The sequence below is a fragment of the Vigna unguiculata genome, chromosome 1 (genome assembly GCF_004118075.2).
Source record: "Vigna unguiculata cultivar IT97K-499-35 chromosome 1, ASM411807v1, whole genome shotgun sequence".
In the NCBI taxonomy this organism is placed as follows: domain Eukaryota; kingdom Viridiplantae; phylum Streptophyta; class Magnoliopsida; order Fabales; family Fabaceae; genus Vigna; species Vigna unguiculata.
Window position 1 is genome coordinate 7,984,255 of NC_040279.1, and position 60,948 is coordinate 8,045,202.

At 32.5% G+C, this 60,948-nt stretch overlaps 3 protein-coding genes and 1 pseudogene across 3 annotated transcripts; 3 read left to right on the forward strand and 1 right to left on the reverse strand.

Moving 5' to 3' along the window:
- The first annotated feature begins 4,175 nt into the window (after positions 1-4,175).
- Positions 4,176-5,224, forward strand: LOC114187758 (annotated as a pseudogene).
- Positions 5,225-29,584: 24,360 nt separating this feature from the next.
- Positions 29,585-30,688, forward strand: LOC114179107 (glutathione S-transferase U25-like). Its single transcript, XM_028065329.1, has 2 exons — positions 29,585-29,964; positions 30,169-30,688. The coding sequence occupies exons 1-2, from the start codon at positions 29,650-29,652 to the stop codon at positions 30,514-30,516; spliced, it is 663 nt and encodes a 220-aa protein (XP_027921130.1). The 5' UTR covers positions 29,585-29,649; the 3' UTR covers positions 30,517-30,688.
- A 15,590-nt stretch (positions 30,689-46,278) lies between these two features.
- On the forward strand, positions 46,279-46,704 carry LOC114187766 (uncharacterized mitochondrial protein AtMg00240-like). The gene has a single exon (XM_028076127.1). It carries the CDS (start codon positions 46,279-46,281, stop codon positions 46,702-46,704), a length of 426 nt encoding a protein of 141 aa, XP_027931928.1.
- Positions 46,705-51,500: 4,796 nt separating this feature from the next.
- Positions 51,501-55,070, reverse strand: LOC114185195 (pentatricopeptide repeat-containing protein At1g73710). Its single transcript, XM_028072782.1, has one exon. It carries the CDS (start codon positions 54,974-54,976, stop codon positions 51,956-51,958), a length of 3,021 nt encoding a protein of 1,006 aa, XP_027928583.1. The 5' UTR covers positions 54,977-55,070; the 3' UTR covers positions 51,501-51,955.
- Positions 55,071-60,948: the final 5,878 nt, after the last annotated feature.

Here is a 60,948-nt window from a genome sequence, read left to right on the forward strand (position 1 = left end):
GTTCATTGTATCCCTTTTCAAGCCCTCGCCTAGGCGAAGGGGGCTCGCCTGAGCGAGACCCTTCTGCCTAAGCGAGGAGCTGGGCGAGGAGTGCATTTGTGCTGTGGTTTTCTTTGTTTGGGGGATTGAGACATTGTAACACTTGTGACACTTAGCTTGGGGGTGAGCATCTCGGGGGTAAGCAGGGAAATCCACCACAAGTGCAAGTTGTGTCGAGTTTTAGTGTATTGTGTGGAAGGTTATAACATGCTTGGGTGATGTATGTATAATCGACTGTGAAAGTGTATCAGATTGCTTGATAAAACTATTTTTTTTTGGCTCTAGCTTACCCTTCTTGTTGTTGTATGTTTGTCTGGTGTGATTTTTTCTCCTTTGCGATGATCATCAACTTTTTGATGTGAGCAGATGCGAGGAACACCCGTGGCCAACAGGGAAGAGATGATTCCGCTGCATAGTCTATCTGGGCTGGACTTCACATTTTATTTGGGTTTTTCTTTACGGCTATGGCTCATATATTGCTTTACTCTTTAATACGTTATCAACTATAGTTAAGTCTTTTGTTTTCGTTTGTATCTAGCATCGTGATGTGCCTTGGTCTCTTCTAGTATTTTCTAGATATCATAAGGAGTAGTGTTTATACTCTGGGACTTGTCTCAAAATTTCTAATTGTGTGGCATTTCATTTAAATTAAAATTATTATTTAAATGGATTGTTACACATTCTCTTTAGTTTATTTTTCCTTTAACTTATTGTCTTTAATTAATTTTTTTAGTTCCTTATTTTTAACTCGTTTTTCTTTCAACTTCCCTCTTAACTCTTTCTCTTTTATTTGTTTTTCTTCATTATTTGTTTGTACTTACTTTATTGTTTCTGTTTTTCACCATCTCTCCTCTTAATTAGAACATACACTTTGGTCATCAAATTTTTTTGCTACATTCCAGTTTTATTGATTTGTTGACATCAATTTGTCTTTAAATTGATGTATTATTATAACGGTGCCGTTGCTTATAACCGCAATGATTATAAATACACTTACAATTGAAATTACATGAAAACTGCTAAAAGTGTCTCACCTTATCAATTGAACACTTGGAGAAATAAGACAAAATGCATCAATACACAAAATTCATGATTTTATAGGATATATATTGAGCATGTGGATCCCTACGTTCTCGTTGTTCGACAAATATATTTATACAACTGATAAACATGTGGACACATTTGTTTTTTATTTTTGTTTTCGTTGTAATATTAGTAGAATTTTATATTTTATGGGATTTTTTTTAATTTTTTTAAGAAAATACGTTTTGTTTTGTTATTTTTTCAATAAATTTTAATTGTTGGATAATTTTTTTGAATAATTATTTTCTATAAAATTATAAAATTGACAAGTATTGTCTATAAAATTTGCAACATTTTGGATAAAATATTTTGTAAACAAATGGATAACAAATTTTTACAAACTATTATTTCTAACAAAATTTACAAGTATTTTTTAAGAAAAATTAGAAAAAGAAGTTTAGCTGAAAATTTACAAGTATTTTTTAAGAAAAATTAGAAAAAGAAGTTTAGCTGAAAATATAAGTTTTTTAGTACTGTATACAGTTTAGATTTTATACTTTACGATAGAACCGATAAAACTAAAAGTTTAAGAAATGTCATCACATATTAAAAATCAAGGACCAAAATCATACTTACAATCTAAACTATTATTATTCATATTTTTTATATGATATTTTGTGACATCTGGAAAAGAAAATCTATGTAAAACTTTTGAAAACCTCTTCAACTCATTTTTAAACCAATCAATTAGAACATCGGGTCAACCTGAAGTTACTTTTATATGATCTAAGCAATTACAACATCAGGTGATTATGATCTAAGGCATTACATAGACGGGTCAACCTCAATTTACGTTTGGTTACAAATTGAAAATAACATTTAGCTTTTCATTCTTTTTCTACTTAAATTATTCGTGTAACTTTGACTTCTTATAACTATTTCTAGTTTCTGACTCCATCATGGGTTTGTGTTTTTCGTATGTGAAATCTACAATAATAATACTATATGATTATTTGCAAAAAAGAAGACAATATATATATATATATATATATATATATATATATATATATATATGTTCTACTTAGTATTTTTTTTCTTTAGATACTAACCTAACTAAATAATATTATAAAAAGTATCATGAATATCACAAGTAATTAGAACATAAAACTTATTTTAAAAATAATAAATATTAAAAAAAATATAAAAACAAGACAAAATAAAAAAGGCTTAAATATACACACTACAACAAAAATCACTTTAGACAACAACATAAAATTATGATATAAATTATAAAAACCGTGGTTTAAAGATTAGACCACAATTTTTTAGGCGTGGTATAGGTGAGTGTAGCTATAGATAATAGACAACGATTTTTAGTATGACAATATTTTTAAAACCGTTGCTTAAAATTCTCACAATAGACAACAGTTTTATATGTTGATTTTATACCTTACCTATGTTTTTAGACCACATTTTTACTAGTTTTGCCCACATAGTTTAAAGCAACAATTATATAATCATGGACTTTCATGATATTTATACATCATTTATAAAAATGTTGTTTATTATATGTTTAGGCTACATTTATTTAGCCGTTATCTATTTTAGTGTGGTCTAAACTATAAATTGTTGTAGTGACATTTGATCCCTATTTTTGTTGATTTTATTCAATTTGATCCCTATTTTCGTTTTATATTCAATTAGGTCCTCATTTTCGTCAAATTATGGTCAATTTGGTCATTTTCACTAACGGTGTTTAAATAGTTAACATTTTTAAACAGTATATGACACGTCAGCTCCTGATTTTTTTGATTTTTTTTAAAATTTTTTTAATTTCAAAAAAAGTGTCCATGTGTCAAGTCACAATTGTGCCACATGTCAATGCTAGTGTCACGTGTCAGTTTGTAGGTGTATTATTTATTTTTGTTCAATTTAGTCCCGATATTCGTTATTTTTGTTCAATTCGGTCCCTATATTCATTATTTTTGTTTAATTTAGTCCCAAATTTTGTTAAAATAGAACCATTTAATTTTTAAAATTGACATTATTATTAGTTATTTTTAAATTTAATTATAAATTATAATATTTAATTATTAATTGAATATAATTCTTAGATTCAATTGTTAAATAGAATATAATTATTAAAATTTTAAAAATATATATTAACATTTGTAAAATTCACATTTAAATTTAAAATATTTAATATTTTTATTGCATTTTAGATATTAAAATCTAAAATATTTTATATGTAAATGTTAATTTTACAAATATTAGTTTATTTTTCTAAAATATTTTGAATTTTTAAAATATTTTTATATATCAATTTTAAAAATATTTTAGAATATAAATATTAGAAAAAAAAATTAATAATTATATTCTTATAATATTTTAAATAATTATATTCTATTTAGCAATTAAATATAATAATTTATTCAATTTATAATTAAATTTAATAATTTATAATTGAATTTAAAAAATAATAAATTCAAAGGTCAATTTTAGAAAAGATATTAATATAATTTGTATGAAAGATATTAAATTTAGTGTCAATTTGAAAGGGAAAAAATTGATTTATTTTAACAAAAATTGGGACTAAATTATAAAAAAAAAATAATACCACCACAAACTGACACGTGGCACTAGCATTGATACGTGGCACAATTGTGACTTGACACATGACCATTTTTTTTAAATTAAAAAAATTTAAAAAAATTTAAAAAAAATTTAAAAAAATGTTAAAAGAAATTTTAAAAAAAATCAAAAAAACCAGGAGCTGGCACATGGCATGTGCTGTTCAAAAACGTTAACTATTTAAACACCGTTAATGAAAAGGACCAAATTGACCACAATTTGACGAAAATGAGGACCTAATTGAACATAAAACGTAAATAGGGACCAAATTGAATAAAATTAACAAAAATAAGGACCAAATGTATATTTAAGCCTAAAAAAATGCACATCTTGATAATAGAAAAAATAAGATTGATAAATAAATACTAGAAAAAGCATAATCTTTTGTTATATTTGAAAAAGCAAGTCTTTTTTTGCAATGCAAATCACTTTCCTATTTGAATCTTCTCGATCATTATATCTGTTCTTGAACTTGAATCACTATGGCAGATGAGGTGGTTCTGCTAAATTCGTGGGCAAGTCCATTTGGGATGAGAGAGAGGATTACAATTGCTGAAAAGGGTATAAAGTATGAGCCCAGAGATGAGGATCTGAAGACCAAGAGTTCTTTACTCCTTCAAATGAACCCGGTTCACAAGAAAGTTCTGGTTCTCATTCACAAGTGAAAGTCCATTTGTGAATCTCTCATTGTTGTTGTGTACATTGATGAGGATTGGTTTCACACAAATCCCTTGTTACCTTCTGACCCTTACCAAAGAGCAGAGGCTAGATTTTGGGCTGACTATGTTGACAAGAAGGTAACTTTTTATGCTTCAGTGTTTGATTGTTACTTGCAACCATGGAACTTTTGTTATGACTATGGTATAGAATAACATGTGTGTAAGTTGATCTAATATCCAAATGTATTGTTATGGTAGGCATTAGTGTATTGTTTATAAGTGACCCTTTTCACATTATTAGAGTTTATGATCTAATTAAGTGTTAATTCTCAAATGTGAAATAGATATATGGTGTTGGAAAGAAGATTATTTTTCCATCAAATGGAGAAGAAAACGAAGTTGCCAAGAAGGAGTTTATAGAAGCCCTTAGATTGTTGGAGGAACAATTGGGAGAGAAGACTTATTTTGGAGGAAACGATCTTGGTTTTGTGGATATAGCACTGATCCCATTCTACACTTCGTTCAAAGACTTTGAGACTTTTGGCAGCCTCAACGTAGAGAGTGAGTGCCCAAAGTTTATTGCTTGGGTCAATAGGTGCCTCCAGAAAGAGAGTGTTGCCGAGTCTCTCCCTGATCAACATAAGGTCCATGAGTTCATTGCGGGGATAAGAAAGAAATTAGGCATTGAGTTGAGTAGGTTCAGGTTTGAGCTTAATGGTCATAGTAAAGTTCCATTGGTCATTCTTAACGTTTTCTCTGAATATAAAGTATGTAATAAAGGGCACTTGAAAGTTCACTTGTTTGTTGGTTTTGTAAATAAGTATTTTCTGTATTCTCATATACTTGAGTCAATGGGTGACGGTGTTTGTTAAATTAAGTGAAACAAAGTTTTTAAATATGCCTGTTATTGCTTTCTTGGCACAACATAGGAACATTAGGATAGTAACTACGAACGAACTATTGCGAGTTCAACACTTCATTAAGACTTTCGTAACATTGGTTAGTCAACATTCTGAATGTGCAAAACATCTAGAGAAATTTTTATATATTTTAACCTTATGTTTGGATGGAGCTTTTCAACAATGCTCAGAAATTAAAATGCTTTGTATTTGAATTGTTTGCAATTAAATCTTCTTCATTTTCTAAATAAATTGTTTTGATAAATAAATTAAAATACCTTACATTTCAATTTCTTGTTTGGAAAAAATAATTGAATTTCTTGTGAGATAAAATTTAACTTTTACAATATTTATTTTAGGCTTAATTATGTTTTGAGTTCATGATAAATTTGGAAAGGGGCTCGACGACCCAAATGGGTCGGGTTGACCCGACTATCTAGCCGAATTGGTGTGACCCAACATCCTAGACGGGGTGGGTCGACCGAAACCTGTACAAGCTGGGTTGGCCCGATGATCTAGACAAGCTTAACAGCCCATACCTGCCAGTCGTGCCCGTCAAGTTCATCAACCTGACTCGGCACGACCTGGCCTAACTCGGTTCATCTAGGTCATTGGCCTGGCTTGGCCCCACTAGGTTGTCAACTCCACTCCACCCATATAGATCGTTGGGCCCGTTTGTGTCAATGGGCCTGCCCAACCAGTTTATGTTGTTCGATTGGCCCAAATCGACTAGATCGTTGGATTGGTCGGGCACATCTAGGTCATAGGGCCAATTGGGTCCGTCTTAGTCGTTGGGCCCGTTTAGGTCGATGTGTAAGACTTGGGAAAAATTAGAATAAAAGGAAAACACATGGAAAATTTTATGGCTTTGTGACATTGTGAAATTATTTAAATTAAGGATTGTATTTAATTTTGATATATGATGAAATAATTAAATGATTGATTTAAGTTAAGTGTTGTTTATTTATTTTAATTATTTACGTAAATATGAAATAATTATTATTTGCGTGATTTAAGTTATTGTGGTATTTATAATAATTATTTAAATGATGTAAGTTATTGTTTTATTTATTTTAATGATTTTATTTAACTATGAAATATGAAACAAAATTGGTTATAAACGTGTGTTGCGCTTTAAAATTTGATTAAAACAACTAGTTTAGTGGTTAATGTTGTGGATGATGTTGGTAGAGGGAGACAGTTCGATTCTTATCTAGCCCTTCTATATTTAATATTTTTTTTCTTTTCTTTTTTTCTCTCTCTCTCCTCAAATAAAAGAAAAAGATCATTGGTTTTATTTTAGGAATCAGTTTTTATTTTTATTACCGTAGAAACCAAATAAAAAATATATATAAAGGAATACATTCTAGTTGGTTTTGATTCTAGGGTTTGTGGTAGGGGAAATAAAATACTCCACTTCAAGGTTTAGGTTGGGGGAGGAAAAAGCTTTAGAAGGGAAGAGGGAAGACGATAGCCAGAGGGAAAACATGGAGAGTGAGGTGAGGCAGCGAGAGTAGTCTCTTGCGAAATGACTACATGAGCTAGGGGAAGCTGAGTTTGCTTTCTGTGTTGTTTGAAGTTTTATGTTTTTTCTTCTCTTGATTTTGTTGATTGGTGCATGATGTTTTAATGAATATACTTGATATATCCTCTTCTTTTCCATGGCCTGCATATGTGATTGTTTTCTCTTCATTCACGTTGTTGGACCAAGTTTTTTTGCATGAGATTAACTCTTCTACCTCTCCTTTTTTATTTACGTGAATGTGGTGCAAAGTTATTAGCTTTCTTCTTTCTTCTTTTTGATATCATGCATATTGATGTGGGTCCAGTACATGATTTTATATTTCAATGAGACCAAGGATTGATTGAACACTTTCTTGTACGTGAGCTATTTATTTTCGTGCAGCCACCTTTCCTTTTCTTGATCTCGTTTTGAGGCGCTCTCCATTTTTCTACACTGCACAGTTTTTGTAAAATGACGATTTCTACCTTGTTAACCGTTGGATCGAACTTAAATTTTAACAGTTGATCCTCAACACATATGTCTTGACTTTGACTGGTGGATCTTGAATTTGAGCTCTGTAGTGAGAGCAGTTTTTATCGCAAGGTCTTTGTAGTTTGGTTGTTAACAACATTGAACTTTGTTGCTTGTTTGGTGCATAACTTTCTCTACACTTATTCAATTAAGTTGGTTTTTGTTGAATTTGATTCTTGATTCAATGATCTTTAATTTGAATATAAATACATAATTTTTGGAGTTTTACACAAGCTGCAGTTTTATTTCTAAAATCCCAAATCGTTTGTATAATGTGCTGGTAAGTTGGATTTGATAAAAATTATTAGAATTAGTTATTTTCCAAGAGAGAGAGATGTAAGTGAGGATTTTGAGGCATGAAGGTGTGCAAGGTTTTGATTCATGGTGGGAGAGTGACGTGAATAAATGGGTTATGTGATTGGTTGTTTTTCTTGGTTTGTTTGGGTTGCATGGTTATGTAGTTTAAGTGGTGGTTTGAGGATAATTACTTGTGTGTGATGTTATACTGTGTTTGAATGAATGTCACTTGTTGGGTTCATTTTATGAATGTATTATTTGAAAAGTTGATTGGTTTATGCTATGGAATTTTATTTACCATGTATGATGTGATGGTGAGTACTTTGTTGGCAGTATGAAATTCTCATGTGTTGCATGTTGAGAGTGTTTTGCCTTGCTTGAAAGCTCTTGGTGGAATTTAATGAAGATTTTAGATGAATGTGATGCTATGTTTGGTTTAGTATGATTGTTTGGATTTGGGGTTTGTGAGTTCAAACCAAGGATGAATTGTGATCATAAAGTTTTCGTGTTAGTTGAATGCGATGTTGAGTATTATTGGACAAGTTTTATTTATGAATTTCTTTTATGAATATCATTGTTTATGGTTAGCTTACCCCTATTTGTTTGCTTGTGTGTTTGTTGTATGTGCGATGATCGTATAACGTGTGTGTTATCTGGGAGCAGATAATCTTGGCATGGAGTAGATTGACAAGAAGCTGGGGTGGACATGGAAGTTTTTATAATATATTTAGTTGTTTTAAATTAGATACTATAAATTATGTAATTTTCTTTTATTCCAAATGTTATTGGATGTTTTTGACAAAGTGACGTTTTGAATTATGTAATTTAAATTAAAAGTTTTTATTAATACATTTTTAATGATAATACTTTTTTCGCCAAACGTGTTCATTTTCTAACTATCCGTGACATCCCAAAATTTGGGGTGTTACACAATGGGCCGACTTGACTTGGCAACGTCGTCGGGTCGGTTGGGCCTGACTAGGTCATCGGGTCGGTCAGGCTTGTCGGGTCAACGGGTTGGTCAAGTCATTGGACTTGCTCAACACATCTGGGTTGTTAGGCCTACCCAACACCTCTAGTTCGTCTGGCCCGCCAAACTCGTTGCAGTCATCGAACCCGCTGACTCATCTTAGTTTTCAGGTCAGTTCGACTTGTCTCTCTCTTCGAGCCCACTCGACTCGTCTAGGTCGTCAGTCCCATTTGGGTCATTGGGCTAGCCGAACCGTTCATGCCATCGGGCCAACCTGGCATGTCTAGGTCGTTGGGCCAGCTCGACACACGTTGGTCGTTGGGCCCACCCAAACGATGTGGGTTATCGGGCTTGACCGACCTGTTTAAGTTGTCAAGCCCGGCCGACCCGTGTGTGTCATCAGGTCACCTGGTCCGTTTGGGTCATCGGGCCCGTCTGACCCGTCTGGGTTGTTAGGCCTGCTCAACTCGTTTGTGTCGTTAGGTTAGTCTGATCTGTCTGGATCGTATGGCCAGCCCAACCTGTCATGGTTGTCGGGCTTGCTGGGTTCGTTTGGGATTGAGTACAAAGTGTGAAGTTGAGTAAGAAGAATTTCAAATTTCACCTTTTTTTAGGGTATTTGAATTTATTCTAATTTAGCTAATTGAAATACTTCAAAAAAATGCATGCATTTTAAATGCTTTTTCATTTCTCTATCCAAACAAAGTATTTCATTACAAAGAATTTCAAATTCTCCAAATAAATAAATCACCCTCTTGAATTGTCTCATCCAAACACACCATAAAGGTAAATGTTCATGTAATACGTTGTTGAGTGCTTTATATCTTTTTTTACATCATTCATCAGGATCTTCGAAACGATGTAATAATGTCCCTAGCTTTTGCGTTTCATATTTCCATTTACCTTTGACATGTGGTTATATAATTATTGTAGGCTAATCATAAAAAGAAAGAGACTTGTTAACATCTACTATAATTATAAGAAAATAAACCGGTAAGGATATTACCAAAACAACTTTGTTAGTTATAAGGAATTTTGAAAGTGATAACAAGGAATATGAACTGCATAGATCCAGATTTTTATTGCGAAGTGTTATTGCTCTTATAAAGCATATAACTAAACATAATTGAACATAAATGCACGAGATATCGACATATCTAACCAGTAACAGATTAGTGCTTCTAGTTCCTATAGAAAATAGGAACTAAATCCTATTAGTCAACATGACCTTTTATTTTCCTGAAAAATAGCATAAAATAATTTAATTTGTTAAATTTCAATAGTCATTAATCAACAGTCATCCTTGACTTTAGAACTGCAAACTCCAAGCCTTTGCCTTAAGAACTCAAATCAAGATCTTGGAAGTGCCTTGGTTAGGATATCAGCCAATTGATTTTCTCTTTTGCAGTAAACTAGCTTCACTTGTCCTTCTCTTTGAACTTCTTTTAAAAGGAAAAGTTTTATCTTAAAATGCTTTGTTTTGCCATGAAAAAACTGGATTATTGGCAATTGAAATTGCAACCTGATTGTCCACAAAGATCTCTGTGCTATCTTTTTGTTCCATGTGTAAATCAGTCATGATTTTCCTTATCTAAGGAGTTTGATTTACCATAGCAACAACAACAACATACTCAGCTTCCGTTGTTGATTGGGCTATAATTTTTTGCTTTTTTGAACACCATGAAAAAACTCCATAACGAATAGAGAAACAGTAACCATAAGTACTTCTCATATCATCAACACATCATGCCCAATCACTATTTGAATAACCATGAAAACTTAAGCTTTCAACTTTGTTGAAGCTTATACCATAATCAATTGTGTCTTTAACATATCGGAGAATTATTTTTGCTGCCTGAAAATGAATTTCAATAACACAGTGCATGTACCTTGATAACAAACTCACTGAATGCATGATATCTGGTCCGGTGGCTGTTAAATACATCAAGCATCATATTAAGGATCTAAACAAATTTTCATCAACCTTTTCAACTTCATCTTCTCTACAAAACTTTTCTTTTTGATTCATTGGAATTGTAGTTGATTTGCACTCTTCCATGTTGAACTTCATAAGAACTTCCTTTGCATATGTTTCTTAGTACACAAATATTTCATTTTGCTTTTGCTACACTTGCATACCAAGAAAAAAATGCCATCTTTCTAAGGTCTGTCATTTCAAAGACACTTTCCATTTCTTCTTTAAACTTGTCAATAATCTCCTTACAACTTCCTATAACAAATAAGTCATCAACATACAGAGATATTACAAGCATATCTTCATCCACCTTTTTAACATATAAGGTATACTCACTTAGACTTTTCACAAAGCCTAAGCTCATTAAATGTGCATCCATTCTACTATACTAAGACCTTGTGATGAAGGATTGACCCCAACCAAGGATGGAGGCACATGCTTAAGAAGACTAAGCATGTTTAGAAAGGAATTCACTAATAATTCATCCATGTTCATTGTTTTTATTATGTTTGAAGTTCCCTAAGTTGACTTAGTTGAATCAACCTTAGTAGACTTGTTAACCTTTGACTAGGTTTGACTTGTTGACTAGAGTTGACTTGACTTAAGCCAACATGCTAATCCTTATTTATGTGTTTTGTAGGTGGAGATGTGGTGCAACCTTAGTGGAGAAGTGGAGATGAGATGGAGCATAGGTGGAAGAAAGAGAAAAGGCAAAAAGCATAAAGTAAAAGGCATAAAGCAAGTGTACCTATTTACCTTTGGTCTCCTTTGCTTTTAGCACACTATAGCCATTTTTGGAGACATATGAGACACCTTCTTGGTCTCCTTTAGTGCTAGAACAAAATTAGCCTTGTACATACCATAGTTAGCTCTTTTGTCTCTCATTTTTATAACCTTATTTGACCTAGATTCTAGAAGCTAGGGTTACGTTTTTGTAGAGACATCCTTAGGTATCTTTTTTTTGCTTAGAGGCCCCTAAACTCTTCTATATAAGGGGTGCTCCTAGACATGTAAAAGTGTTGAATACTTTGAATCTAAACACTCTTTGTTTTCAACCTCTTTTTTTGAGCTATTGCTCCTCCCAAGGAGAGGAAAAACTCTTGCCTCATCTTGCTATGCAAGTGGTGGCACCATACACTCATCTTTAGAGCTTGGTTTGGCTTTGCCCCCTCTATGAGTGACATGCTCCACTTCCATCACCACTACTATCTTCTCTTCCATTTTATTTGTTCTTCTACTTTCAATGCATTTTCATTTTTGGTTGTGTTCTTGCTATTTTCGTTTCTAAGCACCTTAAACTATCTCTTCTCCTATTGAACTCTTGGAAAGGAACCTTCACAACTAGATAACTTGCTATCTTAATGTCCAGTGGGGATTTCCTTGAGTTTTCTTTAAACAACTCTTCACCATATTCATAATCTTAAAAGGAACCAAGATAATCCTTGATCACCTTGGTGCTTGTTTTAAACCATCTAATGCTTTTTTCAATACATAAACCTTGTCTTCTTGTCCTTGAAGAGCAAACCCTTACAGCTATTCCACAAAAATTTCTTCCTCCAAATATCCATTTAAAAAGGCTAATTTTACATCCAATTGATGTATAACCCAACCTTTTTGTGCAGCTAGTGCTAGCAGCAACCTTATTGTGTCTAGAGCCTTATTTTACATCTGATTTAAACAACTGTTCACCATATTCATAATCTTAAAAGGAAACAAGATAATCCTTCATCATTTGGTATCTAGAGCCTAGGTTATCTTGAATATGGTGTTTTTCATGAGCTAAACTTGTCTTGTTGTAGCTATCTTGTTATGGTTCAAATCCACTTCCATGACACACAAAAGCAGTGCTGGCAGAAAACGTGACGATTTTAAAACATTAAACTGCACCAGCTCAGCAGTCCAAAAATTACGTTTTTGGCGTCAAAAGAAAGCTCTTTGAGTCTAGGTTCCAGAAAAAAAAGAACCAACGCATTGGGAGTTCTATGGAGAAAGTTATGATCAAATTAGTGAGCAAAGGTTAGGTTTGCCATGTATACGTGAATCAGCGTTTTTAGGTTTTGTTGTGGTAGTTTGGCTACGGTTTTTGCACCTCTTTAAGCTCCTAAATGTGGTTGGATAACATGTCTTTGGATGCTTAGTCTTTGAGCCTCAAATCCATGAGTTTAAATGCATGATAGCTACATGTTTGTGTCTTCGTGTATGCCATGTTGAGTCTTTAAATGTGCCTAACTTTTGCTTGAGTCATATGTCATATGTTAACTTAAAGTTTTCTTATTCTTGTTTTTCCAAGTATTTGAATCTTGCTTTCACTTTATGTCTTGCTTGATATAAGCTCCATGAAATTGGTTTTGGCCTAAAACTTGAGGAACTAGGTGTCCAAGCCACCTAAAACTCTTTCTCACCATTTTATGAAACTAGTTGTTAAAAAAGAAAATTTTGCACCAATTTTTGCCTAAAAACCGAGAGCAACCTTGCTCCTTGGTGAACTAAAAGTGTGTTTTTCACTATGTGTTATGCTACTAGTTTCATACTTGAGAATTGGGTGATATTGGCTGATTAGTTCCATGCTTTAACTTGGTTATGATCTTTCTTGGTGCATGCATGATTTAAGACTTGAAGATGCTTGTCAAGTACTTTCCATAGAGTCTTAAAAATTTGCCTTTCTTGTGTTAGTCTTGTTCAAAGTTTTGTCACCAATATGTTTCTTTCCTTAGAGTTTAACTTTCCATGTTTTGTGCTTCTCTTGCTTGTCACTAGGTGTTCTTTGTTTTCAACCTCTTTTTTTGAGCAATCCCTCCTCCCAAGGAGAGGAAAAACTCTTGCCTCATCTTGCTATGCAAGTGGCGGTACCATACACTCATCTTTAGAGCTTGGTTTGGCTTTGCCCCCTCTATTAGTGGCATGCTCCACTTCCATCACCACTACTATCTTCTCTTCCATTTTATTTGTTCTTCTTCTTTCAATGCATTTTCATTTTTGGTTGTGTTCTTGCTATTTTCGATTCTAAGCACCTTAAACTATCTCTTCTCCTATTGAACTCTTGGAAAGGAACCTTCACATCTAGATAGCTTGCTATCTTAATGTCCAGTGGGGATTTCCTTGAGTTTTCTTTAAACAACTCTTCACCATATTCATAATCTTAAAAGGAAACAAGATAATCCTTGATCACCTTGGTGCTTGTTTTAAACCATCTAATGTTTTTTTCAGTACATAAACCTTGTCTTTGAAGAGCAAAACATTATGGCTAGTCCACAAAAATTTCTTCCTCCAAATATCCATTTGAAAAGGCTGATTTTATATCTAAGTGATGTATAACCCAACCTTTCTGTGCGGCTAGTGCTAGCAACACCCTTATTGTGTGTAGCCTAGCAACTAGGGCAAATGTTTCAGAGAAATCTACCCCAAACATCTGGGCATATCCTTTGACAATAAGTCTTTGCTTGTACTTCTTCTTAGAACCATCAGGATTGAACTTGGTTCTATAAACCCACTTGACTCCAATGGCTTTTTTATGACCAAGTCTGTCCACCAACTCCCACGTATGATTTTTTTCAATCATTCTAAGCTCCTCTTTCATAGCATTTATCCACCTCTTGTCATTCACAACCTCTTCATATTCAGTAGGTTCCATGACAACAACATTACACGTTTGATAGATGTCAGAAAGTAATCTCGTTCCTTTGATAGGTTCATCATCCACATCTTCATTCTCCTCCTGCAATTCAAGCTCATTGTTGCCTTTCCAACTCAAACAATCAAATTGTTCAAGATCATTGTTGCCTTTCCAACTCCAACAATCAAACTCCAAGAATTTCACATCCCTACTAATAATGACTTTGTTGCTCTGTGGGAGATAGATCCTGTAGGCCTTTGAAATCAAGTTATAGCCTATTAAAATTCCAAGTTCTGCTTTCTTGTCCAGTTTGTCTCTCTTATATGAGAAACACAAGCAACCAAATATCTTAAAATTAAGCAAAAACTCAGGTTTGTAACCGTACCATGCTTCAAAATGCGTTCTTTGTTGTAAAGCTTTCGTTAGTAGTCTATTGAGTAAAAATATTGTTGTGTTTATAGCTTCTCTTTGTCATGAAGTAAACACCTAGTCATCTCCATAATCGTTCAATTCTTCCTTTCTGTAGTGTCATTTTGTTGAGGTGAATAAGGGGTTGTAAGGTGGTGTTCTACGCCTGTATCTTCACAAAACTTGTTAATTTTTTTAGAAGTATATTCAGTTCCATTGTTGGATCTGATCATCTACATTTTGCACTTGCTTTGATTTTCCACCCAAGTTTTAAACTTCCAAAAAATGTTAGCAACTTCAGATTTAAATTTCAAAAAATATATTCAACACATTCTAGTCATGTCATCAATGAAAAGAATATAATACCTACTACCATTCAATGATGGTGTGCTCATAGGACCTCCAACATTTGTATGTACCAGTTGAAGATTTTGTATAGCCCTCCAAGTCCTTTTTTTTGAAAATGGGAGTCTTGTTTTATTTCTATATTGATAAGCAATGCATGTAAGGAGTGCTTCTTCTATATCGGGCAAGCCTTTCACCATATTATTGTTCTTCATGAATATTAGAGCACTATGATGAAAATGCCCCAATCTTTTATGCTAAAGTATTATACTGTTGACCTCTTTGTGCATTGCAGCTTGTTCTTCGCTCATGAAATCCAAAGCAAAGCGTTTTCCTTTCATTCTAACTTTAAACACTTCTTTGTCTTCTGAATCTTTAATCATGCAGTTTTTGTCCTTAAACAGTACCTTATAACCTTTTTCAAGCAACTAAGGAACACTCAACAGGTTTTTGTTAATTTTAGAAACATATAAAACATTTGAAATCAATTCCAAACTTGTTTGACCTTCAATTGCCACTATTTTTTTGCCTTTTACCGCAATAGATGCTCCATTACTAACTCTAACTTTAGAAATGGTAGTTTTGTCAAGTTCTTTAAAGAGTTCTCGATCGTAGCTCATGTGGTTTGTGCAACCACTATCTATTAGCCAACTTTCTGTGGAGCTATTGGTAGCAAAGCATGTAACAACAAACAATTCCTCTTCTTGTGGTTGATCCTCAACAACCTTAACTTCTCCTTGTTGTTGATGAGACTTGCAAATCTTTTCCATGTGTCCTAGATGCCCACACCTATGACATCTTGCATCTGGTCTCCACCAACACCTTTTTTGTGGTGAATTGTTTTCTTACAATGAGGACAAGGTGGAAAAACCTGAGTATTATTACTCTAGTTGTTGATCTTGTTTAATCTTCCAGGTCTGGTGATATTATTCTACTTCTTCTTGTGTTTGCTGCAATTGTTCTTGAATTTGACTTCAAAAGCACCCCCCACAGATCCTTCTTGCCTCATTAGTCTTCTCTACTCTTGGGCCTGTAAGGCATGCAACACCTCTACCAAAGTGATCTTAGATAGATCCTTTGTGTTCTCCAAGGAAGCTGTATATTGTTGTATGAGGTGTGGAAACTTACTTCCTTCTCTCTTCCGCTCATCTGAAACCCAATTTTTCTATTTTCATTTGGCTTTTGCTATGACTGTGAATGTTTCTTCTACTTCATCAGGTTATTCTTTCTTTCCATTTTGTATTATCTGTGATTTTTTTGTATACATTTTGTGTTCTGTGTTTCCCTTCATTATTTCATTATTGTTATTTGTTTTTTGTACTGATCATTTATGGGTTTTTCTGTTAAGGTAATGTTTTTCTTGATGGCGTGAATATTTTGTTTCCATTTCATCTTAGCTTTTTTCCTTCATCTTTGAATTGATTTTGTGGTTTACAGTTATTTTATATCTCTGTCGATGTTTCTTCTTATTTAGCGTTATGATTATGAATTTTTGCTTTTTAGGTTTTTCTTTTGTTTAAGTTTTGTCTTGGTTTTGAATATTATGATGATTTATTTTTCTACCGAGGGTTCTTTTTAAATTTTATGGGTTTTCTGTTAAGGTAATGTTTTTCTTGATGGTGTGAATGTTTTGTTTGCATTTCGTTTTAGGTTTTTCCCTTCATCTTGATATTTGTTTGTGGTTTGTGATTATTTTATATTTGTACAGATCTTTGTTACGGGTTTCTGCTATTTAGATTTTGTAGCATCTCATTTAAGAGCCTAACCATCAAACAAAATATTGCATATATGATAGTTCAAAGCATAAAACCCAAAATATAAACAATATATTACAGTGATCCCACAAAAACTAGATAAACTGCTATACAATTTATATACAAAACTTGCACTAGAGTTTTCAAAAGAGAAAGAACAAGTCTAAACCAAAAGACTAGAATTTCCAAAGAAACTCTATTTTGCAGCATTCCTCCTCTTCCCCGCACGAGGCTAGCTGCAAGATCTTCAACTGCTCATATCAATCAGGTATCATGGTAAGGAAATAACAGATACCAAAAACAAAAGAGACAAAAGAAGGGTAAGCTAATGATTGAAGAAAAAGACATAAATCAATTATATAGTTAACAACATACATCAAGAACAAATAATCAATTAGTTTCACTCAAGTTTTATGATTTATGACTCAATTAATCCGGATTCATGCATTGAGGTTGGATCTAGGCAACTCTGCACTTGTAGTGCCATCTCATGCTCTACACAGCGACAGATACAAAGTAAATCTCTATTACATACAAGGTTATTCCGTTAACACCTATGGTCAAGGAAAAACACCCTAGACTAGGTGTAACACACCAATTTTTGGATGTCACGGAGAGTTATAAAACGTGCACTTTTAGCGGAAACAATTATTGAAAAAAAAGAACTTAGTGCAATTTATAATTTAATCTATTAAAAACCGTAGTTCAAACACCCATTGTCTAAAATTTTTAAATAACAACAACACTAAAAATAAATTACACCGTCTTTAATATGTAATTTAACAACTTAATAAAAATGAACATAAATCCCGAGTTCACCCCTTTCTCTCGTCAATCTACTCCACACCAGAGTCATCTGTAATATCATCTACTCTCGTATAACACACGTGTAATATGATCATCACACACAACAACCACACAACACAAACAAATAGGGGTTAGCTAACCACACTTTTGATATATAAAAGAAATTTAGTAAAATAAGACATTGCAAATAATAGTAAACATCACATCCAAATACAACACTTAAATATTATGATCATAGTCACGCTCTCGCATCAACCCCCCAATGTGTGAACAAGCAAAATAAAACCCTGCACTGCCACACGTAGAGCACATCTCGTCAAGTTACAATTTTCAAGAGTTTAATCACAAAAATGTTTAGCCAAACCATTACTTTCATGCACTGTGTCGTTAACTAAGTATAAGACAAAATGAAACTTACATAAATTGTATGCTTACAAGATATAAGAAACTGCACCAACTAAAGGAAAACTCCAGGCGTGTTAAGTATGTTCAAACAAACCAAAACTAATCATATTCCAAGCTAAAATGCTAAGCATTTACATGAGCCACTAGAATAGATTTCTCATGCAGCAAGGAAAAAAAAGGAAATATGCAAGGTTTTATCCATACGTACCACGTCCCATCCAAGCCTTAACCATGTTATGATATATGAAATCAACAAAATATACACTGCAGCATGCTATCTATTCTATAATAATGAAAACTCAAAAGTTGCACTTAAAAGCTAAGGAAAGCATTGCATTTAAACCCTTCCTAACATGAGTTGTCCCATCAAGGTTTCAAAAGTCAAATACTAACCTATATGCCCTTACATGAATGTGCACCCAAAAAGGAAGAAAAGAATAACTTGTGAGCCCATGGCATTCCACCAACCATGTGATTTGCAAATAAAGAACTAAATAAAAAATAAAGAATCAAAAGAAAATTATTGCACCAACCTCTACTTCACAGTTTTACTAGCCATTTGAATTTATATGTGAGTCGTGGTTTCTATTAAATATCTAATATGCCATAGGAAAACAAAATAAGGAAAACAAAGCTACTCCTAAAGCATAAGCTCTAGTCCCGTGAAATTGGAAAGAAAACAAGGTGGGCCCCACATGCTTAAAATCATATCACAACTTAAAGAAATAAAAGGATTAGGCCAATGGAAAACCAAAAGAAAACTTGAAGGCACCAATAGACCCTTACTACAATGGTAAAAGAAGTATCCCATCCAAAACTAGACTCTACATGGTTATAATAGAAAATGTTTGGCTAAACCTTTGCACCCATGCGAACACGGAACCCATGAAACTCATGCACCCTCCTAACTTTTCATACGTAAACAATAGAAATATGTATAGAACAAATAAGTCCAGCTTTCACTATTAATGCATAGCCCTTTAAAACCCAAAAGCGCCATAAAAAAATGATGAGTTGTAGAAAAAAGAAAGACCTCTATGGTTGCACAACAAACGAAAATAAAACAAGAAGGTGACCCATGAGATGAGGGTTGTGATTTCGCTAAGAAAACCACATGCCAAAATGAAAAGAAAACTGGGAACCCTACAACAGCAACCACTATGCACATACACACGAATTGGAACCCAAACGTTAGCACCCACATGCGTGACTCAAAGCAAACCACATACTTCATACACCCCATGGTAAACAACCCCAATAGCACGAACACGAAACCTTACATTCCATAATCAACACGACCTAGCGTATAGATCCCAAAATGAATTTCATGCAACATTCCATGGAAAAAGAATGTGATCTTGCAAGGTTAAGCTTCTTTAAAACATGAATGACCCCTCTCAAAACTCAAGTAGTGATTATATAGAAAACAAGCAAAAGAATAAGACACAAAAGAAAAGGTTATCTTTCCCTTCCTGTTGAGCAGCCTTCAATCTACATTTTTCTTTAAGCTCTAACCTTCACTCTTCATGGTTTCTCTCTAACCTTTGCTTTACCTATAAGGTTGAGAGTTTGCCCTAAACATCCTTCCTCATGTGGTTTTCCCCTGTTAGGTTAAGTAATCTCACTATTTTATTTTGGGCCCTTCACATGTAAAACCCAACACTTGGTTTCTAGGAGTTGCTAATAATAAGGTGATATTCTCCTTGATTAAATTTTGAATTAAAATCTCTTTAATTATTCGTTTTGGGGGTTATCTATTATTTTCTAATCTTTTTAATGCCAATTATCTGCCACTTTTCTTTCCCATTGCATTAGCGTGTAGTGAAACCACACCCACACAATGAAACCATACGCAACCTTAGAAAAAAACGAGAGAGAAAAAGAAAGAAAAACAGAAAACAAATACAACCTTTTTCTTAACCAACAGGATTCAAAGCTATGACCCTAGTGTTAGCCAAACACACACACACCAACCATTACGCCACTCGTTATCTCATTATAGTATGCACACTACAAATTTATATACACATATGAACCATGTTTTATATAATATTGATAATTAAAATAAATAAAAAAATAACTTCAATCACTCAAATAATTATTTCATATGTCATAATTAAATTAAAATAACTAATTTGAGAAATTAACAATCTTAATTCAGCCATTAATTTTTTTCCATGAATTTCTCTTTATTCTAATTTTTTTCGAATTTTACACTAGGACCTCCTGCTCCTCTCACCATATACCTTATTCCTCTCTATTTGGGAACTTGAATGGTTATTAGAGCGTTAGGATAACTGCCAAGACAATCCTCACTTCAATGCATATAATACTACATTACATAGCTAATTCTCCTTGAATTAATACTAGCATATATATATATATTCAGTTATCAATCATTATCCCAATTAACTTCTATAACAACAAAATACCATTCAAATCATTCAAGAATGCAAGTTTTAGGCCCGGACTTACTCACCCAGCCACTGGTCCATGCTCGCCTAGTGAGTAGCGATCACCTAGCCATTGGCCTGGGTTTGGAAGTTCCTTACTTGGAAATTCGCCCAGCGAGTAGCACTTGCCCAACCACTGGCCCATGCTCGCTTAGCGACTAGCACTCGCCTAGCCACTGGCCCAGGTTTGGAAGTTCCTAACTTGGAAATTCGCCCAACGAGTAGCACTCACCCAATGAGTTTACGAATCTGCATAATTTTGTAGATTAGTGTTCTGCATAATTCTGTAGATCGACTCACTCGTTTAGCAAGTACTACTCGTTATAAGAGTGTGCAACTCTGCAGAATTAAACAGAAATTGATCTAACCAGTTTTATGCATCTTCAATCAGTGCATACCACTGCAAAACTAGTGCAGAGATCATTGAATTATCAAACATCAATTCTATCACATTATTCATACCAATTGAATGCAAAACACATTTAAACCACCAGTTATTCTCAATTAACAGGGAAAACACACATCTTTATAGGTTTCAACATCACAAGCAATCTCGCATATCAGATACATCAATCAATCACAAAATAAACATATTATGTATATTTCTCACATATTTGAGTACTATGACGAAGAAATTATCTTCCCTTACCTAAGATACTATACAGACTGTTCGCTTAGAGTTCTAATACACCTCACAAACCTACCGAGCCCCAACTCTCCCTAAGAACAACAAGAACATGATCAGAGTTCAATGCATCAATAGAACTAGTGATCACTGGAAAAACATAGGGAGAACTCAGAAGGCACATGTGGTCTAAAATCATCCACATGCAAAGAGATTTACACATAACAAAGGAAAATAGCATAAGATCAACTTACTTTGTTTAAGAAATTGATCGGACAGAAACAGAGAGCATGCCACAAGAATTCCCTTAGTGGTCTCTAATCATTGAATAAATGAATACAAGAGTTAGAAACTTAGAGAGTAGGTTGAGTGAATTTTAGAAAAAATTTTTAGAGAGATTAAGTGTTTATAACTAATGAAACTCGTTTATTAGATTTCTATTTATATTTAAGAATTTTAATAATAAAATAATCGAGTTCCATTATTTTAAACACTTACTCATTCTAATCTACTATTTTCTAAGTCCTCACATGTTTTGTTTTTGTGAAGGTTTTGTCTTGGTTTTGAATTTTATCTTATGGTTTAATGGTTTGTATTGTTTCGTGTTATTGTTTTCACTTGAATGTTTGAAATGGTTTATCTTTTTCATTAAGTATTTTTTTTTACATTTATGTAATTTTTCGTGTATTTATGAAATGACTTAATTCTTTGTATGGTTTTCTAAAGTTGGAGTTTAAATGTTTGTGATATTTATTTGTCTTATTTTATGTAGATTGTAAAGGCGAAAAAGTTCGATATGATCAAAGATATTGACGGTAAGAGGGAAACTCTAAAGTTGGTGTTAGAGTAGTTTATCATTGGTATGTTAATAACCGTGATTCTAGTGTGCACTTTGAGATGAAAGATTGATTAGAAAGTACATATTAATAATCCTGTAATTATTTTTTAACTTTTTTTGTTAACGTGTTCATTTTTTATTTGTTTTAATTTCTGTTACTTTTTGTTAGAGGTACAAGATACATTGCATAGTTAAAAAGGAAGAATTCGATGTGTGGATGGCAAGTTGGTTAAGGGTGAAACATATATAACGCACAATTTCAAGACAGTGAAGAATGACTGTCAATATATGGTTTGTGAACACCCTTTGGAACTATTGTTGATTAGAGCCACCTTTGTTAAGCCTCAACCTATTGAAAAGACGGTATATGAATTTGAAAGTATAAAGGAGGTAGTAGCTGATAATTTCTCTTCGGATTTGTTGATTGGTATGTACCACATATTGAATATGTTTATTTCACTTAATAATTTGTTAAGTACAAATGTGTAATTAAATTTTATTTTTTGTTGTTATCATTTTGAGATTTTATTGGTTAGGTTTACAAAGTTAAAAGTAAGACATAGTCTAAGAATGTTTAGTCGAAGAATGTTATGTTTTCTTTGATGGACCTCAGGTAATATAACACCACTGTATTCTTTTTGTTTGTATTTCATATATATATATATATATATATATATATATATATGTTTAAGTTTTAAAATTTGTGATATATAGCTTATTTTTTGTGTTGTAAACAGGAGAATGGCCAGTGTCAATATCTAATACGCGGAATGTTGTTGATCTAAGAAGATGCATTGAGTATGTCAAAATATGGTTTATTAGAAAACATTAGACGCAATTTCAATATAATTTAATCATTATATTGTGCATATGAAGAAAAATTTACAATATTTTAAGCTTAATATAATAAATAATAAAACGAAATATTGTAGATGTACAAGTAAGACTGAATTAGAAGTTTCTTACAAAATAAAAGTATAGACATTTTTGAACTTTAGTAATTTTTTCTTAAATATTAATGTATACGAAAGGCAAAATGGTCAAGTATACTATAAATTCCATGGACAAAGAATGAACTTATTATCGATCAATCATTACTACCGCCAATCAAAATTTAATATAGTTTTTAAATTTAGTAGACTACCATATAAAATTTAATGACACACATGTTAATTATTTAGCAAATATAATGTTATAGTCTTTATTGATCGATTGAAATCCTTATGTTTAATTTAAAATCAACATTAGATAAAAAAACTAAGATTATAATGAGTTCATTTTCTAGATAAAATAATCCACACAAATAAAATAATTCACAACATAAACCATAATATAAGGAATCTACAAATGGAAATAGTATTCAACTAACAATAAAGGTTTGCACAACATAAACCATAATATAAGGAATCTACAAATGGAAATAGTATTCAACTAACAATAAAGGTTTGAAATTGCAAGTACATAAACATAAAGTACTTAATCTAAATAAAATATTAAAATCAAACAAGAAATCCTACTTTAATGTACGCCAATACAGTAAAATGTTATCGCATATGAAGTAGGATTTTAAACTTTTATAACATTAATAGTTGTTGAAAATTGTTTATCAACCCCCAAATGTATAACATCTCTAGCTTTGAATCCATTTTCCAAGCAGAAGTACTTCCATCCACAACTTAAATAACACTCTGATGTGGTTCTTTTGGTCCATCTTATGGTACATTTAACCGACCAACCAAAGAAGTTTCAAAGGTAATGGTTTTTCTTGTTCCTGACCAAGGCAACTACAACAAACTATGCATTCAAATACTGCAATAATAAAGTTTATTATGTTAAAAAAGTATTATAAATTGTTAACGACAAATTAAAGTTAGATAAACATACATACCAACGAAGAACATTGAACATCATAGTTAGTTAAAGTCTTCTCCATTGAGTAGTAAAATGGATTTTCATCATCATTTTGTACATTTGTTGGACAAACATTGAGTATTGGTGGTTCATTGTAACTTATTTCATCCCCTATCTGAGAAAACATTCTAAAATGGAATTTGTAGTCCCATGTATAATTGAGATACATGACATGACCATCATGTATATGATAATAAGATATGATTTCTAGAATTCCATGCCTAACAAAGATCCTTCCCGTATATGATCCATCAATATACACTTTATAATGTTTCCCTATTGGATCATACATGTCTACTTTCATATATGTGTCTATGTTCTTAGAGTTAAATATATGTCTCCAAAAGTGTGAAAATGCATCGTGAAATATTATAGATTCTTATTTTAAAGAAGGAACAAAAGATATCATAACATGTATAAACATTAATATTGAAAAATACCAATAACTCAAATTTAACTTTTGTACTAACAAATCTACACAAAAACAGGTGAAGAACTTAACAAATTTGTAAGGTTTAGGAAAGTCAGTGGGTTTCTTTGGAATAAGGTATTCTATCTTAGTGTATTCAATATAAAAAATTCTTAACTCTAAAAAGTTGTCTCCTAAATAGTGGATTCTTAGAAATGTGTTGTATCGAAACGTATATAAGCTTATTAATTCAAAGGTTCTAGGAAATATTCTTTAACCCAGTAATGATTCATCCATATCTATTGCCAACACATTGCCTTCAGGATACATAAAGTTGAAGTGTTTAAGACGAATTTTTCTTTCCCAATAAATAAAGAAGGCTTGCTCAAAACCTATGTATTTCTGCCAACACATCAAATTTATCAAAGGGATAATTAGAAATAAAACTTCATAACATATTAACAATAGCAATATATCTGTTTTATAAATTATATCAATTTTGTATTGGGTATAACATATTCACAGTATCAAACAATTTTCACATTCAGGTTTTGGTAGACAACTTTATACTTTTTATAACATAATACAAGTAAGACATTAGAACTATTCTAAGTCACGTTATAACAAGATGGAATAGATGAATGAATTCTGATAAAATAGTAGGAAAAGTTTCTTGCAATTAAGCTAATAAAAAAATTGCTTACTTGAAGATCCAATCATTTACCAAAAAATCAAATACCAAAACACCACTTCCAACCTTTATGTAACCACATAAAACGAATTTCAGACTTCAAATTGGATTTACTATCCGGATAATGGAACATATGAATGAAGAGTAAACAAAAGACATAGTAAGAAAACTTTACCTTTTCAGGGTTAAGAATGGAAAGCCAAAACGGATGGAAGTTCCTAAAGTAGTTACCAGAAGAAGAAGCCATCTAAATTCAACACTGGAATAGAGATTTGTTTTGGATGGTAAACTAATAAAGATTGTGGTAAACTAAATGACAAACACATATATATATATATATAATTATTAAAAACTGACGTTTTAAATAACATTTTTTAGATTGCTTCAATGTTTGAGGAATTTCAAAGGCCAAAGACAACTTATTTTAAATATAAATATGAAATATGACCTTTAAAACTAAACAGTAATTAAATGGACTGTAAGAAATGACTTAATTTCTGATACTTAGTCGTACTTTTCTACTATAAACCATAGCATACTCATTAAATTCACAAGCTTTCATTAATTTGACAAGATAATATACCAAATATTTGCAGCATAAAAATAGTAAAACACTTTCATTTTCGCGCCATTGTTATGCTTATAGAAAATGAAGTTACTTCATCCATATATAAGTAGAAAAAAATTCAAATCTTTCAATAAAGGGGAAATTCATGGCATAATCCATTGGGAAGAAATCTGGAATATCTATTATGAACGGGAAGCCTATTTAAATGATGCTTGTAGATTTTTTTTTTAACATATTAATGTAATAGTTAATCGAAAAATAATATATTTGACTTGATTATTTAATTTATTGACTTATGTTAACTAATTCCTCATGTATTTCATTGTTTTGTTATAGTTACATTTACTAAATATTAATCATCAAAGATATAGAAGTTGAAACATGTCCTTATACAATTCTTCTGCAAATGCAAGATCAAAAAGAAAAATGTTACTGAAACAGAATAATATGAATGATGAGTCATTATTATCTCTTATTTCATTGTCTTTTTGTACACATCTTGATGGTCATTTAGTTCTTAATTATCTTTTGTTAGTGCATTTTCCTCGATTGGGTTTCATTGAGTCATTATTCCAATTTTTGAGTAATTTGGCATTAATTGGTCTAATTTTTGTTTCTAATTTTTTTAAGTACTTTGTGAAGCAAAATTTGGAGCTAGGATGCTAATGATAAGGTCAAGAGAGAGTTGCCATGTTATTTTCATACCATTGCCATGTATGTGTCATGTCAATGAGCCTGTCCACGTCATTGGGCTAGCATATTCAACCCATGGTGGCATTTTTGTAACTTTGCTTACTAGAATGAAAATTTGGTAAATATGTTGGTCTGTTGTGATGTGACCACGAGTTTTAGGTCTTCTTTTTCATGGGCAACATCCATCATCTTCCTCATGCTCTATTTTCATGTCCTTCAGCTTTGGTTGGTGACCCATGAAGGTGCCTTCTTCATTTTTTATGTTTTAACACTCGTTTTTAACGTTTTTATGCATTATTGACAGCACCCATTGTGGGTTTTACGTTTTCAGCTCATTTGCTAGCTTGGGCAATTTCGTTTTATGGATTGTAGTGACTAGGAACAACACCCATGTGTGGGGTTTTTGTTTTTTATATCACAATAACCATTTTTGTTCCATTAAAGCTTTAGAAATCTCATTTGCTCTTGAATTTGCATTTCAATAAGACCTAACTTAGGGTTTGATGTTCTGTTTTGGTTATTTCCATTCTGAAGTGTTTAATTGCTCAATTTCCATGGCTTGCTAATTCATGTACTAACTCCTTAGTAAAAAATGCAATGAAGCTTTGAGGTTCTATTGGTTTTGTTAATTCTGCCCTCTCTTTGTCTTGAATTCGTGGAGTGTGTGTGGTTCATCTGTTTATGCTTAATTTACAGATGAAGTGCCTATGCTTGGGTTGGGTTATGTTCATGCTTAATGTATGTAGCTTGGTTGTCACGAATTCATGGATGTATACATTGCTTAATTGTGTAATGAAACTGGATTGTAACTTTTGCTTAGTGGGTTATTGTTTAGTGGATTAAGAGCACGCAGAGGTGTTAATTTGGTGGCCTATGATAATTGGAACTGTATTTGAATCACTACTTGTAATTTATCATTGGCAAAAGTTGATTATGATCCACATTTCCTTTCCTATCTCAGATTGGTTGCACATTGTGTTGTTCAACACTATAGCATGCAAACAATGGTTCAACATATTGGCTGAGATGGTCTAGGAAGTAAAATTCTCATGAGAAAATTACCATAGAGCAGATATCCTATCGTTAAGTTATCTGAAATACCTGCAAAGCAATTGGAAAATGGTACATCTGAGTAGAAAAAGTTTGTTATTAAACCTAGGCCTAATAAAAATAGTTTGAATGATCCTAATGGAGTTGGGATGAAAGGAAATCTTATAAGAAGTGTGAAAGAGAGAATGGAAGAATATGACAGAGCACGAGCTCGTATCTTTAGTACCTCTAGAATCCCCGACTCTACTAATATCTCATTCATGGTTCTAGTTATATTTTTCTTTTCTAGTTGTATTTTGGTTAAGTTATCTAATTATTTTTCTACTTTAGAAAAATTATTATTTTGTTGACTAGTACAACCCTGACTAAATATTGAATATATATATTGATGAAGGATTATGTTGTTTTCTTTTAGATTGTTGAATATGGGTGAGTTGATTAAGAAAGCTAAGTGAAATCCCCACTGGACATTAAGATAGCAAGCTATCTAGATGTGAAGGTTCCTTTCACAAAGCTCAAGAGAAGAAGATGATGGGTTGATTCAAAACAAAAAGGAAATGGAAAGCACATAAACCATAGAAAACCAAGAACAATTAAAGGAAGAAGAAAACATAAAATGGAAAGATAAGAAATGGTAAAAATGTGAGAAGCACGCCACTACAAGGCTAGGCTAGAAGCCATGGCAACCTTGAAGATGAATGGATGTGTGTCGCCACTTGCTATGCAAGATAAGGCTTAAAAGTATTCACTTCCAAGGGAGGAAACTCTCACAAATGGTTGAGACACAAGAGTGTTTTTACTTCAAAATGTTCAACCCATTTACATGTCTAGGAGCACCCCTTATATAGAAGAGTTTAGGGGCCTCTAAGCAAATAAAAGATACTAAGGATGTCTCTACAAAAACCTAACCCTAGTTTCTAGAAACTAGGTCAAATAAGGTTACAAAAATGAGAGACAAAATACCTAACTATGGTGTGTGCAAGGCTAATTTCGTTCTAGCTCAAAAGGAGACAAAGAATGTGTCTCATATGTCTCCAAAAAGTGGCCAAAGTGTGCTAAAAACAAAGGAGACCAAAGGTACATAGGTACACTTGCTTCATGCCTTTTACTTTATGTTTTATGCCTTTGCTTTACTTTCTCCTCCACATCATTTATGCTCCCCAATCACCATGTGCCACCTAACATTGCTTTCTTACTCCTAATTAACCTACAAAGCAAATAAACATAGATTAGCATGTTGGCTGAAGTCAAGTCAACTATAGTCAACAAGTCAAACCTAGTCAAAGGTCAACAAGTCAACTAAAGTTGATTCAACTAAGTCAACTTTGGAAATCAAAAATAACAAACACAAATGAAATGGATGAAGTAGGGATTTTCCCGACAGTTATAACTGTCACTAAACACCACAAAAAAAAAACTAAATTCATTTAGAAACAGTTAAAACCGTCACTAAATATTGAATATATATATATATATATATATATATATATATATATATATTAAAGTTATGATTTTTCTTATGGTTGTAATTAATTTAGAAGTGGTTAAAACCGATTTTAATAATTTTAGTGGTAATTATTTCAACGATTATATTAAACCGATATTATAATACTTTTGTGACATCAAATTCCGTGTCAATTATTTAACTTATGGAAAATAAAATGGTAACGGTTCTAACTACCACTAAGCAAACTAATTTAGCTCATGTTAAGTTTTTTTTAGTGAGTGACTAACTATTTTTTATTTTTAAAATTGGTTTTTAATAAAAATTTTCTTCTAGTAATAAAAAATCCAGACATCATACTTAAAATCTAAACTATTATAATTCAAATTTTTTATATCATATTGGGAAAAAAAGTCTCTGTTAAAACTTTTGAAGACGTCTTCAACTCAACTTCTTAAAGGAATTAGAACATCGGGTGAACCTGAAGTTATATCTGTTACAATTTGAAAAATACTGTTTGGCTTTTCTTTCTATATCTATTTAAAGTATACAAAAGATCATGATCTAAGCCATTACGTAATCGGGTCAACCTCAATTTACTTTCGGTTACAAATCGAAAATAATGTTTGGTTTTTCTTTCTTTTCCTGTTTAAATTATTCGTGTATGTGTTTGACTTGTTAATCCATTGGCTAGTTTCGGACTCCATGACTTTAGTATATGAAATCTAAAATATTACAATTATTATTATTTAAATAAATAAAAGACAAATATATATGTTCTACTTAGTATTTTTACTTTAAATACTAAACTAATTATAATTAACTGTAAAGAATTGAAATAATATAAAAAATATCAAGAATGTCACAAGTAATTAGAACTTTAAACTTATTCTAAAAATAGTAAATGTTAAAAATTAAGATGAAAACAAGACAATAGAAAAAATAAGATTGATAAATAAATACTAGAAGAAACAAAATCTTTTGTTATATTTGAAAAATTCAACGTTCAAAACTAGCTATAAATATACGGACCCAAGTCTTCTTTTGCAATCCAAATCATTTTCCTATTTGAATCTTCGTTATCTCTGTTCTTGAACTTGAATCACTATGGCAGATGAGGTGGTTCTGATAGATTCGTGGGCAAGTCCATTTGGGATGAGGGTGAGGATTGCACTTGCTGAAAAGGGTATAAATTATGAGTACAAAGAAGAGGACTTGTGGAACAAGAGTCCTCTCTTTCTTCAAATGAACCCAGTTCACAAAAAAGTTCCAGTTCTCATTCACAAGGGAAAACCCATTTGTGAATCTCTCATTGTTGTTGAGTACATTGATGAGGTTTGGTTTCACACAAATCCCTTGTTACCTTCTGATCCTTACCAGAGAGCAGAGGCTAGATTCTGGGCTGACTATGTTGACAAGAAGGTAACTTTTTGTGATTCAGTGTTTGATTGCTACTTGCAACCATGGCACTTGTTATAATTATGGTATAGAATAATATTTGTGTAAGTTGATCTAATATCCAAATGTATTGGTATGGTAGGCATTAGAGTATTGTTTATAAGTGACCCTTTTCTCATTATTAGAGTTTATGATCTAATTAAGTGTTAATTCTTAAATGTGAAATAGATATATGATGCTGGAAGAAAGATTCTTACGACATCAAAAGCAGAAGAAAGAGAAGTTGGGAAGAAGGAGTTGATAGAAGCCCTTAAATTGTTGGAGGAACAGCTGGGAGACAAGACTTATTTTGGAAGAGACGGTTTTGGTTTTTTGGATATAGCAATTGTGCCATTCTACACTTGGTTCAAATCGTATGAGACTTTTGGCACCTTTAGCGTACAGAGTGAGTGCCCCAAGTTGATTGCTTGGGCCAAGAGGTGCCTCCAGAAAGAGAGTGTTGCCAAGTCTCTTCCTGATCAGCATACGGTCAATGAATTCGTAGCGGATAGGAGAAAGAAATTAGGCATTGAGTAGGTTCAGGTTTCAACTTCATGAATAAAATTTATGTAATAAAAGGCACTTGATGAACGTGCCAAAGTTCACGCACAGTTTGTTGTTTTTGTAATTCAATATTTTTGTATTACCATATACTTGAGTCACTGGGTGACTGTTTGTTAAATGAAGTGAAACTAAGTTTTTACATGGCTGTTATTGCTTTCTTGGTACAATAGGAACATTATTTGAAAATATAGGAACGATCTTTCTGGTTCAAAACTTCATTAAGACTTTCCTAAGGGTAAATCTTAATGTAATGCGTTGTTGAGTACTTTATACTTTTTTTTTTTCAAAATCAAATTCATCAGGACCTTCGAAATTATGTAGTAATGTCCCTAGCTTGTTCCCAGCGTTTCATATTTCCATTTACCTCTGACCTCTGTTTATATAACCAATTTAGGCTAATCATAAAACAGACTTGCTTTTATAACACACACACACACACACACATATATATATATATATATATATATATATATATATATATATATATATATATATATATATATATATATATATGTATGTATATAGCATGAACTCCGTGAAAAAAGCATTTACAAGCTTCCTTTTAACGGTTACATATGCCAAGTAATGTTCCTTTAACAAGTTTCTCATATTACTATATTAATATATATATATATATATATATATATATATATATATATATATATATAATTACTAGAAGAGACAAAATCTACTTTTATTAATGTGATTGTACCGTAGCAATAATGGCTCTTTATTTGAAACTCATTTTTTTTATTTGTCTTTTGACAAGTTGTAAATCACTATGACATTTCATTATTTTGACATTCAATTCACGAGTAAGTGTTAGTCCTACAACGAGTGTTTTATACGCAGCTTGATTATTTGATGTGTTGAACCCGAATTTAATAGCTTGTTCAATGATCAAATCGTTGGGGTTAAGGATGTCAACGGGGTGGGTAGGGTACGGGTAGTAGCTCCCCCGTACCCTACCCGCTGGATAAATATTCACCTCGTATCCGTATCCATATCTGTCGGATATTCGTTATGCGGGTACCCGCCTATTTTTTTCATATCCGCGGGTATCTACGGGTACCCGCGGATATTTACAAAATTATTTAAAAAATAAATATTTAATCATAAATTCAAATAAAACGAAATAAAATACATTTGTGTCATAAATTTTAAATAAAGTTCAAATAAACTAAAGTCTATACAAGTCCAAATATTTATAAAAGTAATTATAAAATGACTTTCAACACAATGAAAAATTTTTAATTAGTGTTTTTATCAAAAAGTCTATTTTCTCCAATTGATTCCTAAAAAATAAACAAATAATAAACCTCAATTGCCACATGTCAAGTATTCTTATTTTGATTCCATCATTTGACAACAAGCATATGTTAGAATTAATTGACGAATTAATTTTATTAGTGACTCATTTGAAATATTATGATGGGCCCAATTATGATTTAATAAATATAGAGACTTATTGGTTATTATTATGGGAAGTGATAATAAAATAAAATAAAGATAAAATAAAAACCAACTTGATGGACGTTGGTATAAAAAGGAATTGGGGTTCTGTCTCTGGCTATAAGGTTCTTTTCACTGTAACCCATCAAGTACGTGTGAGAAGAGAAAGAAAGGCAAAGAGATAGATTGGGAAACGGTGGTTGAAGAGCACACAAGATTATAAATTAAAGAACGCATATTCACAGGATCTCTCATGGATCAAGGTTAGTGCTCTATTATGATTTATCGTGTGAGAATTATAAATCTTAAAGATCCTTAATTAAGTTTTACATGTGGTATCAGAGCTTGATTGTAGGATTTATGATTCTCCTATTATGTGATGTTTCTCTTTATGATGTTTTCTCCTAATTTAATTTTATGAATGATGATATTGCTATTAAAATATTGTATCCACTGCTGCCATTTATCAGTATGCGTGCTTTACTGTGTGTGCTTTACTGTAATGGTTTTTATCTTTTTTTGGCATTGAATAAAAGAAAAGAAAAAAAAAACCCTGTTACGTATGAAAGTGGCTGTTACTGAAAGTGTTATCTTTCATTGATTGAAATGCTGTGTGAACGTGTACGAGTTGGTTTTTTTTTTTTTACGTGGATTGCAAACCGCTGATTGCAAGCTTTCATGAGGTGTGCGGTTGTGAATTTAAAAGATATTTTCACTTTTACGTTTTGAGTTTTGAAATCCTATTAAGTTAATTGAATTTGAGAGCAATATTTTTATTGGTTTATGTTACCAATAAAATAAATATTAATTATTTTATTTATATAAATAATTAATAATTTTATTTTAATTTGCAATAATATTTATGTTTGTTATTGTTAAATTAAAATTAATGAGGATGTTATATAAAGTCTGTAGCAATTAAATGTTTATTTATTTATTTGAAATTAAGTATGATAAATTTTGTTAGTCACCAAAGTGGCCAAAATTTTAAAGTTTATATGATTTCAAATTATTAATGTTTTTTATTTTAATTACCCATAGTATGGATGCTAAATTATGAATAATTAAATTTATGGGTTAATTAAAATTCATTAATTATAAGACATTTAAGGATCGCCCAAAGGTTGATTAATTGTTCTCATAATTAATGAACATAATTGTAGATAATTTTGTATGCGTCACTAGTTTTATTTATATACCCAAAGGTAGTAGGTGATTCTAGTTGATGCATATTTTAATTATCAATAATGTTATAATGTGATTAGCATCATTATGTTTATGTTTGTGTATTAGTGGATCTCCCAAAGGAGAACATTAGTATGCATAGAATGATTGTTTATATCTGAATCTGTTTTTACGTTTAGTTTTATGACTCAAAGCATTAATGTTAGGCATGTGTTAATTGCAGTCTCTGTTCCGGTATCTTTACACGCGCTTGCTTCGTCTGTTCCAGTCTTTAATGGGTTGAATTTCCCTGACTGGAGTGAGCAAGTCCAATTTCACTTAGGTGTGTTGGATCTTGATCTAGCTCTTCTAGTTGAAAAGCCGGCTGCTATCACGGATGCTAGTAGCAATGAAGAGAAAGCCCATTACAAAGCCTGGGTAAGATCAAATAAACTTAGCTTAATGTTTATGAGAATGAGCATAGCAAGTAATATAAAGTCAGCTCTTCCCAAAACTGATGACGCAAAAGAATTTATGAAATTTGTGGAAGAGCGCTCCCAAACTGCTGATAAGTCTCTCGCTGGGACACTGATGAGTACGTTGACCACTATGAAGTTTGACGGTTCGCGTACTAAGCATGAGCATGTGATCGAGATGACAAATATCGCAGCAAGACTTAAGTCTTTAGGAATGGCAGTGGATGAAGGTTTTCTCGTGCAGATCATTCTGAACTCATTACCGTCTGAGTATGGTCCGTTCCAGATGAACTATAACACCATGAAAGACAAGTGGAATGTGCATGAATTGCACAGTATGCTAGTTCAGGAGGAGACCCGACTGAAGAACTTAGGAAGCCACTCTATTCAATATGTGAAGAATCAAGGAACTGTTGGAAAGAAAGTTGCTAAGAAACATGGAAAGGGTAAAGGACCACTGAAGATTGACGAGTCCTCAACCAAAATCCAGAAGAAAAATGACAAATGTCATTTCTGCGGGAAGTCTGGACATTTCCAGAAGGACTGCATAAAGCGTAAGGCTTGGTTCGAAAAGAAAGGTGAGCATAATGCTTATGTATGTTTTGAATCAAACTTAACTGAAGTTCCCTATAATACGTGGTGGATTGATTCTGGATGTACGACTCATGTTTCTAATGTGATGCAGGGATTTCTTACAACCCGAACCATAAACCCAAATGAGAAGTTTGTCTTCATGGGCAATAAAGAGAAAGTTCCAGTGGAAGCGGTCGGGACTTATCGTCTAATCCTCGACACTGGATATCACTTAGACCTTATGGATACTTTTTATGTACCTAGTATCACTAGGAATTTAATTTCTTTGTCTAAGCTTGATATTGCTGGATATTCTTTTAAGTTTGGGAATGGTTGTTTCAGTTTGTTTAAGCGTACTTTTATGATTGGATCTGGTACACTTTATGATGGTTTATATAAATTGAATTTGGATAATTTATATGCTGAAACTCTTATGACTTTGCATCACAATGTTGGCACTAAACGTAGTTTAGTGGATGAACAATCTGCTTACTTGTGGCATAAACGCTTGGGACATATTTCCAAAGAAAGAATGCAAAGATTAGTAAAGAATGAAATCCTTCCGGATTTAGATTTTACTGATCTGAATGTGTGTGTGGATTGTATTAAAGGCAAACAAACTAAACACACAAAGAAAGGAGCCACGAGAAGCACTCAGCTTCTTGAAATCATACACACCGATATATGTGGTCCGTTTGATGTAAATTCTTTCAATAAAGAGAAGTACTTCATCACCTTTATTGATGATTTTTCGCGTTATGGACATGTCTATTTACTGCATGAGAAATCTCAGTCAGTAAATGCCTTGGAAGTTTATATAAATGAAGTGGAAAGGCAATTAGACAGAAAGGTGAAAATCGTAAGGTCTGATAGAGGTGGTGAGTATTATGGAAGATATGATGAAAGTGGACAACACCCTGGTTCGTTTGCTAAGTTCCTTGAGAAACGTGGTATTTGTGCTCAATACACAATGCCAGGCACACCACAACAAAATGGTGTATCAGAAAGGCGTAATCGAACCTTAATGGATATGGTTAGGAGTATGTTAAGTAATTCATGTTTACCCGTATCATTGTGGATGTATGCTTTAAAGACTGCCATGTATTTGTTGAACAGGGTTCCTAGTAAAGCTGTTCAAAAGACTCCTTTTGAGTTATGGACGAATAGGAAACCCAGTTTGAGACACCTGCATGTTTGGGGTTGTCAGGCAGAAGTAAGAATATACAATCCGCAAGAAAAGAAACTGGATGAAAGAACAATCAGTGGATTTTTCATTGGTTATCCAGAAAAATCAAAGGGGTACATGTTTTACTGTCCTACCCATAGTACTAGAATCGTTGAAACTGGAAATGCTCGGTTCATTGAAAATGGCGAAACCAGTGGGAGTGAAGCTTCACGAAATGTGGAGATTAAAGAAGTTAGAGTACAAGTTCCTATAACTAGTACTTCTTTATCAAGAGTTGTTGTTCCACATGTTGTAGAAACTCACAACAATCAAGAAGAACAACAAATTAATGATCCCGAGGTTAACAATGAACCAATAGTAGAACAACCACAAGAAATAGTATTAAGAAGATCTCACAGAGATAGAAAGTCTGCTATTTCGAATGATTATGTGGTTTATCTACAAGAGTCAGAAAATGACTTAAGTATTGATAATGATCCAATTTCTTTTTCAGAAGCCATTAATGGTGATAATTCTGATAAGTGGTTAGATGCCATGAAAGATGAGCTTAAATCAATGGCACATAATGACGTATGGGACCTTGTGGAATTGCCAGAAGGATGCAAGAGAGTTGGGTGTAAATGGGTCTTTAAGACTAAGCGTGACTCTCAAGGCAATATTGAACGTTACAAGGCCCGTCTTGTTGCCAAAGGTTTTACTCAAAAAGATGGCGTTGACTATAAGGAAACTTTTTCGCCTGTTTCTAAGAAAGACTCTTTTAGAATTATCATGACATTAGTAGCTCATTATGATCTTGAGTTGCATCAAATGGATGTTAAAACTGCTTTTCTGAATGGGGATTTAGAAGAGGATGTCTATATGGACCAACCGGTGGGGTTCGCTGAAGAAGGAAAGGAGCACATGGTGTGTAAACTTAAGAGATCGATATATGGACTTAAACAAGCTTCTCGACAATGGTATCTTAAGTTCAATGATACTATTGTGTCCTTTGGATTTAAGGAAAACACCGTTGATCGGTGTATATATCTGAAGGTCAGTGGGAGTAAGTTTATATTTCTGATTCTGTATGTTGATGATATCTTGCTTGCGACGAATGATCTTGGTCTATTAAGTGAGACTAAGAGGTTTCTCTCTAATAACTTTGAAATGAAAGATATGGGTGAGGCATACTATGTGATAGGAATAGAAATATTTCGTGACAGATCACAAGGATTGTTAGGTTTGTCTCAGAATGCATATATTAATAAAGTTTTAGAGAGATTCAGAATGGATAAATGTTCAGCATCTCCTGTTCCAATACAGAAAGGAGACAAGTTTAGTCTCATGCAATGTCCAAAGAATGATTTGGAACGGAAACAGATGGAAAATATCCCTTATGCATCTGTTGTTGGGAGTTTGATGTATGCTCAAACCTGTACGAGGCCAGATATTAGCTTTGCAGTTGGTATGCTTGGTAGATACCAAAGTAATCCAGGTCTGGAGCATTGGAAAGCTGCAAAGAAAGTTTTAAGATACCTACAAGGAACAAAGAATCACATGCTTACTTATAGAAAATCTGATCACCTTGAGGTGATAGGTTATACAGATTCAGACTTTGCCGGCTGCGTGGATACAAGAAAGTCTACATTTGGTTATGTGTATCTTTTAGCCGGAGGAGCGATTTCATGGAAAAGTGCGAAGCAGTCTGTCATTGCTGCATCCACCATGGAAGCTGAATTTGTGGCATGCTTTGAGGCCACAGTTCAGGCTAATTGGTTGCGGAACTTTATTTCAGGACTTGGAGTAGTCGACAGTATTTCCAAGCCGCTGAAAATTTATTGTGATAATTCCGCAACAGTCTTCTTTTCTAAAAACGACAAGTATTCTTAAGGTGCTAAACATATGGAATTGAAATACTTTGCCGTTAAAGAAGAAGTTCAGAAACGTAAAGTGTCAATAGAACATATTAGCACAGATCTTATGATTGCTGACCCTTTAACAAAAGGGTTACCGCCCAAATTGTATGCTGGTCATGTAAAGAATATGGGCATTATGTCTACTAGTGAATGTTAAATGTTGAATGTTAATGTTTTTAATGTTGATGTGACACTTTGAGCTCCCTAATGTATAAATTTCTGAAATCTGTGTTTTCTTCTTTATGTTTATGCATGCAAATTATGATGAAGAAAACAAATTATGTTATGTTATTGCTTTGTAAAATGACATTGTGTTTGAACCCATTATGGACTTCTCGTTTTTAAGGTCATATTAAGGAGAAAGGGATGATATAGTAGTACATGGAAGGGATCATGTCGATCAAATGATGTGTGACCGCCATGACTCTTATTATTTCTGTATCTTTAATTATGAATAATGATGGAACCAATTTATGCAAGGTCTTTTATTGCGCATTATGTTTATGTATTAAATCACATAATGTTATGACATCGTATGAGTCAAGTGGGAGAATGTTAGAATTAATTGACGAATTAATTCTATTAGTGACTCATTTGAAATATTATGATGGGCCCAATTGTGATTTAATAAATATAGAGACTTATTGGTTATTATTATGGGAAGTGATAATAAAATAAAATAAAGATAAAGATAAAATAAAAACCAACTTGATGGACGTTGGTATAAAAAGGAATTGGGGTTCTGTCTCTGGCTATAAGGTTCTTTTCATTGTAACCCATCAAGTACGTGTGAGAAGAGAAAGAAAGGCAAAGAGATAGATTGGGAAACGGTGGTTGAAGAGCACACAAGATTATAAATTGAAGAACGCATATTCACAGGATCTCTCATGGATCAAGGTTAGTGCTCTATTATGATTTATCGTGTGAGAATTATAAATCTTAAAGATCCTTAATTAAGTTTTACAGCATACCATAAACGTCATTGTCTATATAGGATTTCATGTATATGCCCAATTTCAAATAAAGGGAAGAGAAGAATGTCAAGGGATGTACTTAGAAGAAGACAACATATCAATACTTAAAGTTTGAAGAATGAAGATAGAAGACAAGATGTGCAACTTAAAAAAAATTAAGCCAACTAATATATATATATATATATATATATATATATATATATATATATATATATATATGTGTGTGTGTGTGTGTGTGTGTGTGTGTGTGTGAGGGTTAATTAAAGTTTAGCGGGTACGGGTATCCACGGGTACGGAAACTATGATACCCATACCCGCCCCGTTAACATGCGGGTATCAAAAATATCCGTACCCGCGGGTAGCGGGTATCCATTTTTAATATTCGTTTCCTACCCATTGCGGGTTTTATCTGTGGATACCCGCGGGTACGGATTTTTTTGACATCCCTAGTTGGGGTCTTCAGTAATCGCCCTAGCCCCACTACCTTTTCTATTAGAAGAGCCATCCACATTAAAGGTCCAATGTTGGCTTCATCCAATGGCGGAGCATCTTAAGGGCTGGGAGGGGCCATGGCACCCCAAGATTTTGAATTTTTTTTAAAGTTATACACATTTTGAAATTTTTGAAATTTTTTAAATTATAGGTAATATATTTTATAAATGGATGAAAATTAAATTGTTTGTCTTTTTATTTCTTTTATAAAATATAACCAATTAATGTTAATAGATAACAAAACATAAAATTAAATATATAAAGATTAAATATATTTAGATTTAATTAATTTTTGGTTTACTATTTTTATCTAAAAATGTCAAGTTGGTCACTAAGTTTTTTCTAGTCTTAATTTGATCTCGACCTTTGAAAAATTGATGCAATTTGATTATTCTCGTTAAATTTATTGAAGCGGATCAACGATCTTCATCAAGATTGATAGTGAGATTATGTTAATTACACCAACAAAACAAACTATTTTTATTTACAACTTTAATTTTAGTGAAAAAATATTGATCTGTTTCAAGAAATTTAATCAAAATAACTAAATTGCATCAGTTTTTCAAAATTCATAACCAAATTGAAACTAAACAAAATTGGAGGATCAACTTAACATTTTTAAACTAAAACAATAACTAAAAGAATAATTAAATCAAATATTTATTAAGATATTTTTTATGTCCTTTCTTATTGTCTTCTTAGTTTTACAAAAATTGTACTCATCTCTCACTGTCATATTTTTTTCAAGAGAAAAGGTAATTATTTTTTCTCTCATTTCTCATTTCTCTTATTTATTTCTTGAAGCAAAGAAAAGTAATTATCTTTTATCTTACTTGGTAATGAAATATTAATTTAATAGTTAACATTATTTCTTTTATCTCATGAGCCTTTGGTATATTCATTTTTTTATGAATATAAAAGAAAAATAATGTATTATGTGTTTTTCATAACCGATTTTTATTTGTGACTTAACTATACTATATTTTTCCTTTAATATTTACGCTTCTCAAATTTTTTAGTAATGTATGATAAATTATTTTTAATATTATTTTAAAAAATAGGTATATTGATGAAGAATTAAAGAATAAATTCATTATTCAAAAGTGATAAAAGTGAAGCTATTGGTGACGATGGAAACAAGATAGATTATATTTTTCACATTATACTAAAGATCAAATTATTCAGTTAGAAGAACCAATCTTTAAAACATTATACTAATGATCCAACAATCTAATGATTAAAGAATTATATTATTTTGGCCCCTCCAAAATTTGTGAGTAAGATCTGCCACTGGCTTCATCATTGAGTTATGGTAACTCAATCAGGAAATCAACTAAGAACTAACCCTCATGGATCCTTGGTTCTAGAATATAAACTCGAATTCAGATAACTCGACTGATCGTTGTCATTTGTTCTACAAGAACCGATTTTTGCAATATTTGGTTGATAGGGTAGTCCATTTGGACTACTAGATTATAGCTCTGAAAGTAATGCTTAAGACACCGTATTGAGAATGCTAAAGCTAAAACTAACTTTTCCACAATTTGATATATCTCCTTCACTAGCAATAGGGTTGGGCTTGTAAAATACACAAGTTGTTGCTTTCGGCCCTACTCCTACACCATAACCGAACTAATAACAATGGGTGCCACTACTAAATATAGTACGAGAACTACATTTACACGAGGACTAGCTAGTATTGGTAAGGAAACAATATTATTCTCTATATTTTGAAACATAGCTTCACACTCCTAGTTGTAATGAAATTGTCGAGCTCCCTTCAATAGTTTGAAGAAGGGTTTAGCTTTGTCAACCAACCTCTAGGTAAGAATCTAGAGAGTGTCACTACCTTTTCATTCAGCCTTTGAACCTCTTTAAGACACTGAGGACTCCTTGTAGACAGGACGGCTTCACACTTGTCGTGATTTGCCTCTATTCCTCTTTGCATAATCATGAAACCAAGAAACTTCCCAACTTTAACCCCAAAAAAGCATTTTTCTAGGTTAAGATGCATATGGTGTAACCAAATTGTATCGAAAATCGTCTCTAAATCGACAAGATGATCCTTTATGTTGGCCAATTTAACGACTATGTCATCTACATATACCTTCATCTTCTTGACAATCATATCTTTGAATTATTTGTCCATCAGCCTTTGATATGTTGCCTTTGCATTCTTAAGGTCAATAGGCATGACCTTATAATAATAAATGGATATGTCTGTCATGAATGTTGTCTTTTATTCGTTTGGGGGTACATCTTGATCTGATTATATATGGAATAAGCATCCAAGAAACTCAATATCTCAAACCTAGCGATGTTATCAACCAATCAGTCTATACTTGACAATGAATAGGTATCCTTTGGACATGCCTTGTTTTAGATCGGTATAATCAGTACACATCCACCATTTTTCATTAGCTTTCCCCACCATAACCACATTGGCAAGCTAGGTTGTGTAGACCACTTCACAAATAAAGCCTATCTTTAAAAGCTTTTCCACTTCTTGCTCAACTATTGTACGTCTCTCTTCACTGAGCTTCTGCTTTCATTGTTCAATGGATCTAGCCTCCTGGTGAAAGGCGATTCAATGACACATAAACTTAAGATCTATGTCGGGCATGTTAGTTGGACACTATACAAACAAATCGACATTTCTTTTCAAAGACTCCTCTAGCATTGATTTTAGGCATAAAGTCATGCTGAAATCTTGATTAGAGAAGCAGATTGTTGGCACTAACGAAGGAGGAAATTGACTCATTAGTTGCTTCAACAATACCTTCTACATGTCGAGTTGGTACTTCTTCCTCTCGTGAACCCACCAACTATTGTACTGATACTCCCCCGAGCACCTGCATGGTTTTGTTGGGGTGCGCTTTGCTAAGGGTCATCTTGCTGAGGTCCGCCTTGTTGCTTTTGTTGAAGTAAAGCTTTTCCTAATGTCCTCACCCTTGTTGGCCTCCACAGTGCTCACGACCTCAACCTTTTCTCCCACTACGTCCTCTAGCTTGTCCATTTTGTGCACTATAGACAAAGCAAGAGAGGGCACCTAATTGGATTAGCTCTGTTAGTAGATTTATGCTTGAGAGTTCTACTTTCTGAATTGGGTGTAGGAAGAGTGATACACTGTGAGCTTTGGGTATTCTTTAGAGCACTACTTGAGATGGCTGAACCAAGCAAATATGTTCAACCTGCCATTCCAAAGTTTGATGGTCACTATGACCATTGGGCAAAATGAATGGAGAATTTCCTGCATTGTAAGGAGTATTGGAATTTAGTGGAAAATGGTATTGATGTTGTCCCAGACAAGGCAAGAGCATCAGAAGCAGAACTCAAACAATTGGAAGAACAACAGCTCAAAGATTTGAAGGTGAAAAATTATGTCTATCAAGCAATTGACAGTGAAATTTTGGATACAATTTTGAATGATGAAACGTCTAAAAATATATGGGTTTCAATGAAATAGAAATTTCAAGGGTCCACAAGGGTGAAACGTGCGCAATTGCAAGCTTTACGCAAGGAATTTGAGACATTGCAAATGAAGGAAGATGAAACGGTAAATTCTTACTTTTGTCGCACTATAAAGATAGCCAAAAGTATGAAAGCAGTAGGAGAGAGTATGCAAGAAAGTGTCATAATCGCTAAAATTTTGCGATTTATGACAGCAAAATTCATACTCAGTGCAAAGTAGTGTATTAGTGCATGAGTAGAGAATGACATACTCAGTGGAAGAAGAGCAGGTTATGCAAACTGTGGTTGATGACAAGAATGGAAGAGGAAGAGGAAGAGGAGCCTTCCAAGGTAGAGGAAGGGGGAGGCAAAATACCACAAGGACGAAGTCGAATGTTTCAAATGCCATAAACTTGGACATTTTCAATATGAATGTCGTATGTGGGACAAAAAAAAGGAAATTATGCAGAAATGGAGGAAGAACATGAGGAAGAGATTTCACTAATGGCTCTCGAAGAAAGCAAAGAAGGAAAGAAGAATGAGTGGTTCTTAGAATCAGGGTGCAGAAACCACATGAGTGGCAACAAACGGTGGTTTTCGGAATTATATGAGAATTTTATAGGTAAAGTAAAGCTGGGAAATGATACTCATATAATTGTAATAGGGAAAGGAAGTATTCAGATGAAGGTGAATGGATTGACTCATATTGTCAAACATGTGTACTATGTTCTTGAATTGAAAAATAACATATTGAGTATAGGACAGCTTCAGGAAAAGGGATTGAGTATTAAAATTCAGAACCATACTTGCACTATTACGCACCCTGAGAAAGGAGTAATATGTAAAGTTCAAATGAATGCTAGGAGGATGTTTATGCTGACAGCAGCCATGGGAACAGATATATGTCTCTAGATGAATACAGAAAACAACTCTCAACTCTGGCACAACAGGATCGGACACCTAAGCTATGATGGCTTAAACACCCTTGCCTCTAAACAAATGGTGACAGGTTTGCCTAGAATTACAACCCTTCAAAATATTTGCACACAATGTCTGGTAGGAAAACAACACAAGAACACTATGTCCAAGAAAGGCGTATGGAAAGCATCCAAAAGTTTGCAGCTTATTCATGCAGATTTATGCGGGCCAATCAAACCAACATCAAGCAATAATAAGAGATATTTTCTAAGTTTTATTGATGATCTATAAAAAAAACTTGGATATATTTCTTAAGTGAGAAGTTTGAAACATTTTCTTTGTTCAAAAGCTTCAAGGCGTTAGTTGAAAAGGAGGTTGGAGAAAGTATTATTTGTTTAAGAACAGATAGAGGAAGAGAATTTTCTATAAAAGAATTTGAACATTTCTATAGAAATCAAGGAATAAGACGACAATTGATTGATGCCTATACTCCGCAGCAGCACGGAGTCGCTGAGAGAAAGAATAGAACCATCATGAATATGGTTCGCTTTATGCTGATCGGAAGACAGGTTCCAAAAATCTTTTAGCTAGAAGTAACAAAGTGGTGTGTACACATTCTGCATAGAATCCCTACATCAGTTGTCCAAGATAAGACCCTAGAAGAAGCATAGAGTGGAATAAAACCATCTGTTGATTATTTTCGCATGTTCGGTTGTCTAGCTCATGTCCACACACTAGATCAGCGGCGGGTTAAGCTTGATGACAATAGCAGACTGTGTGTTTTATTTGGAGTCAGTGATGAATCCAAGGCATACAGACTTTTTGATGCAATCAACAAGAAAATAATAATCAGGAAGGATGTTATATTCGAAGAAAATAAAAGCTGGGGTAGGAGCATAATGGAGCAGAAAATCACCAAGAAACTGCTGAAAGAGAAGAAGATGACAGTGATACACAATCTGAATCAGATAACGAGGAACAGAAACTATAATCACAAACTTTGGAAGCAACTACCAGAAATGAATCTCACACTCAAACATATGAGGCCCCAACTGAAAGGAGGGCAAGAAGAAATAGGAGAAAACCTGTATAGATGGCAGACTATGAAGAAGGGGAAAGTATATATGATGACAACAATACTAGTGTCATGCTAGTAGTAGAAGTGGCGAGAAGCAATGGTAAAAGAGATGGAGGCTATAGAGAAAAGCCAACTTAGGAATTAACTCATGCTCCCCAAGAAGTGAAGCTGATTGGAGTGAAGTAGATGATAGAGGTCGTACCCCACTAAATTAAAATAGATTAAATGCGATATATGAAAGTTGAACCAAGTCGTCTCCCAACGACCAATATTTTCGTCCAAAGCCTTAATTTCCAGATGAACATAACAATACAACATAGGATGGGGGGTTTGGCTGATTTACGGATGTAACACACAATTGAAAACTTAAATGCAGATGTGTAAAAACAGCATTGATTCCTTGCTTCAAATGAACATCCACCAATCACGGATTACAAATCAAAATGGTTATGTTAACTCTTATGAGCCCCAAATTAATTACTAAGCGCAAATTAACTCAAACTCAAGTGCAATTAAGCAATGCACGCATTCATCAATCTGCTACAGTTCACTAAGCATGAACACACAATGATTCCACTCTATAATTTAAGCAAAAATAGAATGGTTTCTTCATTAAACCCAAATGCAAATTCAGAATGGAGAGATTAACAAAACTTCACCGAACAAAACACTAATCTCAAGGTTTCAATTCATTATCTGCAAAGAATCAACACGTAAACTTAGCTCCTCATGGAATTCGAATTAGGGTTCAACATAAATTGTGATTCAACCATCCAAATGGGTGCAAATTGATGCAGAAAACCTAAATTGGCGCAGGAATCGAAAATGTGCAAGGAGAGAAAGGGGCAAGAACGAAAATAGCTAACAAAAATGAAAATGCTTCAATATAAATGTTACCCAAGGTGTACAAAATGTGAATACAAGCAATAGGTGTTGTCCATGACTCGTAAAAAATGAGTAGAAAACGTGAAAAATCAGCTTGTGCCTCCATGGGTCACCTTCCAAAGCTTAAAAACATCAAAAATGGAGGTTAGAGAAGAGTGGAGAAGAAGAAGTGCGGCTGGTGCATGGGTCAAGACCTAAATCTCGTGGTCCAATCAACTCTGCCACCACTATTTACAAAATTGCCACTACTGGGTGCAAAATTGCCTCAAATTTGGCCCATTCACTTAGATGGCATGGAAATTATGTGGAAATGATGTGGTAACTCTCTTCAACTGAATATTAATGTCCAAGCTCCAAAATTGCTTCACCCAAATACCTAAAAATAATTAAAAACAAAAATTAGGTCAAAAATGTGAAATTAACCCAAATTCGGAATAGTGACCCAATAAAGCCCAACAGATGAAAACATATTAAAGATAAACAATTAAGCACTGATCAACTATCAAATGGGTACACAAAGGCTAGTGGAATGGAGGAAAATAATGAATCATCAGTGGATTTACAAAACCAAGCTCAAGGAGGACGATGAGGTTGACAAATTTAAAGAAAAGTTAGTAGCAAAAGGCTATGCACAACACTATGGAGTGGATTACACGGAAGTGATTACACCAAATTAGACATTTTTCGCATAATTCTATCCATGGTTGCACAGAATGGTTGGTTCATTTTTCAACTTGATGTGAAAAGCACATTCCTCCATGGAGAGTTGAAGGAGGAAATATATGTTTAACAACCAGCTGGATTCATAGAAAAAGGGCAGGAAGAAAAGGTGTACAAATTGAAGAAGGCACTCTATGGGCTCAAACAAGAACCCAAAGCATGGTACAACAAAATAGAAGCATATTTCTTACAGAATGGCTTTGAAAGATGTTTTTGTGAACATACTTTGTTCATAAAGTCAACAAAGGAAGGTAAAATTCTTATTGTAAGCCTATATGTGGATGATTTAATTTACACTGGAAATGATAGAGGCATGGGTAATGAGTTTAAGGATTCTATGATGTTAATGTTTGATATAACTGACTTGGGGAAGATGAGGTATTTTCTGGGAATTGAAGTTTTGTAGAGTACACATGGTATCTTTATATGTCAACGAAAATATGCCTAGGAAGTATTGGCTCGGTTTAATCTGATGGAGTGCAATGTAGTAAAGAACCCTATAGTTCCAGGAACCAAGTTATCCAGCACTGATACAGGAATTAAGTCAGACGACACACTCTTCAAACAAGTAGTTAGAAGTCTTATGTATCTGACTGCAACCAGACCTGACCTGATGTATGTGGTTAGTCTAATTAGCATATTCATGGCTAGTCCTTCGGAGACTCATTGGAATGTTATCAAACGAATACTACGGTATCTAAAGGGAATTACTAAGCTTGGAATATTCTATAAGAAAGAAGAAGATATAAAACTAGTGGCTTATACAGATAGTGATTATGCAGGGGATATAGACAATAGGAAGAGCACATCAGGATTTGTATTCTCCTTGTGCACTGGTGCAGTTTCATGGTCATCCAAGAAGCATCCAATAGTGGTGTTATCCACTATAAAGTCATAATACATAGTTGCAACTTCATGTGCATGTCAATGCATATGGATCATGAGAAATTTGGAGACCATTGGTTTTATAGAACAAAAACACATTCCAATTTTGTGTGACAGTAATTCAGCCATTAAGTTATCTGAAAATCTAGTATTTTCTTGAGATAAGCAAACATATTGGTGTTAGATTTCATTTCTTAAGAGATCTTGTCAGAGAAGTAAAAATCAAGTTAAGCCAACACCCAAAATCAAATAGCTCACATAATGACTAAGCCACTCAAACTAAAGCAATTTGTGAAGATCAGGAGTATGTTGGGCATGATTGAAGCATTAAAAGTAAACTAAAGCCTTTAAGCCTTTAGTTTAAGGGAGGGATTGTTAATAGATTTATGATTCTGATTTATTTAATTTGTGTTAGAATAAACTAACGATCTTATGTTGACCAATACTTTAGGGATTGAGAGAGCTAAATATTAGCTACCTGATTTATTAGAAAAATAGCCCATGACTTGCGACAGTGTGAGGTAACAGTTTTTCTTTTGCAAATCTATTTAATAATGTAATCTTCTAAGATGAATAACAAAAATTCGAGATTACAAATTCAGAAAGCATTCTTACCGTTTTTGTGTTCATAAGCTCTTCAATTAGGTTTTTCCCTTTTATGCATTCTTTAGTAGAACAAACCATGGTTTCAATAATAGTTACATCTCTTGTGTTATGATATCACTTGTTCGAGGAGTCGAGTAGGGACATGCAAAGTAGATCAACTCCAAATGGCATGCCTCCTATAATATAACTTCTTTAGTAGTGTTCAGCGAGCTATAGGTGTCATATCTACTCGTAGGTTAATTCTTAAAAGATCAGTTATCCAAGGGATGGCCCTTTGATTTAGGAGGTCTTGTTGAGGGTCTCGCTGTTTTGTTGTGATTTTCTTCTATGCATGTTGCCTAGCTGATTGTATCTTGAGCTTGTCCATGTTCTAAGGTAGCTCGTTGATAAGGGAGTCTAGGAATGGGCATGGACGTAATATACAAATAAGGGCATGCTCGGGTAATGTCGTCAAGTTCTACCGATGAGTGGTACGAAAAAGGATTTGTTGGGTATATACCCTAGAATGCTCCTGGGTTGGAGGTGCTTTTCGCCTCGACATGTGTTGAGTACCTTTGTCTTCATCCTATGGTGCAACACGAGATTCATGATCATTTATCCTTTGTAAGTCGCGATGTTCACAACTACACATTATTCAAACTCTTGTGCGGGTGGCCTCTGTTGGATCTTGGGTTAAGTGCCGACTTTCAGTAATTTTTCTCATCTTTTAGGAATATCAGAATATATAATGAATGAGTTTTGTTATCATGAATAAAATATGTTTATACTTAGCGATGGCAAATAAACCCGTCCCCGTGGGTATTGCCCGAACTCGTCCCCGGTTTGACGGGGAATCCCCGCATTGACTGGGTATAGGTATGGGTATGGGGAATCCCCAACTTTTTTAATTGGGTATGGGAATGGGTATGGGTATGTACATATCCCCGTCATAATACCCGTCCCCGTTTAAATTATTAAAATATTCATAATTAATTAATTAATTAACTAACTAACTAACTAACTAACTATATATATATATATATATATATATATATATAATTTTTTATTTCTTCTAATTATTTAGTTTGTCATGAAACTTATTCGCATCTCAATTATATTTTTTATCTTATCATAACATTTATGTAATTATGTTAAAAAGATGTATGTCAATTAAAATGTTTTTATGTCTCACATTTGAATATTTCTATTATTTTTTAATATTTTTATTTATTATATATTTTCCTTTCACATAAGAATGTTTAATACTCTCAATTTAAGTATTTAATAGCACAAACATTTCGTTTACTAAGTAATATAAAAAAAAATTACTTATTATTATTAGTTTTGGTTTCATTTGAATAACTCTTTTGTTTCGCTAAAACAATTTTTGTTATTTATCAACCATTTAGTATATATGTTGATATTTGAAAATTTTTCTTAGATTTCTAAGATATTTTTCAACTTATCATACCCTTAATTATACATTATTTTCCTTTGTGCGATTTCTTTCAATAGTCTCTCAAATTGTTTATAAACATTTGTTAATTTTTTAATATTTTTATTTGTTGTTTATCTAATTATTTTTTATTTTCTAACTCATTATCAATCATACTATAATTTTTTTCACTATAATTGTATAAATAACTTTTATTTACTACAATATAAAAATTTAATGTAATTGTCATGAATATTTTTTTATTACCATCCAACATAATTGAAGTTCAAAAGATACAATATCTATGTTAAAATTGTATTATTATGATTATTATTTGTTCTTCGTATCATTTTGATCAAGTAATGTATTATAACTTTTATTAGTGTATAAAAAAGAGATTCATTAGAATTTAAAAGATTGAAGTAAACAAACATTTAAAATATATTTTTAATTTGAATATTTATTTTCCTTTTATATTTTTTAAAAGTTATTTTTAAATTTTATCAACTATGTTTCATTAATGTTTGCAAATTTAATAAATGCGTTGGTTTTCATGAAATTTTATTTAGTATTATAATCTAAAATGTAAATAACTATAATTTATTTTAAACTTTTATTATGACTATTATTTGTTCTTTGTATCATTTTGATCAAATGATGTATTATAACTTTTATTAGAGTATAAAAAAGAGATTCATTAGAATTTAAAAGATTGAAGTAAAAAACATTTAAAATATATTTTAATTTAATGTTTGTTTTCCTTTTATATTTTTTAAAATATATTTTTAAATTTTATCAACTAGGTTTCATTAATGTTTGTAAATTTAATAAATGTGTTGGTTCTCATGAAATTTTATTTGGTATTATAATCTAAAATATAAACAATTATAATTTATTTTAAACTTTTATTATGATTATTATTTGTTCTTTGCATTATTTGATCAAATGATGTATTATGACTTCTATTAGTATATAAAAAAGAGATTCATTAGAATTTAAAATATTGAAGTAAACAAACATTTAAAATATATTTTAATTTGAATATTTGTTTTCCTTTTATATTTTTTAAAAAATATTTTTAAATTTTATTAACTATGTTTCATTAATATTTACAAATTTAATAATTGTTTTGGTTCTCATGAAATTTTATCTTGTATTATAATTTAAAATATAAACAATTATAATTTATTTTAAAGTATTTGATATCGAAGAAACAATCATCCTTCTAATATTGAATATTTGATAATATTATGTTTTCTTTACCATAATTTTTTATTATTTTATAAAAATTAATTAAAATTAATATTAAAGTAGTAAGAGAATGGGTATGGGTACGAGATTATATCCGTTACCCGGTGGAAATGGGACAAAAGTTTGATATCCGTTGGGTTTGGGTATAAAGATGAAGATGAATTTTTTTTACAGAAATGAGTATGGGATAACGAAACTCGTGCCCACCCCATTACCATTCCTATTTATATTACATAAAATGTCACATGAATCGTATTATTTAGATCCTTAGAGACCAAGCCTATTTAGGTTCTAACAAATGATATCATTATGTTATAATAATGAGTCGATTAGATATAATAAACAAATTACTTACAAAAATAAATAAAATTTATCTACAATAAAATTATAAATTTTTTATTATTTTTTGTTATCGTAAAAAAAATAAAAACACATGTATTTTCACTGGCCATTATAAATAAATTCTCTTCTTTGGTATACACATTTTGTTTTTAATTTTTTAAATTAAAATAATTGTTTTATCAATTTTATCATTTAAATTACAATTTGACCATTTTTTTAGACTAAAATAACTATTTAAAATAAAAAGAATTATTTACAAAAATAAATAAAAATTATCTACAACAAAATTATAAAATTTATTTATAATTAATTTTACAAATATATTTATAATTTAACTACTTTTTATTATCATACAAAAATAAATATACATATGTTTTTAGTCATTTCTAATAATTCTGATAAAAATGTTTGGATAAATTCAATCAACTAATTTATTATTTCTTGAACAAATTTGTCTAGAATTTTAATGAAACACATTGAATCCAAGAGGCCAATTCATCGGTCTATGTTAAAAAGTGTTAAAAAGGGACAGGTCAAGTTAATGATTTCAATTCGTCAAATCCTATTTGACTAAGGCCAATTCATCGGTCTATATTAAAAAGGGACAGGTCGAGTTAATGATTTTAATTCGACAATCCTATTTCGCTAAGACGGACCAGGCCCCAAAAGGACCAAACTGATCCTTTTGACACCCCTATATTTGCCCAGTAAAAACGTTCGCTTAGGATAACTCCTGAACTAATTTATCAACTTCTCAAAGACTAATATGACCCACGTGAGAAAATAAAAGATGTAATAATTGTGCAATCTCGTGATTCACGTGACTAAAAAAGAGGCCTTCATAACATGATCCCCCGAGGAAGCCATAGTTTGATATCTGGTGAAAGGTGTGACGCAGGAATAGATATTTCTTTTACATTCTTAGACACAACATAGTGAATATTTCTTTATCTACTCTCCATTCCAAGACACTTATATTTTTACTATAGAAAGTTAGTTTAGAATTGCTTTCCCAAAATTCTTGTCTCCATCAAAACCCATTAAGAAACTAAATTACTTTTTCATAAAAAAAAAGCGCTGAATAATAAGAAAATTTTATTTTGAATTTTAATGTTTTATTAATATTTTCTCCTATAACATTTATTTATTTATTTTTCCTGTCTTTGCCAAACATCCAAACAAGCGGAGACAATTTCTCCTATAACATTTATTTATTTATTTTTCCTTGTCTTTGCCAAACATCCAAACAAGCGGAGACAATTTCTCCTATATATTTATCTTTCATCTTTGTCAAACTACACAATATTCTATTCTATTTTCCTTCTAATTACATTTCCTTCCTACTTTAATTCGAGTATAGCATTAGTATAAACTTACAAGGAAAGGACTGAAAATAGTCCAATCTCAGCAACACAAGCCATTATTGACCTCAATTATCATCAACTTGGTTTGATGATCTTCCAATACATATCTCATGTCTTTCTTCTCTCAACAGTGAGAAAGCAGATTAGATTTCAGAAATGCAATTCTACATTTTGAAACAAAAGACTTTTCTATGAATTGAGGACATTGAAACTAACCTGAGCGGAATGGCATTTGTATCCGTCTTCATACAATTTCTTGTCAACCTCAGGAACCTGAAGAAGCTTCATCAGAATTCATCATAATCAGTTTCACTTCCAACTTCATATTCATCTTCACTTCCAACTTCATATTCACCTTCGCTTCCAACATCATACTCACCTTCACTTCCAACTTCAGAATGTTCTTCTGAGTTTAATGCAAATCTCATTTCTTGGCTAACTAACTCGGCAAGATCCTTTCTATTGCAAATTTTATAGGCATCTATAATAGCCTTGTACAAAGACTCACTTGACTCAATCTCTCCATATTCTAATTGGCTATATACGCGTTTCACACCTTCAACCATGCCAGCTTTTCCATAGCAACCAACCAGATATATATACGTTGCAAGGTCAGGTCCCACATGCTTATCCCGCATTTTCATATATATATTCAAGGCCTTGTTGATATCTCCAGCTGAACCATATGCATAGATTGCCACATTATAGGCAGAGGAGTCAAGTTCAACCTCAGATTCAATGAATGCTCGAGCAGATTCAAGTGCCAAAGTATGCATACCAACCAAAGAGTACAAAGCAGTGAAGGTTGCTTGCCGAGCATAAGGTTTACCCTCCTGGTAAGATGACTCTAACTGTGCCACTGCTTCATTGGGAATCCCTCCCTTCTTTAATATAGTGAACAAAACTTTAAAAGTTCCATCATTTGGCAAAAGCTTCTGAGATATCATCTCATGCACTAACTTACCACATTCATAGAATTGCCCATTGGCGGCATAACACACCAGTACCTTATTATATGAAACACAATCTTTCAGTAGACCCGACAGTTTCATCTCCTCTGCAATCTCGATGGCTTTGTCCATCATGCCCACAGCCTTATAAAGATACATGATTGTTGCATAGGAAACTGCATCAGCCCGACCCATTTCTCTCAAATTTTCAAAAGCCAACTTGGCTTCAGAAACCAAGCCAAGATCCGCAAAGAGGCCGATCATACTATTACATGCAACTAAATCAAGACCCCCTTCCATGTTCTTCATCCGTTCATAGATGGCTTTTGCTCCTTCCAAATTTCCAACCTTACAATACGCTTTCAGTAAGGATGTTAACACAACTAAATTAGCTGAAAACCCGGATTCTTCCATCATGTAGAAGTATTTAAGTGCCTCTTCAAGACTACCATGTTCTGCATATCCATTTATTAAAGAGCCATACACTACCTCATTTGGTTTCACTCCAACTCTTACCATTTCCCCGTACACACTCACGGCATCAGAAAGCTGACCAAGGCGAGCATAACAACCAATAATAGCAGAAAAAGTTTGGCAAGGTGGCTTAAACCCCAATTCCTGCATTTCATCCATAAGTTCTATTGCTTGGTCCACTAAATCACCACCAGACAACATTTGAATAAGGGAATTGTACGTGCTTTCATTAGGCCAAGTCCCGTGATTTTTCATTCCCTTAAAGAGAGACACAGCCTTGTCATAAAGTCCAGCTTTGCCATACGCTTTGATCATGACATTGCACTCTAAAACATCCTTTTTCCGCACTGCCAAGTCCCTTCCTCCATAAAACAAATTCTCTGCTTCCTCACAGAGTCCTCTCTCAGCAAAAACATCCATAACCGCCGCCCGAATTTTCAAGGACATCTCCCTATTTATATGAAACTTCTTCAGAAGCTGATACACTTTATCAATATCCCCCTCACAAACATACATCTCCACAACTCCCGGAAGTGAATGCTCATCAACACCCACAAAATCCCTCTCCATTTCATCAATCAAATCTTCCACATCCTGAACCATATTCTTTTTGCATAACACACCAAGAAGAGCTCGGTAAGTCACCTCATCAGGACACAAACCAGACTCCCTGACTCTCCTATAACAAGAAACCGCAGCATCGACATTCCCAGCCTCAGCATACAAAGACAAAAAAATATTATAAGTCTTGGTATCGGGCGCCACTCCTTTCTCCTCCATCATCCCAAGCAAAGCCTCCGCCTCCACCAAATCACCACGACTCCCGCAAATAAAAATCATGGTATTAAAAGTCCACACATCCATGGCTACACCCTCCTTCAACATTTCTTCAAAAACCTCGGCTGCATCGCTTAACCGCCCCGCCTTACCATACAAATCTATCAACACATTATAGGTAGTAGAGAGACGCGGCTTCTGTGGCACATTGGGCAAATTTGAATGTGCCAAATCAGATGATGCAGAAACTCTTCCACCAATCTTAAACAACTCAGTGGAGAGAAACTGCTTGAAACTAATTGACATTGATGCAGACCCATTAGTACTTCTACCACTACCATTACCACCAAAAGAACTCTCTAAATCCAAATCAAGATCATCCAACTCAACCCTCCCATCACACCACCCCTTGTAAAACCTATGAGCCCTATCAAACTCCCCCACATCCTTCAACACCTTAACAGCAGTGCACATAGTAACCTCATCAGGGAAAAAGCCTCTCACCCGCATGTGCCTAATCCACAAAAGCGCTTCTTGGACCAGACCCGCTTTCCCATACACATCAACGAGCATGCTGTAGGTGTTGTTGGTGGGCAAGACGCCATTTTTAGCCATGTCTTGCCAGCAGAGGCGGAGCTGGTCCCACTGCTGAGCCCTGCCGAGGGCTCTGAGAACCACGTTGTAGTGAATGGCGTTGTGGGTGTACCACGTTTGGGACCTGAACCAGTCGAAGGCCCTCGCCACGCGCTGCCACGAGGCAGACAGTTCACTGAGGATGACGGTGATTTCTTTGGGGGAGAGGGACGGGGCGTCCGGAAGGGAGTCAAGTGCGAGGGCCACATCAGCGGCAGCGTTGAGGGATCGGAGAAGGGAGGGCAAAGCGCCGCCGTGTGGTTTTTTCTTTTTCTTTTTTCTGTTTGAGGGGATGGGGATGGTGTTGGAGTGGAGGGTGCAGAGAGGTGGAGAGACGCGTGTCGGAGGGTGGAGAGGGGAGAAAGGGAGGGAGATGAGCTTGGGGAAGAGGGTGGTGGTGGATGATGAAGGGGAAGAAGAGGAGGAAGAGAAGGAAGAAGAGGAGGGTTTAAGGGAGAATGAAGCTGTGGACATGGTTGTAGTTGAGGGAAAGAGAATTGAGGTTTAGGGGAACGGTACCAACAAAAAAATCTCAATGATTTGCTTTCATTAAATGGTCTGCAATTAGGGTTACAGTCCAAGTTTCCCTCCTTTGATATCCCCTTTAACATTTTGATTGGTTTAAATATTATTTTAGTTCTAATTTTTGTTATTATTTTCGAGTTAATTTTATTTAATTTATTTTTTTAATGTTATTTAAATAATTAATAAACAATGAATTATAGTATGACGAATTTTTTCTTTCAAAATTAAATATATTTTTAGTATCTAATTTTGATACGAATATATTTTAATTTTAAATTTTAAAAATAATGAATATAGTACCTTTTATTTAAATAATTTAAAATTTTGTATGTATCAAAGACATTTTTTATTGGATATCGAAATGGAAACGTGTTAAACTTTGTAAATAACTCGAATACTAGTATAAAATGTGTAAACAATTCAAATAGTAAACTGAGATATGTTTTAACACATAAAAAAAACATAATTTGATTAAAATGATTATATCTACTTATTAAATATTGTTTGTTTAGAGTTACAATTGGTATAAAATTAGAACGAAACTTCTTAGGATAGTGGACTTATACCATTGGTTTAAAATTGTAAGAGGTTAAAAATCACATATAAATGTCATACAACATTATATTAATCAGTTATATTACTTTATTTAATTTATACCATCTTAAAAATTTAAAGCAATGGTATTATTCCGAACATAAAAAATTTTAATTTTAATTTTAAGTCAACTCTAATTCTAAATTAAAAATATTTAATAAAAATGTGAATTTTATTAAAAATATCATAAAATGTATATTTTATGTAAAATTTTAATACGTCTCAATTTGAGAGGGACAAGATTGCTTAATTTAAAAAAAAATGGGACTGAATTGAAAAAAAAATTACGATATCAGGACCAAATTGAATATGAAAAATTGGTTCTAATGAGTGGCACTAACCCTAACACTTTTCACAATATTAGCTTGACATGCAAACATTTTTCAAATAAGAAAATAAAAATAAAAATAAAAGCCAATAAAACCCATGAAATGACATGTGGTAGTCAAAGTTCATCGTCCGTTAGTCATTTAAATGATGTTAGCAAAAAAAGACATAGTTGAACAAAATAAATTAATATTGTGACTAAATTGAAAAAAATATATTATGACCAAATTGAAAAAATTGAATAAAAATTGGAACCAAAACAATATTTAAGTCTTTATTTTTTTACTACTTCTTTTAGGGGGAAATTATTTATGAAGTCAATTATATATAAATCAATGATAATTCCGAAACATATTTGAAATATCAAATAAATTTAACAAAATTTGAATAATAAAGTAAATTAATGCATTTCAAGAAGTAAGATACTAAATTAGTTCAAAATTTAAAAAATGATAAATTTTAATTTTCTCTAAAATTGAAGGGATAAAAATATATTTAATCCTATAAATTATGAGTAAACAATTTATTCGCTAAAATTACAATAATTTATGGCATTTGTTTAGAAATTAATAAAATTATTTTAAAATATTTCATTATCAATCTATTAGCCATTGAAATTATAGTTTAAAATTGATTTTTGAAATAATTACTATGTTAAAAATGGTTCGTAAGAGTGTTCAGTCGGCCAATTTATTGTTGGCATGATGGAGGCAGTGAGTAACAAATCTGTTTGGATCAGCAAATTTGCTCTAATTTGTGAGAATGGAATCTGAGGTGAAAGAGAATATTTTGATCTTCACATTATAAGAAGATTAGCACGGATTTATTGTAGATAACATAAAATTACAAATTTGCCCTGCTTTTTTTTAATCATTGTTCAAAGCTTCCATGCATACAAAGGATGTGACGTCGTGCTACTTGACTTTTCAAGTAAAAATAATATTACACAAATACAAATAATTTAATAATAAAAAAATTAATAATTAATGATATTATTAATTTCTTCATAATATATATATTTATATATAATATAAATAATAAAATAAAATAAATAGTTAAATTTTTTTTTATATACTATTATGCAAAATTGAAAATGGTCCTTGTGAAAAATCTTAAACAATTTAGATCTTCATTTTTTTAAGTAATTGTCAATATTCTATTTCATCAGACAGATAAAATGTGAAAAAAGTGGAGAGATAAAATAAAATTAAAAAATAATAATAATAATATTAATAATAAAATAACAAAGTTAAAAAAAATAAAACATATATAATTGTAAAATAATAATAATAATAAATAATTTAATTTTGAATGTTTCCACTTCTTTTACTTTCTTTCTCTTATTTCTTTCTCTATTATCTTTCTCTATTAGTGAGTGGGTAGGCCATTTATTTTGTTTTTAATCCCTTATTTATAGTTTGCACCCCTTGTTAACCAATTGAGCTCAATAAGTCATTGTTCTTTCTTTTTTCACACCACCATTTCCTTATATACCACCTATAAAATGAAAATAAAATATAAAATAATAAAAATAAAAGTTAGTTCATAATGAGAAGCGGGAGCAGTTATTTTGGGTTGTTTATTCAATTTGTTAACTGCCATTTAAGTGAAAAAAGGAATCACATTTATATCGAGAGAAACTGCCATTACTATGACATCCCATTTAATAGAAATTTTTTAATAAATAAAACATCACATAAATATAATATAATAGAGCAAAAGACAGGAAAGTATACTAGAAATAAATCATTACAATCATCCAAAATATATTATAATCAACAGAAGTATCATGGACGTAAAACAACTCAAGAGAAACACCATTAAAGACATAAAAATTTGTGTAAAAGATTGCTCAACAAAGCATAATAGACATAAATAATTCCTCAAAAGATTATCAAAAGAGCAAGATTCAACATGCCTAATCTAAATGGCAACATCTCCACCATCTTGACGATCATCAGGAGCTCCTTCATCTGCTCACACCAAGATTGGTGATCATTGCAAAAAGAAAACATCACAAGAGAACAGAGCACAAAAAGGAGAACGGTAAGCTAGTGAAAATATTTTATAACAGATAGACAACCAAGTTATTAAGCACAACACGTGATACCAAACCATAACAGACTCTCTAACTCGATTATCCAGATACATGTAATGAAATCAGATTTATAGGAAACTTGCACTTGTGGTAGCATCTACTATTCTACAGAGTCATTACCAATGAGTTTCACCCACTAGTGCAAAAACACCTTTTTATACCGGGTAAAAAAGACTTTTTATACCAGTTCTAAAATTGGTATAAATGTAGACGGTATAGAAAGTTGCACCTTTCTATGCTGCTTCCATGATCGGTATAAAAATCAATTTTTTATACCGTCACTAGAATCGGTATAGAAAGTCTAATTGGGATGGGAAAATTTTGTAATAAAAAGTGATTTACTACACTGGTTATGGTTACAATTAGTATAAAAAGTTTCGCCTTTTATACTGATTGTGCCCTTAACCAGTATAAAAAGTGATTTTGTTTTTTGAAAATTTCATTTATGTTTCCTACCGCACACAAAATCTATATATAATTCTTCAAAACATCCGACAACAAATTTCATTCAATCTAATATTTACATGAAATACAATCTAATGTTTATATAACTCCAAACCAAATGACTATACATCTAATATTCACATAAAAACTCATAAAATACCTAACATCATCTTTTATAAACAATTGAAAGAAACGAATCACTCTACTCATGAACATCCTTCAAGAATCTTTACTCCATTGGAGACGCGTCATTGAAAATCTACACTTAGTCAACATATTACCATATAAATTGTACAAATTGGATTAAGTTCACTATTATTTATCTCTGGGTTTGAATTAAAATCAAGATTCTGATATGGTAATTGATATCGGTTAGATGAGGCTTATAATTGACCACCGAATGCTAAATAATTGACACTAAGACCAATTGTGGTGATTCACAGATGTTAATAGTCAAGAAATGAAATAAAAAATTAAAAGATGAAAATTTAGTTCATTAATCTCTTCTAGAAGAATGGACTAGTACCAAAAAAAAATATGTGGTTACATTAATAGTAGGCTTTTGATGTGCATAGGCCTTGCAATTAGAAAGTTTCCTAGATGGTGAACGACTTTCCTTGCTGCAAGGATTTCATCAAGTCACAAACTTTAATCCATTAGCCCAAACAAATTGTCAAACAACTTAAAAATTTTTCTTAGATAAGAGGATGGAACCAAAAAGTCATACATAAAGGTACCAAGAAGTTTGAAAGAGTTTCAATTGGCTTGAAAAGCATCACACTATACCAATATAGTCTCCCATAGCCTTATTATATTCATGAACTAAGAACACCTTTGTATTAATTCATAATATACTTAAAAGATTTCATATCAGATAGTAGAAAGAAATTAATTGTTTAGAAACATGTTATGTCTTTAATTTAATCTCTTAAATTGTGCTTATAGGATAAAATCATAATGAAACACTAAATATGTAAAGACAATAACATGCGAGTAATTGTAATAACCATTTTATGTGTAATATGAATTATGTGTACTTCGCCTTGAAGCACTAAGGTTTCCTGAAGTTCACTACTTTTGGCTTGTAGAGATAATGATTCTAGTTAATTTTTTTACCCTACGTTGGCTTGGGTGTTAACTTTAGTTGGTTCGTTTAAGAAATAAATATACAAAATTTTTGAAAAAGGTTACTATAATTATTATTTTTTGAGATTTAGAAAAACGTACACTTCCAGTTTCTTGAACAATAAGTTAAAAAGATTTTCTTTTGAAGATTCTGATTCTTTTTTAAATCTTTTGTAAGTAATTCCATAAATGGAGAAGCGTAACTACATTTCCTAAAAAAATGGCTTTTGAGTAATATAATCTTAAACAAATTGGGTCTTAATTAAAAAAAAAATTGAATTTGAATTGTTAACCCATGGCATTGAAACAATCATATTTCCTGCACAAATGATAACAAATTCAAAGTACTAACCTGTGTGTCCGATAGCCCGTTCAGATTCATAGGTTTCATGATCATTTCCACCCTGCACAACAAAAATAAAATAATTATAGGACATTAACCAATACTTCTGCCTAATTACCCTAACAATGCTTTAGAGCCAAAAATCTAGTAGTGAAAACAAGTGAAGGTTCACCCTGAACAAGGTGTTATAATAAGAGAAGTCTATCAATAAATATAAAAACTAAGCATTAATTTTGCTGAATAGTTTGAAATATTCAAAATGTAGAAAAGGACTCACGTAACTATGTTAGTAATTATATTGCCAATAACTCGCTTACTACAAAATTTTTTGAATCCAACTCATCTTACTATATATTGATTTTAACTATGCATTTTAACATCAACTATTAAAAAGAGAAACATACATGTACTTAGTACATCCATTTAAAAAAATATTTAATTGAGACCATAAAAAGAACTAAATTTTGCACAACAATTACCATAAACTGTATTTGGATTCATCAGTTAACCAGCATACCCAATAAATTAAGCTAAAATGAACAACTCTAACATTTTGTTATTACCTTTGGAGATTGAGCTTCAATAAGAGCTTGGAAATGCTCTAACTCTTTATTGTCTAGAAGAAATGTAGCTTATAAGATATTATACCAACAAGAGACAACTTTTTGTGAACATGATGTATAATTTGACACTTACATGTATTTCTGGTTCTTGAAACTCATAAACTCTGATAGCCATCAATTTTAGACATATTCCCTTTATCAAGACCTTTGTTTTCTCCATCAAGTCTGACACAATAACTAGGACATAACACCACATCCATCCATATCTTTGTGCTTCCCAAACAACTGGAACACGAAGTCATCTCCCATATACACTATGATCTAAAAAGAACCAAGACAACCACAAATTTGTCAAACAACCTAATATAAAAAGTGAAGAACGAAATTTCAATGAACTAAAAACAGTAAAGAACTATATAGAAGATTT

What these genes read in the sequence shown, in the direction of transcription:
- LOC114187766 (XM_028076127.1), top strand. Translation starts at nt 46,279, where the DNA reads ATGGAGTGCAATGTAGTAAAGAACCCTATAGTTCCAGGAACCAAGTTA.
- LOC114179107 (XM_028065329.1), top strand. Translation starts at nt 29,650, where the DNA reads ATGGCAGATGAGGTGGTTCTGATAGATTCGTGGGCAAGTCCATTTGGG. An exon ending in CTGACTATGTTGACAAGAAG is followed by an intron (nt 29,965 to 30,168) that starts GTAACTTTTTGT and finishes AATGTGAAATAG; the next exon opens with ATATATGATGCTGGAAGAAA.
- LOC114185195 (XM_028072782.1), bottom strand. Translation starts at nt 54,976, where the DNA reads ATGTCCACAGCTTCATTCTCCCTTAAACCCTCCTCTTCTTCCTTCTCT.